Here is a 52,202-nt window from a genome sequence, read left to right as displayed (position 1 = left end):
GGCAAGATCCTTTAGCTCACTCTGCATCTCAGCTATGCTGAAATGTTAGCATCCATTCAGCAACCTATAGAAGCAGCTGATGGTGTGTTTAGTTGCACCTTGTGACTGAAATGTGGAAGCCTGAAGATTACAAAGCAAGAGGTTTTAATTATTAAGGTGTCATTTCTTATCTAGCAACCAAATTTATTCTTTCTGCAACAACCTAGGAATTTGATATAGATGCCTTTATGTAACTCCCATGCACGATCAAATGTGAAATATCTGCATTGGATATTAAAATGCAAGAGTTTCCTCTAGCAACTATAATCCAAAAACTTCTGATGTTCATAAACAATGAGACACCATTTGTGTAAGATGATATCCAGGTACCTAATTTTGACTTTTATGGAGTTCCACAGATTCACTGGAAACCAACAAGACCAAAACACGTTTTTTCTTCTTCATGATGGAGATCCAAGTTTAATGTATTCACCAACAAGATAGGTACTTATTTTCTGGTTAGAATGTGTAATACAGCAGTTGCTTAGGGAGAAAGAATCCACATTAATCTGAGAGAGTAGATGACACAGCAATAAGTATTTTAAAAGGTTTCTTACTACATATGGAAACAAATGCAGGATGTTACATTTTCTTAGTTTATTGATTTTTTTATTTTATTTAAGGAAACTGCAGCTCCCAGTATATGTCATTCTGAGGTCCCATGCATGCACAGCCTCTTAATGCCTTTACACATTTCATCTTGCAGTAATTGTTTCCATTCACAGCATACATAAATCTAGAATGTAAGGAACACCCTATTTACAGGATTTCAAAAGATTGTGGTTTTTGTTTTATAGTGAAAAAAAATTAACAGGACTTCAACAGAGCAAAAAGTATAGATCAGATACATTGGCTTTGTCACAGATAACACAATCCAAAAGTTTGTTCAAAGATCTTGAGAATTAGAATATTGCTTGACTTGGCCTTTGCTCATTTTAAAAACAAGAAGACCTCTCAGTAATAACAGAACAAGATGTCAATAGCTCAAATACATGTCAAGTTTGAACAATTATTCGGAAAAACAGATAGCACACAGAGGCAGCATTGGCTATAATATGCATTTATTTCTGTGCACATTTTCAGCTCTCTGTAGACTCATAGCATCTGAGCAGGTGACAGAGGAATTGAGAGCCTGGCTGGCTACTTCAATAACTACACTGTAAAATTTTGTATTTCAAATTACATATTTCAGGCTTCTTGTGTTAAAAGTTTATCAAGCCAAGATCACAATACCATTAGCATCATCATGTTTAAACTTTTCATCATCTCTTTAAAACTAAAAAAGTCTTCAAAAAGACTAAATCCAATTTTTTTTAAAGAGATTTATAATCAAAGGGGTGGGGAAGTGAAGAAACAGTACATAAATGGAGCATAACACAACTGAAAGAAACATTGACTTAGTAGTATGACTGAGACCAGCTCTTAAAAAAATATACTTGCTTCACACATCTGCCATAATGGGGAAAAACACACATACCACAGACACACAAACACACTTCTCAATTTGATCTATTTCACAAAACATTTTCTTGTTGCTTTCTTAGCCCCTCCTTTTCTACGCAAGCTAGCTTGATAGCAATATCACATATCCAAGTACAGGATTTAATTTTTGTATGCTATATTCCAATGTTTTCCACAAGCTATTCTATTGACTAAAACTTGGAGGAGCTTTTATATTTTATATGGAAAGGGAAATCTTTTTACCAGCAGTTAAATATAAAACAGACATTTATTTGAGAAACTGGACATAGTCTTGAATAACTAGCATCCAATAAGGGTACCCCCTGTACTGACCCAAGTTCTATGGGCAAGGATAAGACCAGCTATTACTAAGAAGTAGTGCATTTTAAATATTCATGATGACCTCAAATGCCCATTACACACAGATGTGCACATTCGAAGTTGTATACACTGCACTGCATTTAGTATCATGGGGTCTTTCACACATTAACCAAAGGTTTTATGCAATCAACATTTATTCTGGCATAATCTAAACCCACTTTGGTTGCTGTCACCTATTCACAAGTGAATTCCAAGTGGAAATTGATACCCAATGCTCGTACATAACTTCCAGATGAAAATTTGTTTTATTACCATCATCAGTTTTACAGTGTGGATATTTACAACAGTTTTGCAGCAGCTTTTTGCAGCATGTATACTAGTTTTGCTTTTGTTTGCTTTTTTTTTTGCAGAATCAACGAGTGTAACTGATTAGTTTAACGTTTTCCCCTAAGAATCAACATGACCACTATTTACCATCTCCCCCACAACTACGTTCTCACCTTCTACTCCACAAGTAAAACTATGAGTAAAAGGAAATAGGTCTCCATAACAACACTGTCACAGATCCACCATGCAGTACTGCAATGTATATGTATCTTCCCTGTCATCACCCATGAGTCAGAAAATACTGTTCACACAATATGGAAATAATACGTGCAGTAGAGCATTCCCTACCAAAAAAAATGAAACAGGGAAGGCCTATAAGCACAGAGCTGTTCGCTTACAGCAAAGACCCTGTAGGACTTACACTGACCGACTTCAGAAAGCATGCACTTATAGTGGACTGCACCCAGGTTAGCACTCCCCAACCAAAAACCATTAAAGTCACACAGGTGTGAAAAAGTGGTACATACCTTTCAAACATGCTCTCTACTCATAACTCAAATGACTTCAGTTTCCTCACCAATGGCAGCACCTTATAGTGCCAAACAGGAGCTTATTTTCAAGGCAAGAGGATCAATATGAAATCATGGCAAATGTTACAAACACATGATGCAATTTAACTGAAAAACCCAATGCTTCTTATCTCTTTGTTTTTCTGTTTTCTAAAAACAAAACAATTCCATAACTGAATTCTTAATCAGAGCAGCAGAATTCTTAAAATTTCATCTGGATGTTCAGCAGTCATATTTGTAAGTGTCAAAATCATGACTTTAGAAAAGAAATCTCAACACTGGTTCCTTTCATTTCACTGTGTTCCCTTGCTGCTTGATATAAATCAGTAAGATTTTACACACCAGATAAATTTCACTTTGAATGGACAACCTCTACATCTTATCATTACATGGGCAAGATGTGAAACTTGCTTGCACAAGGTGCAAGTATTTGGAGTAATATAATTGGAGAGTGTAAGAAATTATACACATTGTTCTAGTGCTTTATCAGTGAGGAAAAAACAGCCTGACTGTTCTTGAACAGTTTTATTATAGAATGACTCAACTTCAAAACCAAGAAACCTTCACAAAGGAGTGCTTTATTTCAGCAACCTAGCACTCTAACAAATCAAACATCCTCTTTATAATAATCAGATGCATAAACGTACCAGTACAATTCCACTTTGTTTTGTTTTGTTTATGCCTATTAACTGCCCAATTTTTATTAAAAACTGCATTTAAAGATCTGCTGCTCTTACTAATTAATACAGACTGGTTTATTGACAGTGTGCAAATAAACCTTTATTGAAGAGCTAATATTGATTACTGTTTTTCAGCTAAATCAGAATGGGGGCACAAAGTACCTTCTGTGCTGTAAACATAATGAATTCTTCACATAATTGGAAGCTGAAAAGGCCTAAGGAAAAGGGTGCAAACACTTCTCATACATAACAATGGCTGAGCTCAAGTCTTCCAAAAAGAATTTGGAATAGTTCTGCATTTGGCATACGTCCACTCTACTGTCATCAAGCACAGTTTTAAGGGAACGTTGTTTATAAAAGCATAATTTACTTTTAGCTTTAAAACACAATGGCCTAATAAAAGCATGCAGCACTATTTTTTTCCTCTGTAATATGATATAATTACTTAATTACCAGTGTTAACATGACTTGGTGAGCGCTGTACAAGCAAAAGGGATTGTAAAATACCTCTGATTGTACTCTATAAATAAGGCTCATACAGTACGTCTCCCTCCTCACCATGATCCACAATTTCAAAACAGCATTTGTGTAGAATTAAATTACCCTGAAAAAGCAGCATTTACAAATATCCTTATTTTTTTACTTTTTTTGCTCAAACCCCCCCCCCCCCCAAAAAAGAAAAACACCTTCCTTCTTTTTCAGTAGTTTACAATCTGGAAACATAGGGAGTCTTTGTTTTCCAAACGGCTGTGGCCAGATTATCATATCTGGTTCTTCACAGTTTGTCTGGATACCTGTAACACTTCACACCACAAAGTAATAGTTCTATGCTTATAAAAATATATATATATAAGGGCTACTATCCAGCAAATGTAATTATAGGGGCTAGAACAGCAGCAATCATCTGAATCCTTATACATTCTTCACCGAGGCAATCCATTTTGGGTATCCTTTCAGTCTTGCTCAACGCAGTGGGATAGGAGTATTTTCCCCAAACTAATATTTAGTGCAGCATGAATGGAAGGGGGATCTCTCCCTTATAATTTGAAATAATTGGCTGGCAAACGCCTGGCAGATGACTGAAAGGTGTCTCATATATCCGTCTCCTATGGCTGTGTCCTCAAGAGCCTGTTTTTAATCCAAAGCAGACCTTTATGGATTCAGGCATACCGCGGCATTTCACATTGCTCACAGCGATTCATTGCTGGGTGGTTTAAAAAAGTACAGCTCTTACAATTCCACGGAGCTCCTTCAAAGTCTTCGTCTCTTGGCTGTGATCGTGGAGCTTGCTTGGAACTTCTCTGATGATCTACAGAGAAAAGTTTTCTTTTAAACTCTTCAGTGCATGATAATATAGTAAGAATACTGAAGTTTTAACATTTTGGAACCACATTGTTATCCACATCTGATTTTACCTTTGTTCCCAGGGGAGGCCAAAACACACAAAATATTTGAGCTATAAAGTGTTTCTTAGACATAGACTACATCCCAGCATTATAAGGCTATGTCAGAGCATAGTATGGGAGCCCAGTCTGGAAGATATCACTGCTAAGGTGCAGGTTAACATTAAACGTTAGCATTTACTTCTTACTCTTCTTTGCAAGGAGAGGTTGGACCAGGGCAGCTTCTGAATGTATACCAAACATTACTCTGGTCCCCTAGATGTTCAGCATGATACAGAGCATCACCACTGCCACAACTTCATTATATCATTAATTATTCTATAGCATCTCCAAATCTCTATGCTGGGTTACTTTCATACCTACCTTCATACCTTATTGGGATGAATCTATTTACACCCATGTGAATTCAACCAGAATGAATTTGTCACAAATTAACTCTGTGGCGCAAAACCACAAAGTTAAGCCAAATATAATTTGCTGTCTCAAGTTTCCTATGTTCTCCATGCTATTCAAATTTTGCCACTAGATATCAAGAGAGGCTTTAATGTTGCCTCTTTTTCATGCTCTCAGTTCCTCACAAATGGCTTACTATTGCCACCTACCCTCACATTAGCAAGCATTTTTTAGGGCGATAGCAAAATGAATGTAAGGAGAAGTATGTAGTACATATGTCCTGTGTCTTCCACAAAAGGTTAAATGATGCAACATCAGTGTTTAAACATTCATACTACACTGTCAAAGCACTATCAAATTACTGTAGCTAATACTTGGCAGAAAGCCACAAACATTCTTCTGTGTATTATTTTAGCACTTGGCACCAAGTACTTTAGGTTATATAATGTACACCCTCTATTCTTCTGAAAATATCCATAGGGCTGACTTAGGGCAATCACCTTTCACATTTATTTTTAAGCTGTGTTAGTTTCCCCAAATGACTATAGGTTGTCCAATAGAGCCACGGTGACACAATGAAAAGGGTTCAGGTGAACAGAAATTTCTGTAAGATATGTCCAACTATAATGAACATGAAAAGCAGGGGAGAGGAAAGAAAAGAGACAGGAAGATTAATTGATTCATTATTTGATCACACGATCATCAGAACTAGCCACCTGGGCTTTCACCCTGCCAGTTCTCGCTGTGGTGTTTTCAGTCCCTGAATTTGTCCCTGCTACAAGAGGGGTTTGCCCAGTGGAGATACTGGAGGCAGATCACACTCAAAAGTAAGGAAGGGCAGGGTAGGGAAGGAAGACAGTAACACTTCTGTAGTTGCAGAGTTGTATTTTTCTTTTCTAAGTGGACAAAATTGCAACAGAGGTAACAGGGACAAATAAGGAGTGGAAAACTGCTGAGCAAAAGAAGACACCAGTTAGGGGAAGGGGCTGCACTTAAATAACATAAAGGGGGAAATAAAAGATTAATTTGTACAAGCTGGGGAAACCATGGTACATAAAGCTGAAAGTGCAAAATCATCTTAAACAAGAAAGAGCTATCTTAAAAAAAAACAAAAAGGTGAACCTAAAATTTAAAGCTGATTGTCTACTTTTCACAACACCCTACTTCATGCATAAACATAATCTAAATGTGTCATGAAATGGTCGTTTATACTGTTCTAACTATTTCTGTATTCACAATACATCAGGCTAAGTGGTTTTTCCATACACCAAAATATGTTTCTCAAGACAATGGTCTCTACAAATCTATTATTGGATACAACACACTGAAATACTAATACTCAGCATAAAAATTCTTCAGCAGCGATTTACTAGAAACTAAATACTGAACATTTTATTAGTGACTCACCTTTTTTACATGGCTTTGGTGGCACAACAGGACCAGGCTCTATATGATCATAAAAGTTAGTCATGGCTTTTGGGTCAAAGTTCCCTATTAATATAAAACAGAAAAACAGAAAAATTATGCTCCCCACGGAACAAATAGTAACAAAAGTGACTAGCCTTACTTCACATGCATGTTTTCAACATGAGAGATGTTGACAGCCTACACTGTTTCCTTCAGGTCTTTGTCTAGACTTTCCTGTCATGGAAGTCTGTGGAATTTCCTCCTCACATTGGTGCATCTGGCACCTTCATTGTATAGCTTTCACTGTAGGCTGAAAATACACCTCTTTACCAGGGCCTTTGGCACATGATATTAATAATTTTAGGACCCACCCTATTCTTCAGATTCTGAGTTATTTTAACTGATTTTAATATTGTATTCTTACACTGCTGTAACCCGCCTTGGGACCTTATGGTGAACTAGCAGGGGAGAAGTTTACTTTTTAAATCAATCAGTAAGTAAATAATGCCTTGCTCTTTGAGGAGACTGTTCTTTCAGGGTGAAAAGGCTGTGTCTGTTTTGTCATTAAAAATGCAATTCCCTGGAACACTGTCAGAACCAGCTTTTGCAAGTGCCCTTTTCAATTTATACTCATCAGTCAAAGGAACAAAAAAAATAATTAAAAACCACGACATTTAGTACAACTGAAATACCCAGCATCCAACAGCATAAATAACTGGCAAAGAGAAAACAACTGCAGATTTATATCACTTGCACTAGATATAGGGCAGTCAATACATGTCAGTAATATGCATGAAACCAATCACATTCATTTGTGTATTGTATTGTATTGTTTTGCTTTCCTTTGGGTCTCACTGGAGAGGACAAGGTGGGGGGGGGGGTCATCTGGGCAGCCCAGGACCTCCATATACACTGCCCAGGCTTGCGCCCCAGAGAGATCACTTTGGTGATGAAAATGCTGCAAAAACACCATGGTCTAAGGTATGAGCACTAGGGGTCACACTCAATAGTGACGTTGCCACTTTGCAGGAGACCAGATTCACTTTGAATGGCAACCTCCAAGAAAAGACTTACACCCTTTTTCTGGCAAGGAGGGCATCCAGAAGAACCATATATCAATGACATAGGCTTTGCAGTGAGGCACTGCCTTCTATTTGCAATAGAACCACTAACCGAGGGCTCAGAATGCTTGCTTTCCTGCTGCCTCTCAATCACCACTGGTTCAGTTAACACATTGAGCATTTACGCTCCCACTATGTGCTCTGACATACAGGCCAAGAACCTGTTGTATGATGAATTAGACCAGGCTGTCAGGAGGGTTCCAGCCTGCAAACTCCTAATCCTGCTGGGAAAATGCAATGCCAGAGTTGGGGATGATCATCACACATGGGACAACTGCATCAGTCTCTACAGCCACAGCAGGCGCTGAAACTTTCCAACAGTTTGACTTTACCCCCGAAGGAACATTCTCTGTCTCCTGAGACAGGCAGATGCCAACAACAATAATATTCAAAAAATAATAATAGCTCAAATCAAACACATATTTTTGTAATTATTTTAAAATATATACCTCTAGACTGAAGGAGATCTATTTCTTTCTGTGTACAGTCAACGTTTATCTGGAGCTGCCTGTTCTTGCTTCTCAATCTGGTCATCTCCTCAGGCTAGAAAGCAGAACCAAAAATAGAAACAGAAGTCAGCATAACCATTTTTGTTAAGCCATGCACATACATAAGTACAGTGAAATATTAATTTAGCTGTTCTTCCTCTCCTTATTTTTACACAGATGTAATTGTGTAGTGTAAAAGGTTTGTGGGGTCCCTTGACCAGAACACTTCGAAATTGATAACCAGTATGTTTCCACTGGTATAGTACTAAATTAGTACAGACTTTTTTTCCAGGCAAAACATTATTTGCCAATTTATCAGCTTGGGAACTGAAATCAGGATATAAATTGCTGATTTAAATTATATTGATTTAAAATCAGTACATTCTGTATTGATCAGTAACAGGAGTTTCAGCACCATCACAGTAGTATGACTCCAAATGTATCTTGCAAATAAACCAAGACAGTTAAACAAGTTTCAAACCAATGTAGAATAGATGCACTTTGAAAGTGATTACTGGTATGTGTGGTTTTGTTTCATGATAAAGAAAACTTGGTAAATTTCTTGAATGATACAGGCAAAGAATTAATTCACCCTGTACCTGTGAATCTCCACAAAATATAGATTTTAGGACAAGTGTGGGGTTAGTCCTCCAGAGTCCAGATGTTTCTAAACTATAATTCCCATCATCCCTGGTCATTGGCCATGCTTGCTGGAGCTGTTGGGAGCTGTAATTCAGCAACATCTTAAAGGTCAAAGTTTCCCCACACCTGTTTTAGGATATCATAGTCAGATTAAGTTTCCTTGTCAGAAGGGAAAGAACCACCAATTTAGAAATTCACATAAAACATTTGGATGTTGAATGACATTATCTCAAGTTTATTACAGACTGCAGCGTATTTAAAATTTAATATCAGTCACATGCCCTATTCCTTTCATCTCTCCCTTCCTTCAATTATGACAGTGCTTGTACCAGGGTCACAAAATTGTTTTTCCTATCATAGCTTTTTCCAGCCTGGGTTCTTATTCCCAGCTGATGAGACCACTATGTTGCTAACATGCAAGCTGTTAGGGGGAAATCTACAGCTAATACCAAAGAAAACACTACCATACTCTTTCTGGTCTGGGAAAAAGCATGGACCAGAATATGAACCTTATCTGGCATATATATATATATATATATATATATATATATATATATATATATGGCATGACAATGACAAACCCTGTCATTAGGAGGGAACGACTTTAATATTCTAAAAGCTTCTTACTGTTGGGATTGAGGTTGTGCAGCTTACTCTTCTCAGACGCCTTTGCATAAGATCGTGTTCCATGCCATTCACTTCAGCTTTGAGCTTTTCAAGTTCCTCATTTTCAAACTTCAGTTCCTTTGCTAGCCTCTCCATCCTTGCACGTTGGTGTAACAACAAGGCTAGTGTGGTATAGGGAACAAAGTCAGTGCAAATACACAAGACTGAGAAACCCAACTTGCAATTGGAATAATATATACAAGTGAGCTTTCAAGAGCAGAAAGTGACTATAAACATGCAGCCAAACATCAGTGTAGAGATGTTTCATGCTAATGCAACTATACTTGTAGACATAAAGTTCTTCCATCATAAAAATAATTATTTTAGACAGTAACTTGGATATTACCATTTCTGGCCACTGCTTCATTTTTTGTTCTTTGTCCGCTCAAAAATTAAAGGCACCTGTGCAGAATGAAATGGCAATCTAATTGTAACAATGTACCGACAAGACTAAATCCTAAAAATCAAAAGGTACAAGACACTGGGCTACAAGATGATCTCCACTGCTTGCGATCAAATTCACTTGATACAATGGAACATATTACTATAGCAGGTGCAATCTTTTCTTAAAAGCTGCTTTTACTATTTTACCTTCCACCATAGACTATCTTGGTCATCCCACCTAAACACGATAAAGACAAAATCCGCAAATGGATTTTAGACAGGGACGAAGCGTTGGATTTGGCTCTATCTAACTCGGCTAGCCTATCTACGTGGTTCCCCTGCATGAAGGCAGTAAGATCTCTGGCCCACTGTCTGAGTGACCTGACGAACCCCATGCAAAGAAGAGCCTTTCCACTTGCCTGCTTCCACTCCATTCCTCTAGCATTCCTACAGGGTATATTTTCCAACACTCCTCCTGATCTTTGCCTTTGTCCGTGCAACAGGGGAAAGATAGAGGACTTTATTCACTTTTTCTTTCACTGCTCTTTATATGACTCAATAAGCCCGAGGCTCTTCCTATTAATTCCCCCGTCCATCGTCTTGGAAGATGACTGTATGAAATACTTACTGGTGGACGCCAACCCCATGGTTACCTGCGGTGTGTCCATCTATATTTTGCAGGCCCTGAAACTCAGGGTCACCTCGATAGGTTAACTTTTTTTTTTTTAAGCCCTGGACTTTTGTAAATATTCTGAAATACCCATAGCCACATGATTTATTACTGCTTTTACCATATCTTGTTTTATCTACCATGATTTTATATCTGTTGTTTAGCAAATGTATCTAACATATCTTGTATAACTGCGGCAGGTTTCTGCCTGAATTCTTTTTTATGTGCTATGGCCAATTGGCTAACGCAATAAACTTTGATTTGATTTGATTACTATTTGGAAAAGCAGTTTTAACCTAAAAAATTACAAAATCAGTGCTCTAATCAACTGCAGGAGCCTGTGACTAGACTAGGACAAATTAGTTAACAGAATCTTCATATGAAGAGGCTGACCCTCCTTAACTGACCTTAAAAAAATTCATTATAGAGTAGAAGTTTAACTACTGGACCCAATTCTACATTTTGTAGTAATTCCCAACTCTCCATTTTTGTCCTTAGTGGGGGGAAATCAAGAGAGATTGCAAAGTAAAGGCATTTGCTTTAGAGAGTGGGTGGGTTGAGAGAAAAGCACTCTATAAGCAGAGGGTCTAGAAATTTCTGAAGACCCTTCTTTCTTGCTCTTTCCACATGGCTTCCAGAAATGCAATCTGCTGTGTTGAAAAAACTGAAGACTCTTTTTGTGGTGTGCTGGAAATGCAGGGTTGCTCTTCCTAACTGTTCAAAGTACTCACACCGTCTGTCTTTGGGGAGAATTTGAGGTCTTGGGCTGCCTGCCAATTGAACAGCACCCGACTCCCTGGGAGCTCAGATGTGGCAGACAGCAGGAAAGCAGTTTCTTCCACTTGCTGCCAACTGCATTGTAGTGGTGGTGGGAGAAACTGAAGCACAAACAGAGCCACAACATGGGAGCCCTTCAGCACAGCTATTCTTGACCACCCTCTGTTCCTCTGAAATATTCTGTAGCTTGCGTTACTTAAAATATGAGTAAGCAAGATTTCGCCTGCTTCTTGGGAGAAAAGCAATGACAAACCTAGACAGCATCTTAAAAAGCAAAGACATCACCTTGCCGACAAAGGTCCGTATAGTTAAAGCTATGGTCTTCCCAGTAGTAATGTACGGAAGTGAGAGCTGGACCATCAAGAAGGCTGATCGCCGAAGAATTGATGCTTTTGAATTATGGTGCTGGAGGAGACTCTTGAGAGTCCCATGGACTGCAAGAACATCAAACCTATCCATTCTCAAGGAAATCGGCCCTGAGTGCTCACTAGAAGGACAGATCCTGAAGTTGAGGCTCCAGTACTTGGCCACCTCATGAGAAGAGAAGACTCCCTGGAAAAGACCCTGATGTTGGGAAAGATGGAGGGAACAAGGAGAAGGGGACGACAGAGGATGAGATGGTTGGACAGTGTTCTCGAAGCTACTAACATGAGTTTGGCCAAACTGCGGGAGGCAGTGAAGGATAGGCGTGCCTGGCGTGCTCTGGTCCATGGGGTCACGAAGAGTCGGACACGACTGAATGACTGAACAACAACAACAACAACAACAACAAAAGCAAGATTTTCCACCATCCGAATATAGATCTACAAAGCCTCCCTCCACATTATAAAGACATTTAGAAGAGGTCCTGTAAATTGAGTTGAATGCATGGTTACATTATTTCTCTGCTAAATGTCATAATTAGACATCTGTAGCAAGGCCAATGGTTCATTCACAAAATGAATGAGGATAGTATGAACTGTGATATTACATTCCAGTGTTTGATTTTGCAGCACAATTGTTTAGCACACTGTTATCAGTACTTTCTCTTGATACATTCTCGTCATTCTGCATACTTTTCTCTCAAGTCTCCTTCAATCATCCTTAGCCAGCATTCTACTTTTTTATCTAAACACATAGGCTCCTCTTCAAGTTTTCATTGTAAAAAATGCTACACTCGGAAGTAAAATGAACTACACCCAATATATTCAAATATATGGGGTACTGTACAACACTTGTGGTACTAAGTACAACACTTGTACCTTTTCCATGGGTTTGAGGGCAGAGTTGCCATACTTTGGAAGTCTTCATCCCCCCCCCCCCCATGACTAGCAGGAGAAGCATAAACTGTGCAAACTAGTGTAAACTTTAGAATAGCTCATATAAAAGCAAGAGAAATACAGCAAGGGGGCTTAACTGGAATAATTCATACAAGTTACAGAAACTGGAATTATCTTGGCACAGGATTTGGATTTCTTTTTAGTACAGAGTAAAACAATCCTGCACTTAGCCCAGAGCAAAAAAACATAGTATGGGAACGAAGTAAATACATCAGCATTCCAATTTATCCATGAAATAGTATGCAAGTTCAAGAGTTAAAAATATAATTAACTGCTTGAGTTACAAACTCTATGTTTGTATAAACATCTCTGAGCACTTTGGTAGAAGAGCAAGATGCAAGATACAATATATGGTTGTACTTATGAAAGGCTTAGATTTCAATAGAGTTAAATTAAGTTAATTGAAGTTAGGTTCTACTGAAATCAACGGGACATATTAGTTATGATTTAAGTCCTGTAGATTTCAGCGACCTCAACAAAAGTAACTTAGCTTGGCTCTAACCAGTGTCATGTTAGCCAGTGCCATGGTTTCAGACTATTCCATAGCTGAAAACAATACATCAAAGCTAGCTCTTCTTCCTTGTTATAAATTATATACAATTTTGATTTATACTGAGCTCTGCCAACAGGTCCATCTACGCTAGCATTGTCAACCTGCTAAGCAGGAATGCTTTAGGAGATCAGACAGAAATCTGTTGGTGTTATGCAATCTTAGGTCTCTAAACTGGAGATCTGAGAAGTAGGATGAAACTGAACTATATAAACTCTGCCATATTTTTTTAAAAAAAACATGTTTAGATCACCAGACACAATAATACTCCCAAAACTAAGTGTACATCTAGCCCAATATTGAAGATAGGTCCAGTATCTGAAAGATTGCCTCTTCCCATGTTATTTACCCAGACCCTGAGAACATCTTCAGAGGCCCTTCTCTGGCTGCCACCTCCAGGAGAGATATGGCATACTAGCTATGGAATGCCCTCCCCAAAAAGGTTCGCATAGCATCTTCTTTACTATCTTTTCAATGCTAGATAAATACCTTTTTATCATTACAGTCCTCTTAAATCTGTTGGTGCAAAGTTTGCTTTGGTTTTTACAGTTTTATTTTCTGCTCTATCATGCCGAATCAGATTTCATCATCATTTTTATTATTTCTGATTTTTAACTTTTTTAAGTTAGTGAATCACCCTATTTTGTTTTTAGGGCAGCTTATAGATGTTGAAAATAAATAATAAAATGATACTTTTAACTGGAGTTGTCAGGGAATTGAATCAGGGACATTCCACATGTAAGTCAGGTTGTCTACCACTGAGCTATGGCTGCTCCCTAATTACAGAGCTACAGTCACCCAAACTAAATTTATCAAGGAACCAGATACATTTGTCTTCTTTCTCTTTGCTTGGTAACATACATTATTGTTAACATTCCTATGCAGCCTTGGAAAAGTAGCTCATCATCCAATTGGAAGCTTAAATAGGTTTCAAAAGCACTCCACAATAATGAACCTTTATGCATGTTCTCCTCTTCACATCAACTATGATGTTTTTTGCTAAAGCATCTATTTCTTTAGCAGATGTACTTGAAACGTGAAAAAAATTAAAAAGGCTTCAACAACACACTTCAAAAATTATTTAACTACAGATTAAATCCATCTTCAATGCAAAAACTTCAATCAGTTTTGACATTACACAGGAGTCTGAGGTGACAAAACCTCAACAGCATGCGATGTTATTGCACATCATGACCACTACTTGCTCTGTAAATTCTAACCTTGCACAATAAGTCTAGTACACCAAGAAATGCAAAACTGTGTTAGCTTTATATTGGCAGAAGTTACTCTAGGGTAGTATTCAGTCAATTGAATTAAGCATATCCATTCCTACCCCCAGACCATTTCTGTGCTATTCATGGGTAGGCAAACCAAGGCCCAGGGGCCGGATCCAGCCCAATCACCTTCTAAATCCGACCCGCAGACAGTCCAGGAATCAGCGTGTTTTCACATGAGTAGAATGTGTCCTTTTATTTAAATGCATCTCTGGGTTATTGGTGGGGCCTGCCTGGTGTTTTTACATGAATAGAATGTGTACTTTTATTTAAAATGCATCTCTGGGTTATTTGTGGGGCATAGGAATTTGTTTTTTCTTCTTCTTCAAATTATAGTCCTGCCCCGCACAAGGTCTGAGGGACAGTGGAACGGCCCCCTGCTGAAAAAGTTTGCTGACCCCTTTATTAGGTTATGCATTATATGGCATCAGCAACTGTTTCTTCAGAACCACATTGTATCAATGCAATATACTGCAACATCGTCCCACACTACAGTGGAAAAGTGGCCCTTAAGCTACATCCTGACACCTCCTTTGCTGCTGCAGAGACAATGAACTTCCAAAGTATATGCTCATTCTATCTTCTCTCTTATGAAACAAGATGATATATATTTGCCATTAATGAATCCCAATAAAAAAACCATGGCATTCCACAATGGCTTAAGAATTCGAAAGACTGTTAGTAGTTTAGGAACTAAAGCATGGAGGATGTACCACAGTGCAAATATTTTTTCCCAATAATTACTGCAACATGCAATTCAACAAGTTTACCTTGAGTATAAGCATAGTCATCGGATCCAGAACTGGAGCTCCTCTGATACTTATGGCTTCCTCTTTCACATCCAGATCCTGGTACAACTGAAATAGGCTGAATTGGTTCTGGTGCTGCAGAATGCTCTTCTTGGTCCACTAAATTTAAAAGGTTCTCAGCTGGTGCTCTGCCTACGGTGATTTTAAAAACTGCTGGATTTGGCTGAGATACCATGACCCGAGGTGACTGAGTAAGCACACCCGTAGGTCCAGCTGGCTGTGTATATGTTATATATAAAGGATTAACACTATAAGGAGGTTTGGGCTGACTTGACATACTTCTGGAAGGAGAACTTGAAGGAGGAGTAGCAGGTGCGTACAGTGGGTGCTGATTCCGTTGGGAAGGTGGGTTACTTATAGGTGAAGGGCTCCTATTCATTGTAGTCCCAGGTCTTTGTGGTGGCTCAACGGTAATTTCTATCTTGTTCATGGAGCTTTTGGATAAGCTAGGTCCACCATATGGAAGGTAAGATACTGAGTGTCCACTTGGTTTTTGATATGTTTGGGGCGTTTGTTGATATGAATGGGGTAGCACAGTTGAAGGACTAGGAGGCATAAACACATGGGAACTTTGATGGCCCAACGGGGTAGGCTGAACTTGATGCTGAGGAGAGCCAAAAGGAGAAGGACACTGAGAAGCAGGTGGCGACTGAAAAGGTGACTGAGGAATCTGGGGCTGTTTTGGAGAATACTGAGAGGGTTGATAGTTTTGTTGGTGTGGATAAACAGGCAGTGGATGTGGACTATAATGGGGCACTGGGCCTTGTGGTGATGAATGCCACTGTGCACTTTGTGTAGGAGTCTGTCGTCCTGAAGAACTTTGAGATGTCTGCCTAATATAGAGAGATCCAGGATTCCCATAAGGATTGCTTGGAATTGGAGGAATAATTTGTAAAGCTCTGGGTACAGTCTGTCCAGATGGGAGATTCTGCGACACTGTAACAGTTATAGGATTTGTGCTATACCGAGGTATGTGCATATACGCAGGAGGAGGCGGGCCTTGCATAGCAGATGTATTCATTCCAGGTTGTATGGAAGAAGGTTGTTGAGGTGGTTGCAAAGGAGGAGTAGCTGCGTTTCTATTCTGGTCATTCATAAAAAATGGATTGTAGTTGGGAGAAGCTGCCACAACAGCTGGAGCAGAGTGTGGTTCTTGAACTAAGCATATCAGTTGTTTACCTGCTGTGCGTTGTGGATCAATATGTCCATCACTTGAACTATGTACCAGTGTACGACCACCATTAAGTTGCGCTCCATCCCCTCCGTGATAGCTGGTGTGAGGATGGATGCCGAGGTTAATATGCAGATGGCGATTCCTGTTCAAACGAGTGTCATCTGGGTGGTACTCCATGTATAGGTATTTATTACTCTCCTGTGCAAGAGCTCGACAACAAGCATCAAGGTTGTTGTTGTTCTAGTAATAAGAAATAGAAAATGTTAAGGGTTTAAAATTAAGTAAATGAGTCTGACAAGCTATACTGTAACAGGTAGGTAGCCGTGTTGGTCTGCCATAGTCAAAACAAAATAAAAAATAAAAAAATTCCTTCCAGTAGCACCTTAGAGACCAACTAAGTTTGTTCTTGGTATGAGCTTCCGTGTGCATGCACACTTCTTCAGATACCTGTAGTTCCACATGCATACATGTCAACTACCTATAAAGCTTAGTTTGAACATCATATTTCAGTTAAGACTCTCACCTGAATTAAGAAGCATCAGCTGAATGATCCTCTTTTTGTAGTCAATTAAAGCTGCAGCATTTGTATATAAACAAAGGTTTTAAAGAAGGCACACTTTACATCCAGGTCCTGGGATCAAATGGAGCCCTCTGAGCCTCTCCATCTGACCCTCAGGACACTCCTCAGGCCATTCTTCCCACCAGTCACTCCCTTTGCAAGTAATTTGCCTTGTTGGATTGTGTATGTCAACTGTGATAATGACTCATTTGCCTGCATAGAGAGTTGAGTGTGTGGTTAAAAAAGCATGGCTGGAATGTAGCCAACTGTACAAAAATAAGTTATTATTGTCTGTCACACCACTGAATTTTTGCCTCTGGCCCACAAAGGAAAGCAGTGCTTGAACTGGGGGGGGGGGGGGGGGGTTAGGCAATAGCCACCATCTCAGAAGAGTTTCTCCTCCTGGTGTGAGGTGGAAGATTGCTTCTCCTAATTCTGGGCTAAATATTCTCTCAGGCACTTTCAGGGGGCTATCCACCCCCTGCAAAAGTGCGAGGGAGGGAGAAGCAAATTCATCCAAAATTTTAAGAGGGATGACTTACCTTAGTTAATTTTACAAGTTGGCTAAAGCCCTTCCCTTTTCCAGCACTTTTTTAAAAAGCCTCATGCTTGCTTATAGCAGCAGCAAGATTCAGCACTTCTTAAGAAACACAAGTGGTAGGCTACTATGGAACCCTGCTGATGCTGCAAGGGGCTGTGAGGCTTTTCTTACAAGTACGTACAGGAAAGGGGAAGAATGTCTTATTCACCTCAAAGGTAAGCCAACCTCCACCCCAACATTTTGGGGAAGCTTACCTCTTTCCCTCCCCAAATTTTAAAATCCATTTTCTCCCCCCCCCCCACCACCATAATTTCAGCCCAGCTCCAGTTTCTTCTAAGATTACACCTGCCAATCACAGCCAGGGAACAAAATCATCACACGTCTCTTCAGCACGCATTGCTTCATTAAAAAAAAACACAACAACATGCCAATAAAGGGCTGCATTATGGGAACATTATAAAGAAGATTTTCAGTGAAAATATTGCCTATCCAAACCCCCTTTCACTAATAAGCTTCCCACTGTTTACAACATCTATTATCTCTCTCTCTTTTCATAACTGATGGGAAACGTTAAATTTTGTCCTTATTTGTAGCTTGAAAGTGAGGAAACAGGAGCAGGTGGGAGACATGCGACGTTCAAGCATCTCTTAACATCTCTAAAAGCAATAACTACACTGGTCAAAAACATTTGGAGGGATATAATAAATGATTCCTAATAATGTACGCTTTTAAATCTACTCTTTGTTGATATCTAATGAAACCTCTTACATTAACAGTATTGACATTCTCTTCGAATTGTGATCAACAGAATTGAACACACTGAAGTTTGCTAAGTGCTGAATACTGAGATCTACACTCTGCTGTGCTTGGGTTTCAAGGAATCTGCCAATGCAGCCTCCAGTGAGATGCCTCTTCCAAGCCACATGTTGTGCACGTGTCTTCACTTTAAAAGAGTGTTTTTTCTTCAATATTATTTTATTCCCATGCTTTCGTTTCCTTTCCCATGTGCAAGACGTTAGCAAACTTCTTATAATTTTATCATGGACCATTATAATTTTTTATTTTGCTTTTTCCAGAAAATGTTAATTTGCAATACTGTCAGAGGTCAATGGAATTTGTGAAAAAAATCAACATCAACAATAAATCTCTTGTTCTCCAACAGACTAGCTAATATCCCAAATTTTATCCTGCATTGTATCATGTGTATCAAAATGGTGAACTCATCTTTTGTGATGTTTACTAGTATGCTAAGGAACTTTGTAGCATCTTCAGTAAATTTCATCTCATTTTCATCTTCTTCTTACTAAGTCAAACAAACATTTGGAAATTCTAAAGCTTTACCTGTAGCATGAGATACCTGAATTCTAGGATGGGGAGTTCTATAGAGTCATTGCCCACCACATCCCCAACCTTCAAGATGTGGAAAGCTGGTTGGTGATAGGTTTGTAGGCTTCATCCATAAGATCTGGAGGCTCCTGACCATCCACTACCCCAGGATTCACAGGAGCTATACCTCCCAAAATATTGTTTTCAATAAGCCCAATGGTAAAAGCACCAAGGTCTTAAGGATCAGGCCTACAAAGCTTCTGCCATTACCAGATTTGTTTCCTGAACACTTCATTGAGGTAGAGGGAGAGGGAAGCATCAGTAGAAAGGTCTTGAGAAGGACTTCCCCAGATATGCCAACATTCTAAGCTTAAACCAGAATACTCCGAGATAAACAAAAAAATTCTTGCAATATATTTGTTATTCTGATCACAATCTTCCTTACTGAAGGGTTGAAAAATCAAAACGAGTATTTGGAAATGTGTTTGCCAAGGAGCTAAGCAGCCTCAATCTTTCTACTGAAGCCTCAAACCAGTGCGTTCATTGTTTCTTGAGGCTTTTCCTGGCTCTTGCAACTGCCTACCTGCAGAACCTTTTATTATTGTCTTGGCATCAAAAGCACACATCTTTCTTATTCTGGCATTGTTCCCATATGAAATCACTTAAATGGGTTCAGGGCAATATTACCCAAAACACACACACAAACAAAACAAAAACATAACAGGTATCTTACTGTGAGAGAATTCCACCTTAGGAGCTTACACTACAGGGAGGAAATACCTTATTTGCTTTAAACATTTCCCCTTTCCTCTACAAGTCATTGAAAGTCTCCCATGCAAATTGTTAAGTGATATTTGTACAACACTATTTTATTTTGTATAGGAATACTTGTTTTAAAATCTTATCACAGCTAAACAGCACAAGAACTACCAACGGGCTGGTGTCATACTGGAATGAGGATGATTTTAAAAGGACCCGGGCATGCTCATCTTCCATTCCTCCGGGTTGCAGATTACATGCCTATACTTATTTGCCACACATTTTATTTCTTTCTGCTTCCCCCAAGGGCATTTTGTGTTCTACTTAAAATAAGATATTGATAATAAAATACAATTATTTCAATTAGAACATAATTGAAAATAAAAATGCACAGATAGCATTTAAGAGCTTAACCATTGTTTTAATCTCACTGATCTCAACAGGACACAGCCTGTACCTGCTAATTAGATGCAATGGGATTTTAAACTAAATTAAAGTGGCATGAGTAGAATCTATTTTATTAGTGAAAGATATGTTAACAGTGGTTTTCAACCAGTGTGCTGTGGCACCCTGGGGCACTTCAAATGGTGGTCAGGTGTGCCATGGAAAGCCTTGGCCTCCTTCCTTCTTCCCCTCCTCTCGTGCCCTCTCAAGTCTCTGCCTCCAAAGGCTTGCACAGCAGTTTCTTGCAATGGCCCTGGCTACAAGTTCTCCAGGTGAATGCTGCCACAAGGGCAGGGCAGGAGGTGCTTATTGCCAGGAGCTGAGGTGGCCTTGGAGTAAGTATGCAAACAAACAGGTGAGGATTCCTGAGAAGTGTCCAAAAGGGGTGAGGGGCTGACAGCTTAGCAGGCAAGGGGCGACATAAATAAGCTCCTGAGACTCAGAGTGCATTTCCCCACAGGGGAGCCACAGAAAGAATGAAGTTGGTCAAGGGAGCCATGGACTCAAAAAAGTTGAAAATCTTTATGTTAACATATAATGAAGTATGCTTTGGGAAGCCTGAAGACCTAGCTTGGAATTAAATTTTCACCCTCAACCCCACAAAAAAGCCTTTATCTTTCATAAACAAAGAGGATGGAATTGTGTGTGGATCTTACTAGCATATTACAATGAACTTTTTCCAAAAGAAAACCACTGTTTTATCTCTTACCTGGAGCATGCACTGTGACACCACACTCTCTGGGATCTCAGGGAAATGTTGCCGGAGGTCATGGAGTACCTGCATGTCGAGTTGCTGGCTGCTCTGTGCCATGTCAGACTGATGTTAGTCTCAAGACTCTAAGAAAATAGCAGTCAACGGGCTTCCCAGTGGCTATGCTCTTCTGATGCTTTTGGCATCTTCTATAAATACAAATACAATAAAATAAATAAATAGTTCAACATGATTTAGACAATCACACAAAAACATATACATATCTGATGGACACATGAATATCAAAGTCTCAATTTATTATTTCATAAGGCCATGACTTTCATCACTCAATGCCACAGTGAAGCATAATTACAACCTATACTCTATAGGACTGTACTTGAAAACAAGTTCATTCTCCTAGACTTGGGACAGGGATCTTCAAATAAATGAGACAAGGGCAAGCTTGTCCCTCCCAACAGTAACTTTAATTATGCTTCTTCTAGCAAGAGAGCTTGGGACCAGTACATCTCTACCATCCTCACCTTTAGATCTCTCTTAAGTTCAAAATAGAAGAGGACCTACATAGCAAGTCACACTCTGAACATACACTTCAAAACTAACATGAATAGTTGCTTGGATTTTCCCAAATTAATGGCAAGCAGAGGTGGGTGCCCCATGTATATGAAAACATTGCTAAATGTACCTTGTGTATTTGGTAACCTGGTAGGTAAATGTTTGAAGTACAGTACTGTATTTATCTTATGACATACTGTATTCATTCTATAGTATATAAAATGTTACATATACTGTATCAAACTTCTTAATTCTGTCCTATCCTTTCATTTTAAAGTTAAGTACCGGTACATATATGTAACCCAGATAGGCGAAAAACTTAGCACAGTAAATGAAGCTTTGCAGAAGCAATCCAACCTTGAAGATAAGGAGCCTTAGTAACTGCTTAGTGACCACATAGTAGAATTGATACATTTGGGGGGGGGGAGAATGTGAATGGTTCTTCCCTTTCAAAGGTTGGAAGCAAAAAAAGAATGCTGGGAATAGTGGATATGAGGTGTGAAAATCAAGCAACTGCAACTGTGATGCAAGTAATCTGGACTTTGCCACTTTAATATGCAGAGAATCTAGGCATACATAATGGATGTTCCCATGTGTGTGAAGACCTGGATTTTGGCAATGGATAATGTTGTTTCTGCAGACTTATGGCATTCTGGATCCCCAGAGATAGGGCTTTGTTCTCCATTTTGTACCTGTATAAAGACAGCTCTCTCTCAATGCCAATTCCAAGAAGCCCACACAGCGAACCCCCAAAGAAGCAATGTGTCTGCAGCACTTCTTTCTCTCATGCTTCTCACCCTTTTCCTATTTTCACTTGTTACAAGGGTCCCTAGCCAGGATCCTTTGTGTGAGTATTACCCCATCCTTGGTATTGGTATGGATGAGAGCTAGTCTGCTTAGGTAGGATAACTCCTTCCATCCAATTTCTAGTCCCCATTTCTCCATGAGGGAGAGGATGCACTAGCTGTGGAAAACTTGGTCAAGAAGTAAAGCGTTTAAATTTTCGTTATTGGTCTGCTTGTGTGTCCATATATTCACTGGCAAAGTAAGATCCCAGGCTGTAGGTGTTTGTCTTTGCATCCCATTGCACAGAGAGACCCCAGGATATGTCTCAGGCCTGATCACCTTGCAACACACAGCAATGCTGTTTAATATGTTAGCACTCCAGTTCTGACCCCAAAACTGGACCGTAACATAAAGACAGCTGCATTGTATAGCATAATGCATAGTTCAATCCTTCCAGGTCAGTTAGGGAAGAAGGCATACTGCAACATTTACATCTGACAGTCTAGAGATAATCTTTATAAATGTAAAAATCTCACTGGAATGAAATGGCCATACACTCATGCTGTCAGCATTGCCACTAACATTCGAATACAGATCAATACATTGAGAGGAACCAAGCATGAAGTGGCTTCAGTAGATGTTACTATCATTGGCTACATATTGGCTACATATTCCTAAACATGAGTGGTAGAAGAATACAGTTTAAATATTTGACCTAATTCAAACCCCCGTTTCAGCATTTGCTGAAGTGGTGAAGTGTTACACTTATACAGTTCAAGGATCCAGACAGAAGATCCCAGATTTGACAGTGGAACAAGTTAGAACTGTTTTCTCCACCCCTGTCCAACAAACAATAATATGCTCCATTTCCGTCTCTCATTCACACACTTTGTCTCCCAAACATGCACTCAAAAGATATTTTGCAAAATCAGGAAGAAATAGTTGGCACAGTCTAATGTAAAACTCTTTTATTTCAAGGACTGAATTTTTCAGGCAAGATTACAATTAGTATTTTGTTACTGGAGAATCTTCTCAAACATGTCTGCTTCCCAACACTAGAATTATACAAGAAATGCATAAACTAAATACAGTCATACCTTGGTTTTCGAACAGCTTAGTTCTCGAACGTTTTGGCTCCCAAACGCCACAAACCCGGAAGTGACTGTTCTGGTTTGCGAACTATTTTTCGAAGGCGAACATCCAATGGTGCTTCCGATTGGCTGCATGAGCTTCCTGCAGCCAATCAGAAGCCATGCTTTGGTTTCCAAATATTTTGGAAGTCAAACGGACTTCCGGAACGGATTCCGTTCGACTTCCAAGGTATGACCGTAACTACAAATATGAAACAGAGGCACACAAATGCACAAAGATAGATTTTAAAATAAGAGGATAATGAAAAAATTATCCATTGCTTGCTTCTCTACTTATGCTGGATTCTGTTCCAGAAGAGCGCAGAATATGGGTTCAGAAAATACTGTTAGAAGTGATCCCAATCTTACAATGTAAGTCGTAAAGTATAACTGTGCGAGTTGGTCCTCAGAAGCCATGATCACAGCAATCCCAAAAAAATTACTAAAAGCAGGCAACGGTGTAGATACAACTTGTGGCACTCATTCAAACTACCACTGTCATGTTCCCCATGATAGTTCACTAATGTGACTCCAGATACTATTCTGCAATGTGAAAATAAAAGAGTTGTATTGCTTTAGCTTTTCCAGGCCAAGTGCTGCCTCACTTCTAGTAATAGGTGCACCATACACAGTTTGACAGCCAGCATACAAAGACAGCCCTATGAAGAGGCTGCTGCACAGCCAGCTTAAAATTCCAGTTCCATGTTCAGTCCTACTGCTCTACAACAAATGGTCAAATGGGATCTGAAGTCAGGATGTAGATTGCTTTCACAAGCAAGAAATCATAGGACAGAGTTTTGCAGGCTGTGTACAGTTACTGGCAGATTACCTACAACAAACCATATATTCCCTTTTTCCAGCATCTCCAGAACTGTTCCCTGCTACAACACATCCATCATTCACTTACCACACAAACCATCTCTATATGCATTGCCCAGGTTCCTACAAAGATGACACCACCACCTCTCTCCACTACTGGAGAATTAGAAAGGGGAGGGGAAATCTAACATCCTATTACTAACTGCCCAACCAATAATAAATTACTGTTTTTATACTACTTCAATCACATACAAATAGGTTCCGATGTGGCCATAGTTACCTGATTAGCTTAAAAGCAACATGGAGTCTAAAGTTGAGAATCCCATTTCCAGTCTTTTTTTAAAAAAAACCCCACACAATTATTATTGGGTTTTTTAACAAATACAAGAACCATTAAACACTTATCCAAGTGCACAGCTAATGGTGTTTCTTCTATCCCCTAGCTTTACTCATAAGCTTACACATTCAATGTTCAAACATATTACTGAACATACCATCTCCACTAAGAAGACTGATCAGTTGGTACAACAAGGTCTTGATTTGGGTCATTAACATAGTTAAAGAAAAGTGTCCACATTTCTTGGAAGGTGTCTCTTTCTGTTATACCTTTAATTGCTCTTCTGTGTCTGGTGAGATGCTCAGACATTACTGTATCCCAGCTATTATTTTCGCATATATTCAGGGGTATTTCAGTCTGTTTCTTCCATTGTTAAGCTATCGCTAATTGTGCTGCAGTCAGTAAGAAGCCTACGTGTTCTTTGTGGTGCAGAGTGGAGACCAAGTCTATGCCCAAAGATAGTAGGGCTAAAGCAGGACTTGGGGTAAGATGTTAGCTTGTAATTGTGGATATAACGGAGACAACTCTACTCCATGATGGAAGAAAGGCAGGGTAGAAAAGAAACTTTTTAAATGTAAGGCAATCTGCAGCATTAAATAATGATAATTATGACATCTATAACACTGAAATTCAAAATGCACTTCTGCATTTAGAGGATGTGGCATCTTCATGAGACGATTATACAAGGCCTTCAATACGTGTCAATTGCTACTTGCCTTCTTCTGGTGACTTCTAGTCTGATTTTGAGATACTAGTAGACTAGAAGCAAGTAACTTGATTCTGCTTTCTTTTGACCTGGCTCCTTCCTTGTGGCCAACTTTTTCATCTTACACCTCAATAGACATCCTCTTACAGACTGGGGAAACATGCACCTTATTGCTCTGCCTTGCTGGAAGATAAAACAGTCAGAAGATGGTAGGACAAAACCTGCAAAAGACCTATTGTGGGTACCAAAGCCTCAAAAAAAAAAAAAAAATCTTAATGCTTCAGTGAGAACCCCAGAAGAAAGAGCATTATAACTGGGTACAGTACATCCAATTTGCAATTTTGCTTGTACAAAACTAAGACACTTGAAGTTTTAAAATTGATAAATATGCCAAATAGTACAATAAGTATTACAGATGTTTCAATTCCCATTATTTCTGCTTTTCCACAGCTTAAAGACTTCCAGAAATTTTACATCTCTGGCTAGCACTCTAGAACCCACTAAAAGATAGAGAGACAATGCCTTAAAACAGTTTTTCTACTTTATACTCATCATTGCAATATCTATTTCATGGTAAACTGCAGCTGATATATGTTGCTTTTAATTTATCTAGCTCTTTTATTTTGAAATTAATAGACTAATATCTCAATAAAATCATATTTCAAAATGTTGACTCAATCTATCTCCCTGTCTCTCACCACCTTGGAGTTAGTTGTGGCATTATATATTGTCAGATTTTCAAACACGGTGCACTCACAACAGACAACAATTTTGTATACAAGTCAATTATTAGAGAATTCCTTGGTTTGGGATCACTTGGAATTTCACATATCACAGTGGGGATGAGTAGAGTACCATAAAACAATACCACAAGCTTGGAAATGCAAAGTATTCCCCATTCTCATCTCATCCCATCATTGACCATGAGAGCAGACAGCTGGGAATGAGAAGGGATGTCTTTCCACAGAGATGCAACCATTATTAATAATTACATTTAAATAGCTAACTCATGGTTACGCACTGGCTACAAGCTAACATGGGAAACCATAATGTTAAGTAAGTCTGCACGGTAACAAGCAGATATCACTGTCTCTCTTTTTATAGTGGGTAGAATCCAGCTGCACCCTTGCACTGTTGCTCCAGTGGAGGCATTCACTAACAGAAGAGTACCGTAATTTTAAAAAATCATTCTTTTATCCCTCTGAAGTCCTCAACCCCTCTGCAAATCTATTCATAATTATTATGTCTGCACTGACATCAAGCATTCTATGAGATGTTCTATGGTGTTTCCTGCTTGGCAGGGGGTTGGACTGGATGGCCTTTGTGGTCTCTTCCAACTCTATGATTCTATGAGACGCAAGACAATGTTCAAAACAAGATCACATCACTTGGCCAACATGACTTCCCTTGTTTATCTGCTTTCACCAGTAAGCGAAACATGAAATGTTATCCCTCCCTACCACTTATGTCCCCTTAACTCATCAGTTGGTTGCCTCTAATTTATTTAAGTATTTATATACCTCCCACTCGTAAAACATCAGGTGTACAGCAACATAAAAACATTAAAAGCAGTACAGCTACTTCTTAAAGAGTAACATGACTTTAACAAGTTTTATGTTACTTTCTCACCTCTGAACTAGAAACGAGAAAGCAACTACACACAGAACAAAGCACAAAAAATTAAGGTAGCTCAAGATGCATTATGGTATTCCTATGGAATAGAATATGTGAAGATTACAGAAGGTAATACTTTTCACTGACCGACAGGGAATTAGAAGATAACCTAGAAAACCCCCAATTTACAATGCTTGTGAGCAGCTGGCTAGAAAGTTTGTTATACTGTTCTGCTTGGCAGAAATTCTTCACTGAAAGTGAAAAAGGTCTCACAAGACACAGGGCTAAAGATATAATGGTTCATGCGGAGAAATCTTAGTTGAAAGATTATTCCGTTTTTAAAGGGATTCATTTTATTCTTTGTCACCTTTTGAATGTCCCAAGAGAATCTTGCTTCCACTTCAATTCACACATCAAAAGTGGCACAGATGGCATCATACATATATCAAAACACAGAAGTTAAACTGCAATTTTTACTACACTTCCAATAAGATTATCAGTGCTTATCTCCATCTCAAACTATGCTTCCTAAATGTACCAAATTCTAGATATGGTATTACATTATACATATATTTATAAAGTTATATCCATGCTTTCTCTTGCCTCTACGCTGGTAGAAACAATATATATGAGCACTTGGGTTGGAATAATACATAATTAGAATATATTTTTATTGTTCACTACTGCACTTGCCTCCAGACCTTTGTCCCCATTGACTTCTTGAACATTTATTAAAATTTGTCAAACAACCTAATGGTTTTTCTGCCTGCTGTAACAATTGTCAAGTACTATGCTAGGTAATGTATGGTTTTTATTTGCATTTTTACAGATATTCTATGGATGACTTAAATGAAGCCTGCGGACCACTGGTGGTTCACAGACTACAGCTTGGAAACCCCTACACTACAATTTATAATTTTATAAGAATAGATATAATTGTAGAGGTTGAAGGTCACTGTAATCCAGGTAGTGCTTCTGTTGCAAGGAAATCACATTTATCTACCACTGAGTACAATGCCACTAGGGAAATGCAGTTTTTATCCTAGCTAATGCAGCATATGTAGCACTTGCAACAGTGCAACAAAAAACATGGCTGTACAAGTTCCACAGTCACCTACAACATAACACACTCACATTACAGGCAACAAGTATTACAACTCACACTGCCTTCCACCTGCCTCATATTTTATCATCATGATTTTACTTTTACAGGTGGAGCATTATTCCACTGCATAACCACAATGAAAGATCCCTTTATCACAACCAGAGGCATATAAGCATTTTCTTTGGGTAACTTAGGCATGAAAACGTTACAAACACTGATTCTCTCTACTCCGTCTCCTTTGTGCCACAAATAACTACCAGAGGTACATATGGGCAGGAAGGCTAGTTGTTTTGTTGCCTTATTTGTATGGTTGGTTTACCCAGAAGAGAAACAAAATAAAAAAGCAAAACAGGCGACACAGTTTCCCATCTACAACAATGCCCTGACATTTCATAGGTTTTTCGGTTTGTAGGGAAGACCAGTTCTCCTGAAGCAAGGCTACCCTGGCTTCTTAATCATATATGAATGCAGTACACACAAGTAGCTCTTGGCCCAGACTAGCGCAAGCATGGCATAAAAAAAAACATTTTAAAAAACTAACACCTGAATGGTCTTACTCAATCTTTTGAACATATATACTCTAAAATTTGCCAACACCAAACAAGATATAAAAATATTTAGCAAGAATAAGTTTTAGTACATTGCTAAGGCCTTGCTACCACTCAAGACTGTCTATCTTCAAAGCTGCCAAAACCAAAGCAGCAGCATCATACTGCAGTCACCCTGCTGATGAGAAATGCCAAAAAAGCAAGCAGCAGAAGCAGCTATTACATACGCAATTACTTGCAACAGTAACAAAGTAATAATTGTAGCACTGCTCATATCCCTGCTATACAAATACATGCAAGGTGTGGCATATCCAAGCAACCTGAAAGCAGCCTCCAAAACAGACAAAAAGTTTTCCTGAGCACGTAGGTGCAGGAGAAAAGACTCACACCCATCACACCCTATTGAAGTTTCACCCTGTCTGTGATTTAATCATTCAAAACCAAGCACTACAGGTCCAAAAGTGTGCCTGTTGTGTGCACACAAGGGGATGGACACCTGACCCCTTAACATTGGTCCTGGATTAACAGGCCTCAAAAACAGGTTCCCCATCACCCAGAACACACTTCCTTTCTTCAGTCCCCAGTTCATCTATAAATTGATTACCAACTTCATGAGCAACACTACTGCTAAATTTGTAAGATGAAAACAGATAAAGAACAGGGGAATAAAGTTTATGCTCTGCCTTTCATTTACTACATATTTGTAAGCAGGTGCAAGGACACACTTGGTATCCCCCCCATCCCAACCCATACAAGGTTTTAATCCACCCCAGTAGCCCATCCACTGTTGCAGCCTTTCCTTTGTGGAGTGGGAGGGGGTCGCCCTTTTCAAGGCATATGAGCCCCCACCCCAAGCATTGCCCTCAAGTCACCACTTTGACCCCTTCCTGCCTACTTACTGGACACACAGTCAGCCTGCCCCCTAACCCGCCTTGCCATGTTTTGCCAACAATCACTCTCTCTCTCTCTCTCTCTCATACACACCCACACCCACACCCCTGCCCTTCCCCCACGCCTCTCACCGCTCGCGGGGGGGCCGGTTCCAGCAGCACCATCTCTCGCTCCCCTCCCATCCGGCCCCTGGGCGTTGGGGGCAGCAGAGGAGGCCAAGCCCCCCGTCGCTTCCGGGGTGTGTTTGTGTGTGTGTGGAGTGGGACAACTCCCCCCCCTTTTCCGTCTGCGTGAGGCGAGGGGGGCGTCTCCGGGTGGTACCGGCAGAGTGCAGACCGAACGGGGGGGGGGGAGAGAGTGTGGGAAGGGGCGGGTCAGCGCACTAGACAGGGCCGTGAAGCGTTTCCGGGACCTCGCCCGCCCCGCCCGCCCACTGCCAGGCAGAAGAATTCGAGTGGGGATTCTCGAGCAAAGGCCCGACTGGCTGAAGGGAAGGGAGGGGCGGGACCAAGCCCGGCCAGCTGCACCTCCTCCTCCTCCTCCTCTTGACAGAGATGTTGCGCTGGGGGCGGGGGGGGGAGGCCCAGTCGCCGCCGCTGCTTCCGAACAGACTTCACTTCCGGTCCCAGATTGAACTTCCAGGAAACCTCCATGTGCGGGGCAGGAGTGGTGGTGAAAATTTGGGGAACGGCTTAGTTAAAACAGACAACGTCGCTCGCTCTATTTACGTTGCCGGGCTTTGAGTTAATTCTGGTCTTCTCTACCCACCCAGGAGATAGAAAAGGAGCCTGGGTTTTAAAAGAAACACGGGTATTTGCCATAATTCTGGTCAGATTCAAGACATTCCTCGCTGGCAAGTCGCCTGCGACTCTTGGAAAGGCCTCGTGTCAGGTAGAGATTCAACAGATAGTGATGCAGCGATGGGAAGTGTCTCTTCCCCCCCCCTGTCTTTTTAAAACGCTCTTTGCCGCAGCGCTTTGAAACAACGGTTTCCCTCAGAGTAGAAAAGAAGCTTCGTAAAGTTGAAAGGGGGACATGAAGTCTGTACACGCCTAAATCCTCACGACAGACAGAAATTCATCAGGGGTAGCCTTCACCATCTGTAAAGGTACAGAAGAAACCTTTTCCCTCCAATAATGTGTTAAATCCGGCGGGGGCGACCCGTTTTGTTATGGTAGAAGGCTAGGCATCGTTATTTTAAAGCACATTCACGAAAGCTATTTTTAAATTTTATTTTGCACTTATCCCACGCCCCGCCCGCCCCCTTACCTAGAAGTGAGCCTCATTGAATTCAATAGGACTTACTTAAGAATGGAAATGGTTAAGGTGGCATTGTTGTTTATTTACTTATGGCATTTATACCCCGCCCTTTAGCTAAAATGGTTCTCCGAGCAGCTTTCCAAAACCAGCCCATTGACCCCTATGCATTTCAACTACACTTGGCCGGGGGAGGGCGGGGAGAGATATGCAGCCAGTAACCGGAAATGCAGCTTGAAACCCATCACGATTAGGGCCCTTTTAGCCGCCAGTCTCTTGAACTCCGAACATGAATCGCTGAAAAAGTATCGCGAGAGTATGGCGGAGACGCTCGATCAGCTGAGAAACAGTGGACAAGAGGTCGTTTAAAAGACGGGCGATGACCGCGCAACTCAGGGCAGCGTGAGAAGAAGGCTTGTGTCCGAATCCCGGGGCTGTAGGGCTGGTTCTGCGAAAGCGGGACTCGATCTGGAAGGGAGCTCGTAGTTTCTAGGAATCTTGGCTTCGGAAGCTTATAGCGGGGTTGTGCGGTTCCTCGCTGTCGGGACTACAAATCCCGTCAGGCTTTGCGCTAAGCGGGTCGAATATGCGTAGCCTGCTGGGAGGGGGGAGAGGCTGCGGGTTCGGCTGTTGAGAGGGAGGTTTGCTGCGTTTATGCTAAGCAGCAGCAGCAGCAACAACAACAACAACTCGTTACCTTAGCATTTCCTGGCGCTCATGTCCGTGGTTTTTATTGTTCATGACGTGTTTCCATTCATTCGTGTAGTTCTGCAGAAAGGAGAGAGCAGATGTGTCTTCAGCTGCTTTTTCCTCTTCAGTGTTCCTGCAGAGCCTTCTCTTTCCTCCCTGCAAAGGCATTTATTATTTTTGCGCTGCAGCTCCCACCATCCTTTGAACACTGGCTTTGCTGGCTGGGGCTGACGGGAGTTGGAGACCAACATCATCTGAGGGCACCAAGTCCCCCAACATTGCCTTTATTGCTCCTGAAAAAAAGGGCAGCTCTCCTTGCATAATTTCTATTTTCTCTCTCTCCTATACTAAGGTGATGGGTTGGTGCCCTTATAATATTTTATAAGATGAACAGCCTGCTAGTATATTGCCTTGGCTGGATAATGGACTAGATGAGAGCTAACAAACTGAAACTCAATTCAGATAAGACAGGTACTGTTAGTGGGTGGTTCCCTAGACCCTATGGATGGGCGGTTGCCTGTTCTTGATGGGGTTACCCTGCCTCTGAAAGAGTGGGTACATATCTTGGGGGTGCTCCTGAATCCTTTGCTGTCACTTGAGGCTCAGGTGGCCTCAGTAGACCAGAGTACCTTCCATTAGCTTTGGCTGGTGGCCCAGCTGTGCCCTTATTTGGACAGCCTAACTACTGTTGTCTATGCTTTGGTAACCTCTTGGTTAGAATACTACAACATGTTATATCTGAAGACGGTTCGGAAACTTTAGCTAATGCAGAATTCAGTGGCCAGGTTGCTCACTGGGGTAGTACGGTTTGAACGTATTATTATACCAATCCTGGTCTGACTACACCAACTACCAATGAAGAAGAAGAAGAAGAGGAGGAGGAGTTTGGATTTGATATCCCACTTTATCACTACCCAAAGGAGTCTCAAAGCGGCTAACATTCTCCTTTCCCTTCCTCCCCCACAACAAACACTCTATGAAGTGAATGGGGCTGAGAGACTTCAGAGAAGTGTGACTAGCCCAAGGTCACCCAGCAACTGCATGTGGAGTAGCAGGGAGTCGAACCCGGTTCACCAGATTACAAGTCCACTGCTCTTAACCACTACACCACACTAGCTCTCAGTTAGTTTCCACACCCAATTCAAAGTGCTGGTTTTTACCTCTCTAGCCTTAAACAACTCTGGACTGCAATGCCTCAAGGACCGCCTCTCCATATGAACCTACTCAGACCCTGAGATCATCCTCTGAGACCCTTCTTTGTGTGCCTCCTCCACGAGAGGTCCAGAGAGTGGCAACATGAGAACAGGCCTTTTCTGCAGTGGCTCCCTATTTGTGGAATGCTGTCCCCAGGGAGGTTTGGTTGGCACCTTCATTATACACTTTTAGGTGCCAGGCAAAAATGTTCCTTTTTAACCTGACCTTTGGCTGATTGACATCCAATACCCCTTTAAACGTGCTGTGGAAGGGGGGGATTATTGGGTTGTCTTTGTTATTTTAGTATGCATTTTGTGTTTTTTATATTGTGATTTTTTGTTGTGAACCATCTGAGATCTACTGGTATAGGGTAGTTACAAATTTAATAAATAATAATAATATTGTGAGTGTTTACAACATTAGATGGCCTTGAAGGCAGCCATACCTACATAACTGAATGTTCTTGTAACCCTTCTCCTCTCTCTGCCCCCCCCCAACCTTTTCTTAATAACTGCTGCATACAAATGATCACTATTATTGTTCTACCTTCAGTGCAAACATCTAGGAAGCTTATGAAGGAGATGCCAACTAAGTCCAGCTTATGCACGTCTTTCAGGTACCATAATTAAGCTACAGGCTTTCTAGGCTGAAAGTAGTTTCTGATGAAACGTGTATTGCATTATATAACTTTATTCAGTGCTATTATTCTATGAAAAGAGATACCAGACTCACCATGAACGCCTCCTTTGTTCTCTTATAATGGCAATGGCGCCCACCCGAGAGGTGCCGGAACTGAGTTCCGGTGAGTTCCAGCAGGGGGGAAAGCCCTGACTTTATTTAAAACAACAATCAACCCTACTGCAAGTCCTCTTTTACTATATCTCTTTTCAGATTAACTCTCCTTTCCCTTTTCTCCCTCTCTTCCAACTATCCTTTGTCCAAAGACCACATTTCACTGTTCCTTCCTATCTTACATCCTTCATCTCAGGCTTGTTTCAGAATGAAATAACACCTCATTGATCATACAACATTTCAAATGGAAAATTCTACATGAGATCTGCACAAGCACTGGCTTATGCTTTAGCTTACACCATCTTTTTAAACTGTTTTGCAGAAGTTTCTGGCATGAGATTAAAAGAGTTTCTGGTGTGAGTTAGGAACTGCAAGATTGGAACATGAGAAGAACGTTGGTACAAGGAACACCAGGGGGGAAGTGAGGGTGACTACTGAAGTGAGAAGCAAATATTTGTAATTAACATGGAGCCATACCCTGGTATCAGTAATTAGAGCAAGAAGACACTTTGTGGCCATAACAGCTGGGTTTGTGCTATATCAGCCCATTATTTTAATGAAGCCCATTTGAAGAAGTGGCTGGGGCAGGAATGCCTGGTTAGCATCTGACTGGGTTTGATCTGGAAAATGCCTTGTAAATGAATCCTGTAATCACACTGGCTATATCCTTCAGCACATCCTTAGTTTTTCCATCAAAGGTCATTCAGACCTTAGAATAAGGAATGGACACTAAGGATATCTGCATTAATCCAAAAATCTAATGCAAATTGCAAAGGGAAAAACAATATTCACTCGGTAGACCATGAGAGAAATAGTTAATTCCTGCCTGTCATGGTCCCAATCCTGCTCCCCTCAATGACAGCTATTTGCATTTTTATAAAATGTACAATTAAATGCAACAATGCATTTAACATCATGCCTAGTTTGGCCCAGTTGGAAGTTCAACTAGACATAAGCCAAAAGAAGGGATATGAGCAAGATTAAAATATTGTCTTGTGTCTGCAAAGTCTGTGAAGAGAAATAGCAAGGAAGCTGCACAGGACATACCTGTAGACTACTGAGCTTCACCGTCTTGCATTTGTCACATGTTGCTGTCTTCCGTCCACTTCAGGTAACTCGGTGGCAGAAAATTATCTGCCTTGGTAAAAAGGAAGAGATAACAGCTAATATCAGTTCTGCTCCAGGCAGTGATTTCAGCTGTATAGATTTCTTGCCCCAAATGGGAGAAAATGTGGGCATGAGTTCGGGTTCCTGCAAGGGAAACAAAATCAAACAAGTCCAGGTTCCAGTAAGGTAACATTGATAAGACAAAGTCCAAGCAAAGCTGTGAAGCTCAGACTGAAGAGTCATACAAGCAAGATCAATTTTTGGTATAGTGGTAAGCTGTAGTTCCACCTCCAATAAGCAAAGACCCTTCATGTTAAAGTGGCCTGGCCTGCTTCAGTAGCTCCTGACTTAGATGTTGCATGGGAGACTATGGTTCAGCTGGGCGTTTCTGGGCTCAGCTGGAGTTCATGACCACCTTGTGTCAGTAAGGTGCTGCCAGCACTGGTTCCTGGTCTGCTGGATCTTCCTGGGCGGGACAGATGTCAGGAGTCGGTTCTGCTGGCAAATCTCTCTTCCATTCAGATACTGTCTTCAAATCCTTGGCCTCATCCACTGATGATGGAGAGTCAGATTCCGGGGTCATGACATTATCCAACAAGAAGCTTAAAACAATTAATTATGCAAGAGCAAAGTACCACTATCTCCACATGGAAAGTGAGCTACACAAATAGCAATAAATATGGTGATAATTGTGCATCCTTCACATTTAAGGATTTAAGCTGTAATGTTTAGTTTGCAGGTGAACATTTTCACATTGTTAATTATTTCACCTGCAGTAATTCAGAGATGGTGGACAGTATAATGATATAGTACTGAAGCATTCTATCAAAGTAAATGAGTCCAAGTAGCTGACACAAGGTGTATTTTGCTCAGCCACAGTGTGATGCTTTGCTAAGTCAGGAAAATCTGGAACTTTATAGCACATATATGAGGACATAAATAAGGTTGGACGTAAGTGTCTTATTCTGAAGTGCTGACAGCACTCCAAGGAGACCACTTTTGTTTTCCATATTCTGAAACAGACTCTAATTACATTCCATAACAAATTAAAGAGAAAAGTAAATTGCCTCCACATAAAACACAGGAAACTGAAAAGTCTGCTCTTGCTCTATCTTCTTACTCATCACACTCTTGGACTGCAAGCGCCAAATGCATTCATGGAGCTAGTAATGAGACATTCCCCATTGTTTCTATTAGATTTTATGAGGTGGAAACCCGGATAGTAGTTACAAAATTGGTTCTATAACCATTAGCCACATCCTCTCCAGTTCCCCATCTTTCCCTCCCCATTTCACACTTCAGCTCATATAATACAATCAGGTAACAGGACTGTGCAACTCAACTTGTTTTTCCAGTAATTACTTTCTGTTCATCAAAGAGACACAATTAACAAATGAACTCACACAATATCCTTTACCTAAAGAGGTAACGTAGACACCTGTATCTCTTTTGCTATTGTTCTTTTATCCATAGCACCAGACAGAGTTACAAGTGCTTGAATCCAGCTTGTTGGCTCCCACAGACATCTGGCTGGCCACTCTGAGAACAGGATGCTGGGTTAGATGGGCCATTGGCTTGATCCAGCAGACCCTACTGATGTTCTTGGAGTCTCAGCGGATAATTCCACAGCAGCAAGTCCCCGAGTTTAATAAGATCACAAACTGTGCATGTAACATGGGAGTAGGAGAAGAGCATTGCATAGCATTAAAGATATCACAGGTACACATGTGTTGGACATTTGGATACTCCATAGATACCCCTCAGTATCTATGACTTGAATTGCATTCAATGTTATGGGACTGCAAGGATACACACACAAATGAAGTTTCCCCATTTTACTCCTACTGAACCCCCTAAAAAGGTTTAAGTCTCAATAAAGGCATATGGTGGAGGGCTGTGGTAGGACAGAGAAATCAGGCAGATGCAGCTTGCATGAGTGAAGCGCTTACAGAGGCAGATTCAGGGGAGCGCAACTAGTTCGTCTGCAGTGGGTGCCATGCCAAGAGGACACGACAGGGGGCACCACAACAATGATGAACAACAGAAGGCAAGAGGCAGTGGGGGAGGAAAGACCACTGAATTTGGTGTCGCACAGGGCACCACAGAAATTTTAAAGCTCTTGGAAACTGTTTCCACCTGATTCCCCTCCCTCCCTCCTTGCCCTGCATCTTAGGCCTTTCCCAAAGATTCTCTGACCCTCGGGAGGGGGAGGGGAAAATTTCCCTTTATGGGCATCATTGAACATTACGGGATTTAACTATCATGGGTATATATTCACTGGAGGAGCAATCACCTTTTCCCAGTGACAGATGTCACTGAAAAAAATAAGCTAGAAGAGTTGCTTTGAAGGAAGTTACACAAGTTAGTAAGTACTGCACACCGAAAGGCCCTGTGACACACCTATTTGATCACTAGTTTTGTCTGGAAAGATGGCCACAGATCTGAAGCCCCACAAAGCAAAAAAGATGTTATATCCAAAGGGAAATACACTATAATTTCAGTCAGACAAAGGTCAGTGATCTACAAAGCACTTTGGCTCAAATTGCAGTCTTAGCTGCAGTCCTGCTCTATTCATAAAACAATGTTTGCCTTGAATTCTATAGAATAAGTGTACCTTTAATGCTGCAGTCCTGTACCCACATATCTCAAGAGTAACCCCATTGAACTCAAAGTTATTCTATCTGCTTCTGGATGTGTTGATGACAACACTGCGTGTCAACTATTGATTTTCTTTGTTTTCAACTTTTAAGAGTCTGTTAAAATGAAGCTCCTGTATACCTTATTTGTGAATGTTATTGATATTGGTCAACTATGTGGTTTGTTACAAAATTTCTTTTTTTAAAATTTAAGTAGCCAAGCAGTTATGTCTGTGTTTTCTGGAAACACCTTATTTGCCTTTCTAATACCAGCATCTTTTCATATTAAGGCTTCCTGGCTTCCCGCTAGATAAATTGCTTGTTTTGAAGGAGTTGCAGAAGTAAATTATTTGAGTCCTGGAGTCAATTTTGAGCGCCAGGGGTTCAGATCAGTTAAGTATTTTTAAGAGTGCGATTCTATAACCACTTGCTTGGCAGAAAGCTCAGTTGAATTCAGTTAAGCTTAATTCTGGGTACACTTGTATAGGATTGTGCTGTTGGTGAGTCCAAGCCTTCTGTAGAATGTATTTCTCAAACCACTGAGTAACCACTGCTTTCTGAAATTATGAAGCCAAAAGTGAACTAAAGTTGGAGCTTTGATACTTCCCTTCTACAAAATTATATTACCTTAATTCCAGGGTCTATATTGCACCAGTCTTTAAGATGGATGCAGGGAAACTAAATCAGAAATGTACATTAAAAGCATATTTTTAAAAGGGAAATGTAATTGTGAGTGGCATTTTGCACATAGATTAAAAATCACATACATGCTCTTTTGACTGTAGCATACAACCTGTGCTTGAACAGATTTGGAAGCCTTTCAAACCCGACAGCCTGGCCATGCTATACTGTACTTTTGTCTTTGCTGACACTAATGTGACATGTCATAAAATATAGCAGCCCTCAGGTATTTTCTCCTTTTTTATGAGCCTAACGCCTTTTGCAACAGTGTTTGTGACTCTAAAGAAATTCTAGTACAGCAGGCAGCTACATTGTACCTGCACTGTATTCAGTGATAGACTAATGACACCTTGGGAACTTAACCACTCTGGTAGTGATCCTGGTAGTGGGTGATCTGGTCATTAGGGACATAGATACCTAGGTGTGTGACGGGCATTGTTGACTAATTAAAAACTGGTCCCGATGGCATCTGCTTGAGAATTATTAGAAGAATTCAGAATTCAGATAGGAAATTGCTGATCGTCTTAGCATTATCATTACATGCCACCCCAATCTCTTGAGTGCTGAGAGATTCCAAGGGTTCCAAGCACTGACCCAAGCTCTGGTTTCCTTGGAATGAGGGTCAGTAGAGACTGTGGCATCCAGGAATGCTGATATCCATCTGTCTCGGGAGATAATGGAAGAGTTTGCTGTTGGAAGGTTGCAGTGCCTTGGTGTGGCTGTAGAGACTGATGTGGGAGTGACGTCTTGCTGCAACAGGGGCAGATGAAGGCACCTGGTTGTGCTGCTCCAGATGCGCCATGCCGTTTCTTCTCTCTGTGCTCCTCCCAGAGGTCGTTTCTCCTCTGGTCCATAGCAATGTATCCATAACAGTGACCAGAGGTGTCCAGGATATAGGGTTTGTTTACACATATATACAACCTGAGCATAAGCTGGAGGGGCTCATAGCATTAACACCCCAACAGATTTTGCTTCTCTCTTAGTCACAGCACTGGATTCCAGCACAGATCAAACAAGGCTCTGTGCTTCAACTTTCTGATCAGCTCACACACAACTACACTCTTACTGTTCTTCTGACTACCAGCCAGGTGAGAGGGAAGGCCCACCCATTTGCCCTATGGCACAGAACAACTTCTTTGGTAATGCTAATCATGGTGCATATGTGGCCAGCTAGTTCAGCGATAGAATCGTGTATCAGATTTTAACCCTTGCTGGGTACAGGATCCCAAGAATTGGAAGGAACTCAGGGCATTATGTAGGCTGACTCCTCAAAACCTGAAGAAGTGTGCCTGCACACGAAAGCTCATACCAATAACAAACTTAGTTGGTCTCTAAGATGCTACTGGAAGGAATTTTTTTTTATTTTGTTTCCTCAAAACCTGCAGTAATATGTAACTTGTTCCTAAGATCAGCTTCTGTACCAAAATACTAGAAGAACTAGACTGTAAAAGGTAAAGGTATAGGGACCCCTGACCGTTAGGTCCAGTCGCGGACAACTCTGGGGTTTGGCGCTCATCTCGCTTTACTGGCCGAGGGAGCTGGCGTACAGCTTCCGGGTCATGTGGCCAGCATGACTAAGCCGCTTCTGGCGAACCAGAGCAGCTCACAGAAATGCCGTTTACCTTCCCGCTGGAGCGGTGCCTATTTATCTATTTGCACTTCATGCTTTCGAACTGCAAGGTTGGCAGGAGCAAGGACCAAACAACAGGAGCTCACCCCATCTGATCGGCAAACCCTAGACTGTAATGCCTTTTAAAAAAATAAAAAATGGAACCCTGGGGAAGGTATTACACGCTGGACATTACAGTCCAGTTAACTTAATATTTGTTCTGGTGAAAGTGGTGGAAATAATAGCTTAAAATTGTATACCAGGCATATAGAAGAAGTCTTCCTATAGCAGATATTTGAACAAATGAATAATAAATAAATGAGCAAAGTCCATTTTTATTTCAGTGTCTTAAACTATACTACATACACCTGATTAAAGGCTCCATTTTGGATTGGTTGATTGGAATTGAAGGTGGGCAGAAAAATGAATGTTACGTACACATCTGAGACCAATACAGTAAAGTGTGGAAAAAGTCAATAAATGCACAGAACCACTCTACAGATGAAACAAGTGTGTACTACCTAGATCTATGTCACAGAACAGAGGTTTTATAGGACATGTGAGTACTCTTTCTTTGTCCTGTTTCCCTAGCTCAGCATGCAGCAAAGGATTAAGAGCTCAGTGCTGTATGTAATTTGGTAGTTGTTGCAAAGGTGCTTTCAGCCTTCCTCCAGAGAGAAAACTATATATAGGATTTCTATTAAAGGCCAACACTTCTGCAGCCTAATTAGAATTAGTGGTGTTGGTGAAATTCCTAGTTTGGCACATGAACCTTATCTACTTCTAATGCTCAGCTCTGACTTAAGGTAAGCATTGAGGGATACTACAGTTCATATTCTGGTCATAGAGCAGACTAGGAGAGACACAAAGAGGGCTGAGCTCATTTTTTGAGCTCTGTATATCTACAGAATTTAGGGAGGTTGGTTGCCTCTCTCTGGGGTGAGGTAGTGGAATTTGCTGCTGGAATGTTTAAGCCAAGGATTGCTAACCTTTCTGGGGTCCTGGGCACATTTGCAATTTGGAAGGCATGCCCAGGGTATCATCATCACTGCTTTCTCCCCAGGTCATTTCTCCTCTCTTTCAGGCAAACAGAAGGAGAGAAAGAACACAAAACACATTATTGCTTTTCCAAGGGGTCTGGGCAAAAGTCAAATTCAGCAAAATTAAAATGGAGCATCTTCAGATTACAACATGGGGTCCCCCAAATACCACCATCTTATGAAATTTGACAGTGATAGACTGCCCACACATTTGGTGCTTGACAACTCCAAAAACACTGTTCCAAAGCACAGATCCTCATGGATCTTCACGATTTTTACATTGAATAACAACAAGTAAGGTAACACAACTGTCAGCACAGAGCTGCCCTATGATTTGTTGGTGGCTTTGAATCAATCTCTTGTAAAAATGAAGCTCCATGTTTTCATGCCATGGCAATGCTGTAAAGACCTGATCTATGACCAGGGGGCGTCCTCAAAGGCACCATTGTGCTCCTTGGCACCATTTTGATGACCCAACTTTAAGCTGTTTACCTCTACCTATGCTCAGCCTGTGCCTTTGTAAATAAACTCAAATAGCATAAAATGCTATAAACCTCTACTGACCTCCTTCCAAAGGAAATCTTATTTGATTGATGGTCAACCAAAAGATGGCAAGATCCTGGTTTGAGACAGATAAGTCCTAGCACAAAGATCCTTATAAGTTTAAAGAAATATATAATATAAACCTTAATATGATGCAATTACTATCCATCTAAAATAAGTAGTGAAAAAACTGACACATGAAAATAATGAGAATTCAATGATGCTATAAAAAATGTTTGGAGTAAGAAAATAACTTCCAGACAGCATGCACTCATGATACCACAGGGCTGATTGGAGATGGAAAGAAGTCCATGAGCTATAATCTTATGATGTAGTTGTAGCTACTTTGTTGATTTTTTGAAGCAGAGTGACAGGTTTTAAAGAAAAGCACATTGTTATTTTGTCCCTACTTGTGGTGAAATAGCTTGTGCATCCCATTATCTATGCCACCAAGTTCATAAAATGTATCCTATCTGCTACAAATAGCAAATTACACCATATCCTCCACTGTTCCACATTTCTACCAGATAAGTGATCTACAGAGCAAGACAGAGGAGCAAATGTAGGCTCATTATTCTTCAGGAGAGTAGTTCTCAATTTTGTGCTGTATGTGTTCAGGATCTCCGTACTCTTGTGCTTATCACACAGTTGCTAGCACTGATTAAATTACGCGGTTTACAGAAGGATGCATGCAACATTACAAAAAGATGGTAATAACATTTTTAATTTATCTGTAAGGACAACTTTAATGCAATAATAATTCTGTAGTTCATTTATCTAAATGGGGACCTTATCACATGAGTGATGAGAAGTCAAAATACTGAGAGTGGATAGATCTTAACTCACATGATGGATGGGCAATTCCACACAGTATGACAGCCCCTTGTCTCAGGTCTCTGCTCAGTAACAGAGAAAAATGTTTCTGGAGTGAACGTTGATCACAGTAGAAAGAGAGAATTTCTTCTAGCTTATTATGCTCTCTTCTCTCTGGCAAAAGCCATTTATAACACCAGAGACACACAAGACCTCCTGGAGATATAAAACATGTTATTTAAGGGGTTACACTAAAATATTACACAATTAATCAATCTCTATTTAAAGATTAGAAGCATAACGCCTAAGAAGTCCACCACATATTGAGTGGAAGCTTATATAAGGCTTCAAAGTTTTAAATTTTATAGCCCTCATATTTGTAGAAAGAAATACTGAAAATATCATTGTGGTATATTAGTTCAAAAAATTAGGAAACCATTTTTTTTAATCTGAAAAATGGAGTGGTTTCAAAGCAGCCACCAAAATTACAGAGGCATTCAGGTTCCACCCATACACAGTTAAGGAAAAAACAATGAAAAAACAATAATTTTTAATAATATTTTTTATTATTTATACCCCACCCATCTGGTTGGGAATCAATGACATCTATGTTTCAGGAATAGCTAGTGTCTACTAATTCAAACAGCAAGAGAAAAATATTGCGGGGAGGAAATGGTCCCACTGGAACTAGTCAAGAATAGGTTCTGCATATGAATATGTGTGAACAAGTGTTTGAGGATTTATCTGGAATCAGATAAAATGCTTGAGAGAATCAGCTTACAGTTTCTCCTATTACCTTGGGGCAAGAATTGCATGCCTATGCAAAACAGAAAAAAGTATTCAAGTGGTTTATAGCACAGCTGTAATTTCCCTTTTTCTTTGGTTTACCTGAGTAGGAGTCTAAAGGCATTGAGCCACGGCATTTGGAATTCACATTGAATTCCTCAACAAGGTTTGGACTTTATGAATACAGCAGAGGCACCTTATTCTAATGTCACATTTCAGGTAAAATGGGGACAGTGCTGTTAGGAACAAGGAAATGAAAACATGGTTGAAAATAGTAAGATAATCTTCTCTCCAAGGGGCGTGGGGTGGGGGACAGAGGAAACTTTGTTTTGTTCATACCTTATTAAAAATCAATAAAAATTCTTCATATATATAAAAGAAAATAGTGAGATAATACCTACCCTAGCCTTTGCCAAGCTGGCGCTGTCCAGAGGCTTTGGTCTACAACTCAGTTGTAAAAATGGCCGACATTACAACACAAAATGAAATTGAAAACCCCAGCAGCCTTCAGCTCTCCAGCGCCATCTCTTCATTAGGAAACAGGCATTGTGGAATTCCTCTGGAATTTTTCTACTTCTTGAAAAGTGGGGAATTTGAAATTAAATTTAACCATCACGGTGTTAAATGCTTTGTTTATTTAATCAATTTGTGTGCTGCCTTTCAACTGAGGCAAGGCAACAAAACAATGTAAAAATAAAACAGCAGATACAAGACCTCTCAAATTAAAAGGCTAAGAAAATAAAGCTATGCTCCTAACCATTACTGCCCTCAATAAATCCTGCTGATTCCAAATTATTTATTGGTTGTACATTTCCACTTGTTTGATGTTCTATTCTGCCTTGGTCAAACTCCACCTGAAGTACCGCACCCTATTCTGGGCACCACAATTTAAGAAGGGTATTGATAAGCTGGAATGTGTGCAGAGGGGAGCAACAAAGATGATAAAGGGTGTGGAAACCAAGCCTTATGAAGGATGGTTGAGGGAATTGGGTATGTTTAGCCAGAGGTGACTGAGAGGTGAGAGGAGATGATAGCCATCTTCAAATATCTGAAGGGCTGTAATATGGGAGATAAAGCATGCTTGTTTTCTCCTGCTCCAGAGGGTAGTACCTGAACCAATTTACAAGGAAGGAGATTCCAACTAGGCATTAGGAACAACTTTCTGACAGTAAGACCTGTTCAACAGTGGAAAAGACTCCCTCAGAAGATGGTGGACTCTCCTTCATTGGAGGTTTTAAAGCTGAGGTTGAATGGTCATCTGTCATGAATGCTTTGCGATTCCTGCATTGCAGGGGGTTGGAGTAGTTGACCCTTGGGCTCCCTTCCATCTTTACAATTCTTTGATTTTGGGTGGTACAATGAGAATCTTAGGCAACTGAGAAACTTAAGCTGTATCAATATATATAGAAATGCAGGCTAAGTGTTTTTAACAGGGCTGCTTTTGAAAGGAACTCTGAATTGTAGCTCAGCATGAGCTTTCACCTATTTCTAAATGTAGTGATCTTAAGTGGTACTAATGGTGTCCAAACTTTTTCAAAGAGGGTCAGATTTGATGAAGTGAAGGGCTGTGAGGACCAACCAAAGTTGTTGAGCGTTTTTATGATTTTACCTCAAACTTGTTGAGCTTTTTTATGATTGAAGTTGTTGAGCTTTTTCCAGGATTGAAGTTTTTTGAGGTTTTTTGGGATTTTACCCCAGGAAATAAACTGCTACAGGGGCTGGATTAAACGGACTAGTGGGTCGGATTAGGCCCCCAAAACGGACTTTGGACATGCCTGCCCTATGCTAAAGCCTCTCAATTTTCTTCTGCTCTCCACACTATTTCAGATGCAAGTAGCAGCAGAGTGTGCTTTCAGTTGCTTTGCTTAGCACACCAAGTTCTAGAAGGCTGCAAAGGAATTTGCATGTTTTGGCCAAAGTAATCCTGATTTCAAACCCAGACATCATAGTGAAATGGGAGGAAAATCAGTACATGGGTTTTGGCTCTCTGCACTGTAACTTCTTCACAGTGAAATCCTCTGTAAGTGATGCCTGCTCCTTAAGAGAAAGTCCAGTTGAGTTGAATGGGACTCACTTCCAAGTCAGACCACAGCTTGTTGTTTAGTTGTGTCCAACTTTTCGTTACCCCATGAACCGGAGTATGCCAGGCACTCCTGTTTTCCATTGCCTCCAGCAGTTTGGTTAGACTCATGTTGGTAGCTTTGAGAACACTGTCCAACCATCTGCGTCCTCTGTCGTCCCCTACTCCTTGTGCCCTCAATCTTTCCCAACATCAGACCGCAGCTTGTGTTGTTGTTCAGTTGTTCAGTCGTGTCCGACTCTTCGTGACCCCATGGACCAGAGCACGCCTGGCACGCCTGTCTTTCATTGCCTCCCGCAGTTTGGCCAAACTCATGCTAGTCGCTTCAAGAACACTGTCCAACCATCTCATCCTCTGTTGTCCCCTTCTCCTTGTGCCCTCCATCTTTCCCAATATCAGGGTCTTTTCTAGGGAGTCTTCTCTTCTCATGAGGTGGCCAAAGTACTGGAGCCTCAACTTCAGGATCTGTCCTTCCAGTGAGCACTCAGGGCTGATTTCTTTAAGGATGGATACGTTTGATCAGACTGCAGTTAGGTTAGTCTATATGGCCATTTACTCCTGGTTTGTGCAGGTTTCACGGTGAAATAATGACAATACTGATTTTTGTGTCGCCTAGTAAAATTGACACAGTGTGTTCCGTAAGTGCCAGAAGAAGCAAGAAGCAACTGTAGTACTAACCTGCTTTCCTAACCTGAACGAAGCTTTTGTGCGTTAGGATTTGTAGTAATTCCCCCCCGGAAAATAATCGTTTATTTCTGTGGCCACCAGGAGGCGCAGCCCAGCCTTCTAATCGCGTCTCAACTTCGTATCTGTTATCAAAGCGGTGGCGGGAGGAGGAGTAATGCTTCTAGTTTACACCACTTATTTGCTTGACTCGTGCTTTGCTGCTGTTTTTGTAGTATTAACTTAAGCACATCCACATTGATTGAAATTAATAATATTTTTAAAACAACAGCAACAGCACTAGGGCAATTTGTTTCCTGGTCGCATAAAATTAGGGGTGGGTTAAACAAACGGAAAAACTAAATCTGCTAATAATAATTCTTGTAAAACCATCTTCTGTTTTGATCAATTATTTACATTATTTTTACCCTTCCTTTGGGGCAAGCCCCACTGAACATGAAGGGATTTACATGTGAGTAATCACTGCACTGCAGAAGACAGACTGAAGTCAACAGGAGACAAGCCCCATCCTTGTAAGGCAGGATTGGCCACTGAACTGGAATTAAAGTTTTTGCGGCCATGCTGACCACTCAAGTGTGGGGCACTCTAGGGGGGAAAGCTTGAAAGAACTCTATGGCCAGTGGGATACTCTGGGAATCCCACTTGGAACTCAGTGGTTCTTGAGGGCTCTGCTTCCTCTTCCGTTTTTGGAGCGGGCCTACTAATCCAGCTGAAGCAGCTGAAAGTTAATAGTGTTGTCAGGTGAGGCAAAGTGTATTATTAAGCAGGGCGCTTAGGTCTGCAGATGAAGAAAATTTGTGGTGAGCACACTGTATGTGTTCTACATTTCAGCCTGCAAGTAAGGAATATAAGCAGTGGGAGGTAAGTTAAATATGAATTTTTAAAATGTTACAAGCTAAATGTTAACAGGAGTTCTTAATTCTGAGCTATTTAGAGCTAAGAGTTGCAGAGCTTGTGCTTACTGGTATTAATGTTTTTTCTTCAGCCACATGTAATGGAAGATGCCTTTCCCTGCTATAATGCCTGTATGTCTGACCGAATTAGCTGATGTCTAGTTTCCATTCAAGGCTATTTATTCTGTTAGGCTTCTTATCTTGTTTTATTCTTGAGGGAGGACCAGACTTGGTTTTTGGAAGGAACGAGTGAGGTCTGCAACAAAACGTTGCTGCATGAAGTTGCCTCTTCAGTGTTTCTGCCCATGGCCTTTTCCAGGGCATTCAACGTGCCACCTTCCACTCTGGTTTTTCCAGTCCTCCATGACGGTGGTCGCTGAGCATATTCAGTCCTCATTTGGCTGTTTAGAGCTGGGTTTCCCCACTCCTCTGCCCCTCCCCTCCCCATAGTATGCTGATGCCTCCCTCTTGTTTTTGTTTGTTTGTTTTTGGGTGGAATGGGGTATTTAGGCTACATAAGGTTGGGCACATGGAGAAATATTAGGGTGCATATTAGTGTTGTTGTAATAGAAAAGCCATGGTCAGGAATCGCAATGGTGGAATTTGGCTTATCTCTCCGTTTGGGAGATTCATGAGGCTATGAAACACAATAACCAAAGTTCCAGTTACAGGTAGGTAGCCGTGTTGGTCTGCCATAGTCAAACAAAATAAAATAAAAATTCCTTCCAGTGCCACCTTAGAGACCAACTACCGGTAAGTTTGTTCTTGGTATGAGCTTTTGTGTGCATGCACACTTCTTCAGATACAGATGGTCTCTAAGGTGCTACTGGAAGGAATTTTTTATTTTATTTTGTTTTGACAATAACCAAAGATATTCTTTAGAAACCTCCTATATTGCATGCCCACTTTGGAGACAAAACTGTGTACGTTATTTAATGATTGGGGCCATATCCTGCTTTAAGTTGAGATACAACTTTATCTCTCTCTGTGTGTGTTTAATACAGTACTTTCAGATCCTTTAGCAATATAAAACACAGGGGTATTTGATTTTGTCATTGTGGGAATATGATATATATGTTTGCATTTATGATTTCAGTAGTAAAAACAATTAGCTAAGTAAGCTATTTCAACTAGAGAGTGGAAAATTAGTTGCACTGTCACATTAAAATAAGCTGCATTGTTAAAGGGGTCAAGAAGCAGGCTTTTTATCTGTGTGTGGGACCTGGCAACTCAATCCTCCATTAGGCTGCTATCTGATGCCCACTTATCCTGAAAAGTCCTAGGCTATGATTTGGGAAATTTCCTAATTGCAGTTAGGGACCAACAATGCAATCCTATTCATGTCTACTCAAAAGTAAGCCCTGCTGAATTCAGTGGGCATTACTGCCAGGTAAATGTCATCCTTGGCACCCTATAGTTAAGCACTGTTTGGAAGAAGGAACCAGCTGAAGACAGGGTCTCTCCACCCAGGGACATCTCACATGTCTCTGCTGGTCCATTTTTCCAAGCTGGCTCCTAATAAATCTGATTGACTTCCGTTTTGCAATAAAGTCTCCCCCCCCCCCATGATAGGAAGGTTTATTTTTAACTAAAATCACTTCTGGTTTTATCGTTTGGAATGAGTACAGCAGGAGCCATTTGATGTAAAAAAGGCATTTGAGATTAAGCTACATGAAACATCTGTTGAACTACATTTTTAAAGGAATGTTCCATCAGTGTTAGAGACTTATCTTTTGTACACTACCTGACGACTTGGTAGATAGTGTTTCATGACTAAATTTCTTTTGGAAATGCTGGGAAAGTACAGCATTTAATCTTGCACAAGTCTGGTTCCAGAATATACTGTCGCTGGAATAAATGCAAATATGATTAACTTCACACCTCCTGTTTGAGACAGACGAAAAGCATTACAGTCTTATATATAACACCAGAAGATTTAATCAATAAAATATTTGTCTGATAAATCATATGTGCAAATGCCCAGATTATATTAAGGTGCTGACAAGCTGATCAAAGTTATTTGTTAGACTTTTGAGAACTTTGTTCTTGAAAGTGAGAATATATATGTTTACAAACTAATGTGAGAGACAAATACTGAAAATATTATTTCACTCTCAGTCAGGGATGGAAAACCTGTGGTCCTTCAAATGTTAACAACTCTCACCTCTTCCTATTGGTTATGCTTGCTGGGAGTGATAGGAATTGGAATTAAACAACATCTGGAGCGCCATAGGTTCTCTATCCCTGGTCTAAGCAATGTTTTATTTGCTGTTGTGATTATCTTCTGAGTTTCATGGAGCTAGATTGTTCTAAAAAGTTTCCGTAATAATAAGAACTGTTTTCAAAGGCAAAAATGACATATCAATACTTTAAATAATACTGACTTTTAAGTGATGTTAGACACCAGAAAATACTTTAGCTGTGTGTCTTTGCAGTGTAGTATCTCTATTAGCTCTAAAACACAGCAACCAATGATATTTCGGGCCTCTTATCAGAAGAGGCAGCATACAAGTTGGATTAATTAGAAGAAAATTATATCTGGAATTGCCATACTGCACTTCTGTCACTGGCACCAGCCTTTCAGGTAAATGCCATGGCAGGGAAGCTGTATGTGGGCTCCTTGGAAGAGGAAAGCCATAATTACACTGAAAATGTGAATTCTGCTTTTGAATTTCAGGAGGGGAATCAAATCTCAAGGAAAGCTGGAACACAGAATAAGCTACCAATGTTCAAGGCCAGGTATGACTTCCTGCTTATCCTCCAGTTTATGGGTTTGACATGGATCAGATGCATTCACTCAGAGCTGATCACCTTTTGGGTTGGTTCTTTTTGCCAGAGTCATCTAGATCCATTACTGTGTAAATAACACTTGGAGCTAGAGTTGGCAGCTTTTTTTCTGGAAGGACACGTGTGCTTCTAATAGCTACTCAACAGACGGGTATTTAGCTGGCAGATCTTTTGTAAAATGTTATGTGCTACATTTTCATCCAGAGAACGACCAAAGCAGAAAACAGGAGAGAAAGAACTGGAAAACATTGACAAAGTAAAATCCACATTAATTAAACAACAGCAACCACCAAAGAACAATTAGTAGTGGTTCCTTCGCAGAAGTCAGCCAGATAGCTATGCTGAAATATGCAACACATAGGAGGTGACTTTGGACTAGCCAATCCCTTGGTCTCACCAGTGAGATTGCCTTATGTTACTGGAATGTTTCTAAGGATTTGTGAGATAAAGTACGTGAGTCATTTTGAATGCTCTAAAAGTTCTATAAAAGCATGAATGGTTTTTTTTAAAAAATGATTGACACCTTAAAGTAATGTAGCCAGCCTACAAACTTGATATCTGGGAAATGCCTTGATTGTGTTGTGGCTGCTCTGAATATAGCATATTGTGGATAAGTGGAAAGGTTGGAAGGCAGTGTTGCCTTTGGAACTAGGTGAGCCTTTAGTTTGGATACCAGAGGTCTGAATGTGGGCCACTGTTGATAGGGAAGTTGAGGTAGTCTGCCTTGGGTTGTGGTTTTTAGAACATAGTTATTGTATTTTACGGCTTTTGGGCCCTCCTGCTTTCTTTGTACTTGAATGTATGTGTTATATGTTTTCCAGCTGAGGATAGCTGTTCATAAATCTGAAGACTTATGCTATTATGAATGTTACACATGGGGTTATGCTGTATCTATTCAGAAGTAAGCCCCTTTGAGTTCAGTGGGACTTAACTCCAGGCACATTTTTGTGTAGGATTGTATCTATAGTCTTTAATATGCTACAGGACTCTCTTTTTATATATGTATGTTTGCCATAACAGACAAACCTGGCTACTGTCTACCCCTCTCTAGAATTGGTTTATTGTTATATTTTACTATGGTGAGCACTTTGGGGATTTCCTGCCTCCTCCAGCAAAATTTCTAGAGCCATCTCTGGTATTGAGCCAGGAATTGGTGGTACTGCTATTAAGTACCTTCCTGATTTCTCATCATCATCATCATCTATTTATTTGTCCCACAGCTACTTTCCCACAGAATTGTGTCCAAAGTGGCTTGCGACATGCAAAACGAAATATTAAAAATATATTGGAAATAATTGCAAATTTCCATAGTATCAACCAAAAAATCCAAAGAACCCCAAATCCACAAAACATAGTATAAAACAATACAAATGATTTAATCTAATTTAACAGCTTAAAACTAAACAAAAAAAATATTTAACTTGATTCCAGCCTTGAATGTTGTGGGTTTTTTGTTGTTGTTTTTTTGAAGAGCAGAAATGGTTAAGAAAAAGTGGAATTCCTCACCTCCAAATCCATTTCTTTTAAGAATTCACTGTACATTTATCCAAACCTTGCTGTGTAATGAGTTATTGATTTCTACCATTTGGCCACTCTGTTATATGTACATACACACATGAACTCAACTAAAGAATCCATTCAGTGAGTGGGGGCAAGTTCAGAGTAATTACACAGCTGTTCTTTAATGCTGAAAATTATCTCTATTGTGTCTGGGCTCTTAATGGCTGCAAAAGTAACAAATGTGAATAGCTTTAAGGAAAGTGACATGATGAACAACTTCCATTTTGGAGAGAGCAGCACACATAGTATAAACACCAGCTAAAATTCAGCACTGAAGGGGAGGATAGCACAAAGGCCGAAGTGCAATCAGTGCTGCTGTGAGTACCCGCCTTCCAACAGCTCAATCAGCACTTTGATATTGCAGCATCCTTTTCTGAGCCCTGCAAAAACCAGAAGGAATAGCAAATTGGCTTCAGCTTAAGGTGATGCGTGGGCTAAAAGCACATATATATATATATATTTAAAGAAATGCTTAGCATATATTGTACACTTAAGAACAACAACACATAATGCTTGCATTTACAGTAACTTAAACAGAAACTGGCCAAGGGCTAATCTGCTGTTCTTGCTGCTAGCTACCAATTTTTATTTTTATTTTACTGAAAGCAGGGTATGTGTGTGTGCTAGAAGTATGTACCCTAAGCTTATCTGCATTGTAAAATGATGGTTCATATTTGTCATATGTTAGTTCCTTTGCAAATTTCCATCTGAAAGTGGACTAGACAACAGCAAAATGCAAGTAGGCTTCTATCTTCTTCAATTCCTTGAAAAGCTGTGCTTTCAACAGCTACCTTACACGTAGAGTTTAGCAGGTAATGTTTTCCTGGCATCCAGATGAAATGATTAGAAGGAGCATGACAAGGGAGAGTTGGTAGGCTTGCAGTGCAACCCTATGTGAGTCTATTCAGAAGTAAATACCATGGAGTTTAAGGGGACTTACTCCCAGGTAAGTGTGTATGCTAAAGATTGCAGCCTTAGCCTATAATACTTAACAAATTCACCAAACAGTAAGTCATGTTGAACTCAGTAGGACTCAGTTTCTTGGTAAATGTTCTTCAAAATGCATAAAAGAAAAAAGAGAACAGACATGAATTCATCTTCTAAAGGCAGAGCTTTGCTGAAGTTACTATTTCTATTTTTGTTTCTTATTCCACTTACAAAAGCTAGAGACCAGGGGCAACATTTTAAAGTTAAATAAGCCAGCAAGAGTTGTTAGTGCATTTACCATTACACAGATCTCCTCCCCCCTCCCCTATTACATACACAAGATGATATACACTGTGTAATGGTAATATTTTCCTGGGAAAACAAGTTCATAGGAAAATAATACAGCTCTTCTCAAACATTTACTCAGATGACCTGCAGCAAAGCGATATGGGGAAAGAATTTTAAGTAGCACCTGTAGTCAACAGTATATATAAATGCTTTTTTCCTCCCAGAGATGAATGGATCCCCACTGGTGAAAGAGAGAGGCCAATCCTATCCAAATATTGGAATTTTTTTCTCAGCATGGAGCCATCAATTGCATTTTAGGTGTCAAGAATTTTAAGAACTAGCAATAAGCAGGGGAGAGTAAAGCCACCTGCTTACAGAAAAATGCTAAACATGTTTTAGGCAGCTCCCTAGAATTATCTATAGTGTTGGGACCCATCTTAGCCATTAAGATGGTTGTGCACATTTCAAAGCAACCTATGTAGAGTATGCAGGAACAGTCACAACGATAATGTTTGCTGTTGCTGCTGTTGCA

The 52,202-nt window shown here is 40.4% G+C and overlaps 1 protein-coding gene and 1 long non-coding RNA gene across 2 annotated transcripts; both read right to left on the bottom strand.

The window, feature by feature from the left end:
- Positions 1-3,223: 3,223 nt before the first annotated feature.
- Positions 3,224-29,743, bottom strand: TAB3 (TGF-beta activated kinase 1 (MAP3K7) binding protein 3). The gene is made up of 7 exons (XM_033147209.1): positions 29,435-29,743; positions 20,813-21,003; positions 15,262-16,714; positions 9,479-9,639; positions 8,171-8,264; positions 6,601-6,684; positions 3,224-4,706 (listed from the first exon to the last, which is right to left on the bottom strand). The coding sequence occupies exons 2-7, from the start codon at positions 20,912-20,914 to the stop codon at positions 4,558-4,560; spliced, it is 2,043 nt and encodes a 680-aa protein (XP_033003100.1). The 5' UTR covers positions 20,915-21,003; positions 29,435-29,743; the 3' UTR covers positions 3,224-4,557.
- Positions 29,744-40,291: 10,548 nt separating this feature from the next.
- Positions 40,292-45,256, bottom strand: LOC117045797. Its single transcript, XR_004426468.1, has 3 exons — positions 45,210-45,256; positions 41,699-41,881; positions 40,292-40,346 (listed from the first exon to the last, which is right to left on the bottom strand). It is a non-coding gene; the product is annotated as an uncharacterized LOC117045797 (long non-coding RNA).
- Between the last annotated feature and the right edge of the window lie 6,946 nt (positions 45,257-52,202).

This window comes from Lacerta agilis, chromosome 4 (genome assembly GCF_009819535.1).
Source record: "Lacerta agilis isolate rLacAgi1 chromosome 4, rLacAgi1.pri, whole genome shotgun sequence".
In the NCBI taxonomy this organism is placed as follows: domain Eukaryota; kingdom Metazoa; phylum Chordata; class Lepidosauria; order Squamata; family Lacertidae; genus Lacerta; species Lacerta agilis.
Note: the sequence above shows the minus strand (reverse complement) of the source record. Positions and strands in the feature narration are given on the sequence as shown.

Bases quoted from the DNA above. Each gene is read 5' to 3' on its own strand.
- TAB3 (XM_033147209.1), bottom strand. From the start codon at position 20,914: ATGGCACAGAGCAGCCAGCAACTCGACATGCAGGTACTCCATGACCTC. The intron at 8,265-9,478 runs GTAAGAAGCTTT...TCTGCTTTCTAG, and splicing joins GCACAACCTCAATCCCAACA to CCTGAGGAGATGACCAGATT. The intron at 4,707-6,600 runs GTGAGTCACTAA...TTTTCTCTGTAG, and splicing joins ACCAAAGCCATGTAAAAAAG to ATCATCAGAGAAGTTCCAAG.